This window comes from Leptodactylus fuscus, chromosome 1 (assembly GCF_031893055.1).
Source record: "Leptodactylus fuscus isolate aLepFus1 chromosome 1, aLepFus1.hap2, whole genome shotgun sequence".
In the NCBI taxonomy this organism is placed as follows: domain Eukaryota; kingdom Metazoa; phylum Chordata; class Amphibia; order Anura; family Leptodactylidae; genus Leptodactylus; species Leptodactylus fuscus.
The window spans coordinates 368,682,055-368,743,002 of NC_134265.1; the positions used below are offsets into that span (position 1 = coordinate 368,682,055).

The 60,948-nt window shown below is 44.8% G+C and overlaps 1 protein-coding gene across 1 annotated transcript; it reads left to right on the plus strand.

The window, feature by feature from the left end:
* The first annotated feature begins 37,203 nt into the window (after nucleotides 1-37,203).
* On the plus strand, nucleotides 37,204-58,998 carry SPEF1 (sperm flagellar 1). The gene is made up of 7 exons (XM_075266651.1): nucleotides 37,204-37,324; nucleotides 53,032-53,143; nucleotides 53,576-53,720; nucleotides 54,411-54,453; nucleotides 56,392-56,434; nucleotides 56,597-56,699; nucleotides 58,780-58,998. Exons 1-7 carry the CDS (start codon nucleotides 37,204-37,206, stop codon nucleotides 58,879-58,881), a joined length of 669 nt encoding a protein of 222 aa, XP_075122752.1. The 3' UTR covers nucleotides 58,882-58,998.
* The last annotated feature ends 1,950 nt before the right edge of the window (nucleotides 58,999-60,948 follow it).

Sequence of the window (60,948 nt, forward strand, 5' to 3'; positions counted from 1 at the left end):
CAGCAGGAGTGAGGAGAGAGACAGCAGGAGAGAGGAGAGAGACAGCAGGAGAGAGGAGAGAGACAGCAGGAGTGAGGAGAGAGACAGCAGGGGAGAGGAGAGAGACAGCAGGAGTGAGGAGAGAGACAGAAGGAGAGAGGGAAGAGACAGCAGGAGTGAGGAGAGAGACAGCAGGGGAGAGGAGAGAGACAGCAGGAGTGAGGAGAGAGACAGCAGGAGAGAGGAGAGAGACAGCAGGAGTGAGGAGAGAGACAGCAGGGGAGAGGAGAGAGACAGCAGGAGTGAGGAGAGAGACAGAAGGAGAGAGGGAAGAGACAGCAGGAGAGAGGAGAGAGACAGCAGGAGTGAGGAGAGAGACAGAAGGAGAGAGGAGAGAGACAGCAGGAGAGAGGAGAGAGACAGCAGGAGTGAGGAGAGAGACAGCAGGGGAGAGGAGAGAGACAGCAGGAGTGAGGAGAGAGACAGAAGGAGAGAGGGAAGAGACAGCAGGAGAGAGGAGAGAGACAGCAGGAGTGAGGAGAGAGACAGAAGGAGAGAGGGAAGAGACAGCAGGAGAGAGGAGAGAGACAGCAGGAGTGAGGAGAGAGACAGAAGGAGAGAGGGAAGAGACAGCAGGAGAGAGGAGAGAGACAGCAGGAGTGAGGAGAGAGACAGAAGGAGAGAGGGAAGAGACAGGAGGAGTGAGGAGAGAGACAGCAGGAGTGAGGAGAGAGACGGTAGGAGAGAGGGAAGAGACAGGAGGAGTGAGGAGAGAGACAGCAGGAGAGAGGAGAGAGACAGCAGGAGTGAGGAGAGAGACAGCAGGGGAGAGGAGAGAGACGGCAGGAGTGAGGAGAGAGACGGCAGGAGAGAGGAGAGAGACAGGAGGAGTGAGGAGAGAGACAGAAGGAGAGAGGGAAGAGACAGCAGGAGAGAGGAGAGAGACAGCAGGAGAGAGGAGAGAGACAGCAGGAGTGAGGAGAGAGACAGAAGGAGAGAGGGAAGAGACAGCAGGAGAGAGGAGAGAGACAGCAGGAGTGAGGAGAGAGACAGAAGGAGAGAGGGAAGAGACAGAAGGAGAGAGGGAAGAGACAGCAGGAGTGAGGAGAGAGACAGAAGGAGAGAGGGAAGAGACAGGAGGAGTGAGGAGAGAGACAGCAGGAGAGAGGAGAGAGACAGAAGGAGAGAGGGAAGAGACAGGAGGAGTGAGGAGAGAGACAGCAGGAGAGAGGAGAGAGACGGCAGGAGTGAGGAGAGAGACGGCAGGAGAGAGGGAAGAGACAGGAGGAGTGAGGAGAGAGACAGCAGGAGAGAGGAGAGAGACAGCAGGGGAGAGGAGAGAGGCGGCAGGAGAGAGGGGAGAGACGGCAGGAGTGGGGAGAGAGACAGCAGGAGTGGGGGGAGGGGAGAGAGACAGCAGGAGTGAGGGGGAGAGGAGAGAGATGGCAGGAGTGAGGAGAGAGACAGCAGGAGAGAGGGAAGAGGGGAGAGACAGCAGGAGAGAGGGAAGAGGGGAGAGACAGCAGGAGAGAGGGAAGAGGGGAGAGACAGCAGGAGTGAGGAGAGAGACAGCAGGAGTGAGGAGAGAGACGGCAGGGGAGAGGAGAGAGACGGCAGGGGAGAGGAGAGATACAGCAGGAGTGAGGAGAGAGACGGCAGGAGAGAGGAGAGAGACAGGAGGAGAGAGGTGAGAGACAGCAGGGGAGAGGAGAGACGGCAGGAGTGAGGGAGAGAGGAGACCAAGTGAGGACAGAGACAGCAGGAGAGAGGAGAGAAACAGCAGGAGTGAGTGTTGGATGTGTTTTGCATTCCCCAATATCCTTCAGACTTTGCCTTCTCTTCCTGACTGACACGCTCCCTCTTACATACGCTATATCCTTCCTGACACATTCTTCTCCCCCCTCCCTAGGGTACATATGACTGACTGACTGCTCGCCCCTCACAGAGTCTCATATGATTGGTCTTGACACATTTTCCAGTCTCTTCTTTTTTGCCTTTTCCAGGAATAAGATTGAACACAGACTGATAGGACTAAAAGCTTTATGAAGTATCACAGCTAAGGGTCCATTCACACTGAAATATCTGCAAAAAACAGCAGAGGAAAATCAGGGTTGAGTCCAGGAGGTCCCAGACAAAACCAAATAAGCAAGAAAGAAAGTCAAAATGAGCTTTAAGGGAATCAGCCATAGATAAGTCCTGAGAACAATGGGAGGCATTCTTTTTCATTGCTGAAATTCCACACCATTTTCCTCTGTGTGAATGGGCCCTTAGAGCGAACGACACGGCCTGAGGTGTACACAACTCCAGTCACATGGAGTACTAGTGTTATGGCACGGGAAAGGTGACATACACTATATTATGCTAAATCCCTCTGAGTAGCCCTCCCATGATACCACAGGCGATAATACTGCTCCTATGTATATAACTACTCCAATACCTCTCTCCAATATATAAGAATATAACTACTATAATACTACTCCTATGTACAAGAATATAACTACTATAATACTACCTCCTATGTACAAGAATATAACTACTATAATACTACTCCTATGTACAAGAATATAACTACTATAATACTACTCCTATGTACAAGAATATAACTACTATAATACTACCTCCTATGTACAAGAATATAACTACTATAATACTACTCCTATGTACAAGAATATAACTACTATAATACTACTCCTATGTACAAGAATATAACTACTATAATACTACTCCTATATATAAGAATATAACTACTATAATACTACTCCTATGTACAAGAATATAACTACTATAATACTGCTCCTATATACAAGAATATAACTACTATAATACTGCCCCTATGTACAAGACTATAACTACTATAATACTGCCTCCTATGTACAAGAATATAACTACTATAATACTACTCCTATATATAAGAATATAACTACTATAATACTACTCCTATGTGTAATAATATAACTACTATAATACTGCTCCTATGTACAAGAATATAACTACTATAATACTACTCCTATATACAAGAATATAACTACTATAATACTACTCCTATGTGTAAGAATATAACTACTATAATACTGCTCCTATGTACAAGAATATAACTACTATAATACTACTCCTATGTACAAGAATATAACTACTATAATACTACTCCTATGTACAAGAATATAACTACTATAATACTACTCCTATGTACAAGAATATAACTACTATAATACTACCTCCTATGTACAAGAATATAACTACTATAATACTGCTCCTATGTACAAGAATATAACTACTATAATACAGCTCCTATGTACAAGAATATAACTACTATAATACAGCACCTATGTACAAGAATATAACTACTATAATACTACTCCTATGTACAAGAATATAACTACTATAATACTACTCCTATGTACAAGAATATAACTACTATAATACTACTCCTATATATAAGAATATAACTACTATAATACTACTCCTATGTACAAGAATATAACTACTATAATACTGCTCCTATATACAAGAATATAACTACTATAATACTACTCCTATGTACAAGAATATAACTACTATAATACTACTCCTATGTACAAGAATATAACTACTATAATACTACTCCTATATATAAGAATATAACTACTATAATACTACTCCTATGTGTAAGAATATAACTACTATAATACTGCTCCTATGTACAAGAATATAACTACTATAATACTACTCCTATATACAAGAATATAACTACTATAATACTACTCCTATGTGTAAGAATATAACTACTATAATACTGCTCCTATGTACAAGAATATAACTACTATAATACTACTCCTATGTACAAGAATATAACTACTATAATACTACTCCTATGTACAAGAATATAACTACTATAATACTACTCCTATGTACAAGAATATAACTACTATAATACTACCTCCTATGTACAAGAATATAACTACTATAATACTGCTCCTATGTACAAGAATATAACTACTATAATACAGCTCCTATGTACAAGAATATAACTACTATAATACAGCACCTATGTACAAGAATATAACTACTATAATACTACTCCTATGTACAAAAATATAACTACTATAATACTACCTCCTATGTACAGAATATAACTACTATAATACTACCTCCTATGTACAAGAATATAACTACTATAATACTACTCCTATGTACAAGAATATAACTACTATAATACTACTCCTATGTACAAGAATATAACTACTATAATACTGCTCCTATGTACAAGAATATAACTACTATAATACTACTCCTATGTACAAGAATATAACTACTATAATACTACCTCCTATGTACAAGAATATAACTACTATAATACTACCTCCTATGTACAGAATATAACTACTATAATACTACTTCTATGTATAAGAATATAACTACTATAATACTGCTCCTATGTACAAGAATATAACTACTATAATACTACTCCTATGTACAAGAATATAACTACTATAATATTACCTCCTATGTACAAGAATATAACTACTATAATACAGCTCCTATGTACAAGAATATAACTACTATAATACAGCTCCTATGTACAAGAATATAACTACTATAATACTACTCCTATGTACAAGAATATAACTACTATAATACAGCTCCTATGTACAAGAATATAACTACTATAATACTACTCCTATATATAAGAATATAACTACTATAATACTACTCCTATGTACAAGAATATAACTACTATAATACTACCTCCTATGTACAAGAATATAACTACTATAATACTACTCCTATGTACAAGAATATAACTACTATAATACTACTCCTATGTACAAGAATATAACTACTATAATACTACCTCCTATGTACAAGAATATAACTACTATAATACTACTCCTATGTACAAGAATATAACTACTATAATACTACTCCTATGTACAAGAATATAACTACTATAATACTACTCCTATGTACAAGAATATAACTACTATAATACTGCTCCTATGTACAATAATATAACTACTATAATACTACTCCTATGTACAAGAATATAACTACTATAATACTACCTCCTATGTACAAGAATATAACTACTATAATACTACTCCTATGTACAAGAATATAACTACTATAATACTACCTCCTATGTACAAGAATATAACTACTATAATACTACCTCCTATGTACAAGAATATAACTACTATAATACTACCCACTATGTACAAGAATATAACTACTATAATACTACGCCTATGTACAAGAATATAACTACTATAATACTACTCCTATGTACAAGAATATAACTACTATAATACTACTCCTATGTACAAGAATGTAACTACTATAATACTACTCCTATGTACAAGAATATAACTACTATAATACTACTCCTATGTACAAGAATATAACTACTATAATACTGCTCCTATGTACAAGAATATAACTACTATAATACTACTCCTATGTACAAGTATATAACTACTATAATACTACTCCTATATACAAGAATATAACTACTATAGTACTGCTCCTACGTACAAGAATATAACTACTATAATACTGCTCCTATGTACAAGAATATAACTACTATAATACTGCTCCTATGTACAAGTATATAACTACTATAATACTACTCCTATATATAAGAATATAACTACTATAATACTACTCCTATGTACAAGAATATAACTACTATAATACTACTCCTATGTACAAGAATATAACTACTATAATACTACTCCTATGTACAAGAATATAACTACTATAATACTACTCCTATGTACAAGAATATAACTACTATAATACTACCTCCTATGTACAAGAATATAACTACTATAATACTACTCCTATGTACAAGAATATAACTACTATAATACTACTCCTATGTACAAGAATATAACTACTATAATACAGCTCCTATGTACAAGAATATAACTACTATAATACTACTCCTATGTACAAGAATATAACTACTATAATACTACCTCCTATGTACAAGAATATAACTACTATAATACTACTCCTATGTACAAGAATATAACTACTATAATACTACTCCTATGTACAAGAATATAACTACTATAATACAGCTCCTATGTACAAGAATATAAATACTATAATACTACTCCTATGTACAAGAATATAACTACTATAATACTGCTCCTATGTACAATAATATAACTACTATAATACTACTCCTATGTACAAGAATATAACTACTATAATACTACCTCCTATGTACAAGAATATAACTACTATAATACTACTCCTATATACAAGAATATAACTACTATAATACTACTCCTATGTACAAGAATATAACTACTATAATACTACTCCTATGTACAAGAATATAACTACTATAATATTACCTCCTATGTACAAGAATATAACTACTATAATACTGCCCCCTATGTACAAGAATATAACTACTATAATACTACTCCTATGTACAAGAATATAACTACTATAATACTACTCCTATGTACAAGAATATAACTACTATAATACTGCCCCCTATGTACAAGAATATAACTACTATAATACTACTCCTATGTACAAGAATATAACTACTATAATACTACCTCCTATGTACAAGAATATAACTACTATAATACTACTCCTATGTACAAGAATATAACTACTATAATACTACTCCTATGTACAAGAATATAACTACTATAATACAGCTCCTATGTACAAGAATATAACTACTATAATACTACTCCTATGTACAAGAATATAACTACTATAATACTGCTCCTATGTACAATAATATAACTACTATAATACTACTCCTATGTACAAGAATATAACTACTATAATACAGCTCCTATGTACAAGAATATAACTACTATAATACTACTCCTATGTACAAGAATATAACTACTATAATACTACCTCCTATGTACAAGAATATAACTACTATAATACTACTCCTATGTACAAGAATATAACTACTATAATACTACTCCTATGTACAAGAATATAACTACTATAATACAGCTCCTATGTACAAGAATATAACTACTATAATACTACTCCTATGTACAAGAATATAACTACTATAATACTGCTCCTATGTACAATAATATAACTACTATAATACTACCTCCTATGTACAAGAATATAACTACTATAATACTACCTCCTATGTACAAGAATATAACTACTATAATACTACCTCCTATGTACAAGAATATAACTACTATAATACTACCCACTATGTACAAGAATATAACTACTATAATACTACGCCTATGTACAAGAATATAACTACTATAATACTACTCCTATGTACAAGAATATAACTACTATAATACTACTCCTATGTACAAGAATATAACTACTATAATACTGCTCCTATGTACAAGAATATAACTACTATAATACTACTCCTATGTACAAGAATATAACTACTATAATACTACCTCCTATGTACAAGAATATAACTACTATAATACTACTCCTATATATAAGAATATAACTACTATAATACTACTCCTATGTGTAAGAATATAACTACTATAATACTACTCCTATGTACAAGAATATAACTACTATAATACTGCTCCTATGTACAAGAATATAACTACTATAATACTACTCCTATGTACAAGACTATAACTACTATAATACTGCCTCCTATGTACAAGAATATAACTACTATAATACTACTCCTATATATAAGAATATAACTACTATAATACTACTCCTATGTGTAAGAATATAACTACTATAATACAGCTCCTATGTACAAGAATATAACTACTATAATACTACTCCTATGTACAAGAATATAACTACTATAATACTACTCCTATGTACAAGAATATAACTACTATAATACTGCTCCTATGTACAATAATATAACTACTATAATACTGCTCCTATGTACAAGAATATAACTACTATAATACTGCTCCTATGTACAAGAATATAACTACTATAATACTACTCCTATGTATAAGAATATAACTACTATAATACTGCTCCTATGTACAATAATATAACTACTATAATACTGCTCCTATGTACAAGAATATAACTACTATAATACTGCTCCTATGTACAAGAATATAACTACTATAATACTACTCCTATGTATAAGAATATAACTACTATAATACTACCTCCTATGTACAAGAATATAACTACTATAATACTACTCCTATGTACAAGAATATAACTACTATAATACTACTCCTATGTACAAGACTATAACTACTATAATACTACCTCCTATGTACAAGAATATAACTACTATAATACTGCTCCTATGTACAAGAATATAACTACTATAATACTACTCCTATGTACAAGAATATAACTACTATAATACTACTCCTATGTACAAGAATATAACTACTATAATACTACTCCTATATACAAGAATATAACTACTATAATACTACTCCTATGTACAAGAATATAACTACTATAATACTACTCCTATGTACAAGAATATAACTACTATAATACTACTCCTATGTACAAGAATATAACTACTATAATACTACTCCTATGTACAAGAATATAACTACTATAATACTACTCCTATGTACAAGAATATAACTACTATAATACTACACCTATGTACAAGAATATATCTACTATAATACTACTCCTATGTACAAGAATATAACTACTATAATACTACTCCTATGTACAAGAATATAACTACTATAATACTACTCCTAGGTACAAGAATATAACTACTATAATACTACTCCTATGTACAAGAATATAACTACTATAATACTACCTCCTATGTACAGAATATAACTACTATAATACTACCTCCTATGTACAAGAATATAACTACTATAATACTACTCCTATGTACAAGAATATAACTACTATAATACTACTCCTATGTACAAGAATATAACTACTATAATACTACTCCTATGTACAAGAATATAACTACTATAATACTACTCCTATGTACAAGAATATAACCACTACAATACTACTCCTATGTACAAGAATATAACTACTATAATACTACTCCTATGTACAAGAATATAACTACTATAATACTACTCCTATATATAAGAATATAACTACTATAATACTACTCCTATGTACAAGAATATAACTACTATAATACTACTCCTATGTACAAGAATATAACTACTATAATACTACTCCTATGTATAAGAATATAACTACTATAATACTACCTCCTATGTACAAGAATATAACTACTATAATACTACCTCCTATGTACAAGAATATAACTACTATAATTCTACTCCTATGTACAAGAATATAATTACTGTAATACTGCCCCTATGTACAAGAATATAACTACTATAATACTGCCCCTATGTACAAGAATATAACTACTATAATACTACTCCTATGTACAAGGATATAACTACTATAATACTACTCCTATGTACAAGAATATAACTACTATAATACTACTCCTATGTACAAGAATATAACTACTATAATACTGCTCCTATGTACAAGAATATAACTACAATAATACTACTCCTATGTACAAGGATATAACTACTATAATACTACTCCTATGTACAAGAATATAACTACTATAATACTGCTCCTATGTACAAGAATATAACTACTATAATACTACTTCCTATATACACATACTATAATCAGGAGACCTGAGTTATATATAATATATACATCTATATACCAGATGTCCTGGGGTTTCGGTGACCAGTGTTCCATCCTCTTGATAATGTGATGCAGTGAAATTCAGAGGCAGAAGATCTCTGGAAAATATAAAGTAATATATCTCTATGTATATGATAGTAGATATTATTAGTTTACACCCCCTCCCCCTCCAGTATATAACGGTATAATGGATGGTTACAGGCAGGACTTGTCTACTCTGGGCCTGAGAGTCTCCAGTCTGATGGGGAGAGAAGGAATCAGTAAATGATGGAGGACAATACGGAATTACACAACTCTACAAAAATGCAGTAGCCAGAGAAATGTACAGCAGGAATTTTTCTTATTAAACCTTTCAAGATTAGTCATGTGAAAAAGTAAGTGCCCCCATGTAGAGTGTTTTGTTTATATTCACTGTATGTGTTAGGTATCTCAGTATTGGTGCACTGCCTCTGCTACTCGTATCCATCATTCCCTCAGTGAAGCACTGCTCACAGCCATCGCTATAAGGTTGCACTAGTCACTCTTTGGCGGGGTCTGCTCAGCCAGTAAGAACTTTGAGACGATTGCTGCCTCATTGGTCAATCCTGAGCTGGGGCGGGGTAATAAACCTAGCATTGAGATGTATGACCTGCCTGTGATTCCTCTGGTTTTCTGGCTCTGTGTTCTCAGAACTCGTCTATGGCTGATTTCCTGGAGACTGATTTCGGCTTTCTCTCTTAGTTGCTTATTTGGTTTTGTCTGGGACCTCCTGGACTCAACCCTGATATCCCTCTGCTGTTCTTTGGGGATATTTCCGTGGCCCTGGTTGTGTATTATTCTACATGTAATATGTTGTTAGGTCTGATTCTTAGAGTGCCTTGGAGGGACCTTATGGAGGTGTTGGATTGCGAATAGTTTGTTTTAGGTCCTGGTGAGCAGGGTCCGGGGATAGCGGTTGTTGTTTTTGAGTCAAATTCCAAGCACAAGGTGAAGTGGACCGAGTGGTTTTAGGCTGGAGGTTTAGGGCGCAGGGATCAGGGGGTATCCTCAGTCTCTAAACCTGTCTTAGTAGTTGACCCCTCTGATCATATACTCCGGGAATGCAGAAAACTCTTAAAGGTTAATACATGGAGATTTCTAGCTGTTTATGCGGCTGAAGCCGGTGGGGGAAGTTTACAATAGGGAGATGAGCGCTGTATACAAAGAGTATATAATGACTTCTAGTCTCAGGAGTGCGGAGGGAGAGATCGGCTGTCAGGACTCCGGGGTATCATTATCTGTCCTAATGTATCTCACCTCTCTGAAGCCCAGAGCTGAACTCCGCGCCACAACTGCCTCAAAGATAGCAACCAGGCATGGAATCCGAGGAGGAGGCCCCCAACTATATACAAAGCTGTGCAAAAGTTTCAGGCAGGTGTGTGTTTGTGTGTGTATTGGGGGGTCACGCCAAATACTGATGGGATTTACAGTTCTCTTTTCTTCATTCCCTTCATATTGTTATTCTATTCTTATTCTGCAGCATTTTCCCACACCTGCCTAAGACTTTTGCACAGCACTGTTTCTATATCAGGCAGGTTTCCTCAGGCTGCTATATAGTCATAGAGAGGTCATAAAGGCAGTAGAGCAATAACCATTAACCATGTCCTGTCTGCAGTGCTGAGACTTGCAGGGAATGCTACACGTGTATGGAATCTGTGTAATGTGGTCGGCAGACACCGGCGCTCGCTCCTACCTGGAGACATCCCTGCTCCCTGCTCACACCTGAGCGTTATATTACTACGAGCACATATGTCATGAAAGGAACCCAGGACACGTCTCCAACCACATAGTGGAGCAGTCCGACGTGATAACAGAATATCAATCAGTATTATGTCCCATAGTGGCCCCTGCACACAGTATTATCCCCCATAGTGGCCCCTGCACTCAGTATTATGTCCCATAGTGGCCCCTGCACACAGTATTATCCCCCATAGTGGCCCCTGCACTCAGTATTATGTCCCATAGTGGCCCCTGCACACAGTATTATCCCCCATAGTGGCCCCTGCACTCAGTATTATGTCCCATAGTGGCCCCTGCACACAGTATTATCCCCCATAGTGGCCCCTGCACTCAGTATTATGTCCCATAGTGACCCCTGCACACAGTATTATCCCCCATAGTGGCCCCTGCACACAGTATTATCCCCCATAGTGGCCCCTGCACACAGTATTATACCCCATAGTGGCCCCTGCACACAGTATTATGTCCCCATGTCCCCATAGTGACCCCTGCACACAGTATTATGTCCCATAGTGACCCCTGCACACAGTATTATGTCCCATAGTAGCCCCTGTACACAGTATTATGTCCCATAGTGACCCCTCCACACAGTATTATGTCCCATAGTGGCCCCTGCACACAGTATTATACCCCATAGTGACCCCTGCACTCAGTATTATGTCCCATAGTGGCCCCTGCACACAGTATTATCCCCCATAGTGGCCCCTGCACTCAGTATTATGTCCCATAGTGGCCCCTGCACACAGTATTATCCCCCATAGTGGCCCCTGCACACAGTATTATCCCCCATAGTGGCCCCTGCACTCAGTATTATGTCCCATAGTGACCCCTGCACACAGTATTATCCCCCATAGTGGCCCCTGCACACAGTATTATACCCCATAGTGGCCCCTGCACACAGTATTATGTCCCCATGTCCCCATAGTGACCCCTGCACACAGTATTATGTCCCATAGTGACCCCTGCACACAGTATTATGTCCCATAGTAGCCCCTGTACACAGTATTATGTCCCATAGTGACCCCTCCACACAGTATTATGTCCCATAGTGGCCCCTGCACACAGTATTATACCCCATAGTGACCCCTGCACACAGTATTATGTCCCATAGTGGCCCCTGCACACAGTATTATGTCCCATAGTGACCCCTGCACACAGTATTATCCCCCATAGTGGCCCCTGCACACAGTATTATGTCCCATAGTGACCCCTGCACACAGTATTATGTCCCATAGTGACCCCTGCACACAGTATTATGTCCCATAGTGACCCCTGCACACAGTATTATGTCCCATAGTGGCCCCTGCACACAGTATTATGCCCCATAGTGACCCCTGCACACAGTATTATGTCCCATAGTGGCCCCTGCACACAGTATTATCCCCATAGTGGCCCCTGCACACAGTATTATGTCCCATAGTGGCCCCTGCACACAGTATTATGTCCCATAGTGACCCCTGCACACAGTATTATGTCCCATAGTGGCCCCTGCACACAGTATTATGTCCCATAGTGGCCCCTGCACACAGTATTATGTCCCATAGTGGCCCCTGCACACAGTATTATGTCCCATAGTGACCCCTGCACACAGTATTATGTCCCATAGTGGCCCCTGCACACAGTATTATGTCCCATAGTGGCCCCTGCACACAGTATTATGTCCCATAGTGGTCCCTGCACACAGTATTATGTCCCATAGTGGCCCCTGCACACAGTATTATGTCCCATAGTGGCCCCTGCACACAGTATTATGTCCCATAGTGACCCCTGCACACAGTATTATCCCCCATAGTGGCCCCTGCACACAGTATTATGTCCCATAATGGCCCCTGCACACAGTATTATGTCCCATAGTGGCCCCTGCACACAGTATTATGTCCCATAGTGGCCCCTGCACACAGTATTATGTCCCATAGTGGTCCCTGCACACAGTATTATGTCCCATAGTGGCCCCTGCACACAGTATTATGTCCCATAGTGGCCCCTGCACACAGTATTATGTCCCATAGTGGCCCCTGCACACAGTATTATCCCCCATAGTGTCCCCTGCACACAGTATTATGTCCCATAGTGACCCCTGCACACAGTATTATCCCCCATAGTGGCCCCTGCACACAGTATTATGTCCCATAGTGGCCCCTGCACACAGTATTATGTCCCATAGTGGCCCCTGCACACAGTATTATCCCCCATAGTGTCCCCTGCACACAGTATTATCCCCCATAGTGGCCCCTGCACACAGTATTATGTCCCATAGTGACCCCTGCACACAGTATTATGTCCCATAGTGACCCCTGCACACAGTATTATCCCCCATAGTGGCCCCTGCACACAGTATTATGTCCCATAGTGGCCCCTGCACACAGTATTATGTCCCATAGTGACCCCTGCACACAGTATTATGTCCCATAGTGGCCCCTGCACACAGTATTATGTCCCATAGTGGCCCCTGCACACAGTATTATGTCCCATAGTGGCCCCTGCACACAGTATTATCCCCCATAGTGGCCCCTGCACAGTATTATGTCCCATAGTGGCTCCTGCACACAGTATTATCCCCCATAGTGGCCCCTGCACACAGTATTATGCCCCATAGTGGCCCCTGCACAGTATTATGTCCCATAGTGGCTCCTGCACACAGTATTATCCCCCATAGTGGCCCCTGCACACAGTATTATGTCCCATAGTGGCCCCTGCACACAGTATTATGTCCCATAGTGGCCCCTGCACACAGTATTATGTCCCATAGTGACCCCTGCACACAGTATTATGCCCCATAGTGGCCCCTGCACACAGTATTATGTCCCATAGTGGCCCCTGCACACAGTATTATGTCCCATAGTGACCCCTGCACACAGTATTATGTCTCATAGTGACCCCTGTACACAGTATTATGTCCCATAGTGGCCCCTGCACACAGTATTATGTCCCATAGTGGCCCCTGCACACAGTATTATCCCCCATAGTGACCCCTGCACACAGTATTATGTCCCATAGTGGTCCCTGCACACAGTATTATGTCCCATAGTGGCCCCTGCACACAGTATTATGTCCCATAGTGGCCCCTGCACACAGTATTATGCCCCATAGTGGCCCCTGCACACAGTATTATGTCCCATAGTGACCCCTGCACACAGTATTATGTCCCATAGTGACCCCTGCACACAGTATTATGTCCCATAGTGTCCCCTGCACACAGTATTATGTCCCATAGTGTCCCCTGCACACAGTATTATGTCCCATAGTGTCCCCTGCACACAGTATTATGTCCCATAGTGGCCCCTGCACACAGTATTATGTCCCATAGTGGCCTCTGCACACAGTATTATGTCCCATAGTGGCCCCTGCACACAGTATTATGTCCCATAGTGGCCCCTGCACACAGTATTATGTCCCATAGTGGCCCCTGCACACAGTATTATGTCCCATAGTGGCTCCTGCACACAGTATTATGTCCCATAGTGGCCCCTGCACACAGTATTATGTCCCATAGTGGCCCCTGCACACAGTATTATGTCCCATAATGGCCCCTGCACACAGTATTATGTCCCATAGTGGCCCCTGCACAGTATTATGTCCCATAGTGGCCCCTGCACACAGTATTATGTCCCATAGTGGCCCCTGCACACAGTATTATCCCCCATAGTGGCCCCTGCACACAGTATTATGTCCCATAGTGGCCCCTGCACACAGTATTATGTCCCATAGTGGCCCCTGCACACAGTATTATGTCCCATAGTGGCCCCTGCACACAGTATTATGTCCCATAGTGGTCCCTGCACACAGTATTATGTCCCATAGTGGCCCCTGCACACAGTATTATGTCCCATAGTGACCCCTGCACACAGTATTATGTCTCATAGTGACCCCTGTACACAGTATTATGTCCCATAGTGGCCCCTGCACACAGTATTATGTCCCATAGTGGCCCCTGCACACAGTATTATCCCCCATAGTGACCCCTGCACACAGTATTATGTCCCATAGTGGTCCCTGCACACAGTATTATGTCCCATAGTGGCCCCTGCACACAGTATTATGTCCCATAGTGGCCCCTGCACACAGTATTATGCCCCATAGTGGCCCCTGCACACAGTATTATGTCCCATAGTGACCCCTGCACACAGTATTATGTCCCATAGTGACCCCTGCACACAGTATTATGTCCCATAGTGTCCCCTGCACACAGTATTATGTCCCATAGTGTCCCCTGCACACAGTATTATGTCCCATAGTGTCCCCTGCACACAGTATTATGTCCCATAGTGGCCCCTGCACACAGTATTATGTCCCATAGTGGCCTCTGCACACAGTATTATGTCCCATAGTGGCCCCTGCACACAGTATTATGTCCCATAGTGGCCCCTGCACACAGTATTATGTCCCATAGTGGCCCCTGCACACAGTATTATGTCCCATAGTGGCTCCTGCACACAGTATTATGTCCCATAGTGGCCCCTGCACACAGTATTATGTCCCATAGTGGCCCCTGCACACAGTATTATGTCCCATAATGGCCCCTGCACACAGTATTATGTCCCATAGTGGCCCCTGCACACAGTATTATGTCCCATAGTGGCCCCTGCACACAGTATTATCCCCCATAGTGGCCCCTGCACACAGTATTATGTCCCATAGTGGCCCCTGCACACAGTATTATGTCCCATAGTGGCCCCTGCACACAGTATTATGTCCCATAGTGGTCCCTGCACACAGTATTATGTCCCATAGTGGCCCTTGCACACAGTATTATGTCCCATAGTGGCCCCTGCACACAGTATTATGTCCCATAGTGACCCCTGCACACAGTATTATGCCCCATAGTGGCCCCTGCACACAGTATTATGTCCCATAGTGGCCCCTGCACACAGTATTATCCCCCATAGTGGCCCCTGCACACAGTATTATGTCCCATAGTGGCTCCTGCACACAGTATTATGCCCCATAGTGGCCCCTGCACACAGTATTATGTCCCATAGTGGCCCCTGCACACAGTATTATCCCCCATAGTGGCCCCTGCACACAGTATTATGTCCCATAGTGACCCCTGCACACAGTATTATGTCCCATAGTGGCTCCTGCACACAGTATTATGCCCCATAGTGGCCCCTGCACACAGTATTATGTCCCATAGTGTCCCCTGCACACAGTATTATGTCCCATAGTGGCCCCTGCACACAGTATTATGTCCCATAGTGGCTCCTGCACACAGTATTATGCCCCATAGTGGCCCCTGCACACAGTATTATGTCCCATAGTGGCCCCTGCACACAGTATTATGCCCCATAGTGGCCCCTGCACACAGTATTATGTCCCATAGTGGCCCCTGCACACAGTATTATCCCCCATAGTGGCCCCTGCACACAGTATTATGTCCCATAGTGGCCCCTGCACACAGTATTATGTCCATAGTGGCCCCTGCACACAGTATTATGTCCCATAGTGACCCCTGCACACAGTATTATGTCCCATAGTGGCCCCTGCACACAGTATTATGTCCCATAGTGACCCCTGCACACAGTATTATGTCCCATAGTGACCCCTGCACACAGTATTATGTCCCATAGTGTCCCCTGCACACAGTATTATGTCCCATAGTGGCCCCTGCACACAGTATTATGCCCATAGTGGCCCCTGCACACAGTATTATCCCCATAGTGTCCCCTGCACAGAGTATTATCTCCCATAGTGGCCCCTGCACACAGTATTATGTCCATAGTGGCCCCTGCACACAGTATTATGTCCCATAGTGGCCCCTGCACACAGTATTATCCCTCATAGTGGCCCCTGCACAGTATTATGTCCCATAGTGGCTCCTGCACACAGTATTATGCCCCATAGTGGCCCCTGCACAGTATTATGTCCCATAGTGGCTCCTGCACACAGTATTATCCCCATAGTGCCCCTGCACACAGTATTATGTCCCATAGTGGCCCCTGCACAGTATTATGTCCATAGTGGTCCTGCACACAGTATTATGTCCCATAGTGGCCCTGCACACAGTATTATGTCCCATAGTGGCCCCTGCACACAGTATTATGTCCCATAGTGACCCCTGCACACAGTATTATGTCCCATAGTGCCCCTGCACACAGTATTATGTCCCATAGTGGCCCCTGCACACAGTATTATCCCCCATAGTGACCCCTGCACACAGTATTATGTCCCATAGTTGTCCCTGCACACAGTATTATGTCCCATAGTGGCCCCTGCACACAGTATTATGTCCCATAGTGGCCCCTGCACACAGTATTATGCCCCATAGTGGCCCCTGCACACAGTATTATGTCCCATAGTGGCCCCTGCACACAGTATTATGTCCCATAGTGACCCCTGCACACAGTATTATGTCCCATAGTGACCCCTGCACACAGTATTATGTCCCATAGTGGCCCCTGCACACAGTATTATCCCCATAGTGACCCCTGCACACAGTATTATGTCCCATAGTGGTCCCTGCACACAGTATTATGTCCCATAGTGGCCCCTGCACACAGTATTATGTCCCATAGTGGCCCCTGCACACAGTATTATCCCCCATAGTGACCCCTGCACACAGTATTATGTCCCATAGTGGTCCCTGCATACAGTATTATGTCCCATAGTGGCCCCTAGTATTATGTCCCATAGTGGCCCCTGCACACAGTATTATGCCCCATAGTGGCCCCTGCACACAGTATTATCCCCCATAGTGGCCCCTGCACACAGTATTATGTCCCATAGTGTCCCCTGCACACAGTATTATGTCCCATAGTGGCCCCTGCACACAGTATTATGTCCCATAGTGGCCCCTGCACACAGTATTATGTCCCATAATGGCCCCTGCACACAGTATTATGTCCCATAGTGGCCCCTGCACAGTATTATGTCCCATAGTGGCCCCTGCACACAGTATTATGTCCCATAGTGGCCCCTGCACACAGTATTATCCCCCATAGTGGCCCCTGCACACAGTATTATGTCCCATAGTGGCCCCTGCACACAGTATTATGTCCCATAGTGGCCCCTGCACACAGTATTATGTCCCATAGTGGTCCCTGCACACAGTATTATGTCCCATAGTGGCCCCTGCACACAGTATTATGTCCCATAGTGGCCCCTGCACACAGTATTATGTCCCATAGTGACCCCTGCACACAGTATTATGCCCCATAGTGGCCCCTGCACACAGTATTATGTCCCATAGTGGCCCCTGCACACAGTATTATCCCCCATAGTGGCCCCTGCACACAGTATTATGTCCCATAGTGGCTCCTGCACACAGTATTATGCCCCATAGTGGCCCCTGCACACAGTATTATGTCCCATAGTGGCCCCTGCACACAGTATTATGTCCCATAGTGACCCCTGCACACAGTATTATGCCCCATAGTGGCCCCTGCACACAGTATTATGTCCCATAGTGGCCCCTGCACACAGTATTATCTCCCATAGTGGCCCCTGCACACAGTATTATGTCCCATAGTGGCCCCTGCACACAGTATTATGTCCCATAGTGGCCCCTGCACACAGTATTATGTCCCATAGTGACCCCTGCACACAGTATTATGTCCCATAGTGGCCCCTGCACACAGTATTATGTCCCATAGTGACCCCTGCACACAGTATTATGTCCCATAGTGACCCCTGCACACAGTATTATGTCCCATAGTGTCCCCTGCACACAGTATTATGTCCCATAGTGGCCCCTGCACACAGTATTATGTCCCATAGTGGCCCCTGCACACAGTATTATCCCTCATAGTGGCCCCTGCACAGTATTATGTCCCATAGTGGCTCCTGCACACAGTATTATGCCCCATAGTGGCCCCTGCACAGTATTATGTCCCATAGTGGCTCCTGCACACAGTATTATCCCCCATAGTGGCCCCTGCACACAGTATTATGTCCCATAGTGGCCCCTGCACACAGTATTATGTCCCATAGTGGTCCCTGCACACAGTATTATGTCCCATAGTGGCCCCTGCACACAGTATTATGTCCCATAGTGGCCCCTGCACACAGTATTATGTCCCATAGTGGCCCCTGCACACAGTATTATGTCCCATAGTGACCCCTGCACACAGTATTATGCCCCATAGTGGCCCCTGCACACAGTATTATGTCCCATAGTGGCCCCTGCACACAGTATTATGTCCCATAGTGACCCCTGCACACAGTATTATGTCCCATAGTGGCCCCTGCACACAGTATTATGTCCCATAGTGGCCCCTGCACACAGTATTATCCCCCATAGTGACCCCTGCACACAGTATTATGTCCCATAGTTGTCCCTGCACACAGTATTATGTCCCATAGTGGCCCCTGCACACAGTATTATGTCCCATAGTGGCCCCTGCACACAGTATTATGCCCCATAGTGGCCCCTGCACACAGTATTATCCCCCATAGTGGCCCCTGCACACAGTATTATGTCCCATAGTGACCCCTGCACACAGTATTATGTCCCATAGTGTCCCCTGCACACAGTATTATGTCCCATAGTGTCCCCTGCACACAGTATTATGTCCCATAGTGGTCCCTGCACACAGTATTATGTCCCATAGTGTCCCCTGCACACAGTATTATGTCCCATAGTGGCCCCTGCACACAGTATTATGTCCCATAGTGACCCCTGCACACAGTATTATGTCCCATAGTGGCCCCTGCACACAGTATTATGTCCCATAGTGTCCCAGCACACAGTATTATGTCTCATAGTGACCCCTGTACACAGTATTATGTCCCATAGTGGCCCCTGCACACAGTATTATGTCCCATAGTGACCCCTGCACACAGTATTATGCCCCATAGTGGCCCCTGCACACAGTATTATCCCCCATAGTGGCCCCTGCACACAGTATTATGTCCCATAGTGTCCCCTGCACACAGTATTATGTCCCATAGTGGCCCCTGCACACAGTATTATGTCCCATAGTGGCCCCTGCACACAGTATTATGCCCCATAGTGGCCCCTGCACACAGTATTATCTCCCATAGTGGCCCCTGCACACAATATTATGTCCCATAGTGGCCCCTGCACACAGTATTATCCCCCCTAGTGGCCCCTGCACACAGTATTATGTCCCATAGTGGCCCCTGCACACAGTATTATGTCCCATAGTGGCCCCTGCACACAGTATTATGTCCCATAGTGGCCCCTGCACACAGTATTATGTCCCATAGTGGCCCCTGCACACAGTATTATGCCCCATAGTGGCCCCTGCACACAGTATTATCTCCCATAGTGGCCCCTGCACACAATATTATGTCCCATAGTGGCCCCTGCACACAGTATTATGTCCCATAGTGACCCCTGCACACAGTATTATGTCCCATAGTGGCCCCTGCACACAGTAATATCCCCCATAGTGGCCCCTGCACACAGTATTATGTCCCATAGTGTCCCCTGCACACAGTATTATGTCCCATAGTGGCCCCTGCACACAGTATTATACCCCATAGTGGCCCCTGCACACAGTATTATGCCCCATAGTGACCCCTGCACACAGTATTATGTCCCATAGTGGCCCCTGCACACAGTATTATGTCCCATAGTGGCCCCTGCACACAGTATTATGTCCCATAGTGGCCCCTGCACACAGTATTATCTCCCATAGTGGCCCCTGCACACAATATTATGTCCCATAGTGGCCCCTGCACACAATATTATGTCCCATAGTGGCCCCTGCACACAGTATTATGTCCCATACTGGCCCCTGCACACAGTATTATGTCCCATAGTTTCCCCTGCACACAGTATTATGCCCCATAGTGGCCCCTGCACACAGTATTATGTCCCATAGTGACCCCTGCACACAGTATTATGTCCCATAGTGGCCCCTGCACACAGTATTATGTCCCATAGTGGCCCCTGCACACAGTATTATGTCCCATAGTGGCCCCTGCACACAGTATTATGTCCCATAGTGGCCCCTGTACACAGTATTATGTCCCATAGTGGCCTCAGTACACAGTATTATGTCCCATAGTGGCCCTGCACACAGTATTGTGCTCCATAGTGGCCCCTGCACACAGTATTATGTCCCATAGTATCCCCTGCACACAGTATTATGTCCCATAGTGACCCCTGCACACAGTATTATGTCCCATAGTGTCCCCTGAACACAGTATTATGTCCCATAGTGTCCCCTGATACTCTTTTCAGACCTCAGAGTATAATAATTGGAGACCCAGGAGGGATACAAACATAAAAAATGTTGTTACTTACCTCTCCCTGGCTCCTCTGCACTTCTCGGTGGTGCCGGCCATCTTCAATGACGTCAGGGATGTCATACAAGTAGGCTTGAAGCCTGCCTGGAGCCAGGAGAAGTAAGTAACATGGTTTTTTTTTATGTTCCCTTACCTCTCCTGGGCCTCTGATTATTGTATTGTATTTTATCTGAAAAGACCCCTGAGTATAATAATATTGTTTGTGGGGCCCGCGGTGTCAGTTACCGATTCCGGCCCCTGCCAGGATCAGTAAGTAAATAGGGCCCGTTACCGGCTGAAGTAACTCCAGAAAAGCAGGACTACAGGTTATTGAGAGGTTCTACAGATATTGGGTCATGGGGGGGGGGCACTTTAATTTTTACACATGGGAAGCTGCTGTGTCTTGATGTTCATCTGAGGTTGGACTTACCGAATTATTGGACCTTCTAAGGACCAGATGTTATTAGTGACTGCTCTTACAGAACACGCTTAGACTCCCTTGGGGGATCCGTTAGGACTTGGCTGACAGCAGGACTATAGATGACTGAGGAGTCACCAGAGAAGCTCCTGGACCCCAGAACAATATCTGAAATGGGGCCCCTACCTTGTGGCCCTCAGCATAGTGATGTATATGATGTGTCAGAGGGTCTTTGTACCCCCTCCCAAGGCTTCAGGGCCCAGTTACTGCTTCCTCTGCACCTCTGGAGCCTCAAGTCCTCTCCAGTATAGGATCCACATAATGGCCTTGTAAGAAGGGTCAGCCAAGGTTTAGCTTCTGAAGTAGAAGGTCAACATTACATCCTGAAGCTGTCGCTGGTGTCAGGAGCACGTCACATACCAAGCACACGGGGAAGTTGTCAGATGATTCACTGAGGAGACACCTGAGGAATTCTAGTACAGAAACCTGAAGGTCCCCGAGAAACCCAGAACCTCACAGACCAATCACTGCTTCATCTCACATAGTTATAGGTTACCTACTGACAGTGTAGTCTCTGTATACATTACATTACTTATCCTGTATTATACTCCAGAGCTGCGCTCGCTATTCTGCTGGTGCAGTCACTGTGTACATACATTACATTACTTATCCTGTATTATACTCCAGAGCTGCGCTCACTATTCTGCTGGTGCAGTCACTGTGTACATACATTACATTACTTATCCTGTATTATACTCCAGAGCTGCGCTCGCTATTCTGCTGGTGCAGTCACTGTGTACATACATTACATTACTTATCCTGTATTATACTCCAGAGCTGCGCTCACTATTCTGCTGGTACAGTCACTGTGTACATACATTACATTACTTATCCTGTATTATACTCCAGAGCTGCGCTCACTATTCTGCTAGTGCAGTCACTGTGTACATACATTAGATTACTTATCCTGTATTATACCCCAGAGCTGCGCTCACTATTCTGCTGGTACAGTCACTGTGTACATACATTACATTACTTATCCTGTATTATACTCCAGAGCTGCGCTCACTATTCTGCTGGTGCAGTCACTGTGTACATACATTACATTACTTATCCTGTATTATACTCCAGAGCTGCGCTCACTATTCTGCTGGTACAGTCACTGTGTACATACATTACATTACTTATCCTGTATTATACTCCAGAGCTGCGCTCACTATTCTGCTAGTGCAGTCACTGTGTACATACATTACATTACTTATCCTGTATTATACTCCAGAGCAGCGCTCACTATTCTGCTGGTACAGTCACTGTGTACATACATTACATTACTTATCCTGTATTATACTCCAGAGCTGCGCTCACTATTCTGCTGGTGCAGTCACTGTGTACATACATTACATTACTTATCCTGTATTATACTCCAGAGCAGCGCTCACTATTCTGCTCGTGTAGTCACTGTGTACATACATTACATTACTTATCCTGTATTATACTCCAGAGCTGCGCTCACTATTCTGCTCGTGTAGTCACTGTGTACATACATTACATTACTTATCCTGTATTATACTCCAGAGCTGCGCTCACTATTCTGCTGGTACAGTCACTGTGTACATACATTACATTACTTATCCTGTATTATACTCCAGAGCAGCGCTCACTATTCTGCTCGTGTAGTCACTGTGTACATACATTACATTACTTATCCTGTATTATACTCCAGAGCTGCGCTCACTATTCTGCTCGTGTAGTCACTGTGTACATACATTACATTACTTATCCTGTATTATACTCCAGAGCTGCGCTCACTATTCTGCTGGTACAGTCACTGTGTACATACATTACATTACTTATCCTGTATTATACCCCAGAGCTGCGCTCACTATTCTGCTGGTGCAGTCACTGTGTACATACATTACATTACTTATCCTGTATTATACTCCAGAGCTGCACTCACTATTCTGCTGGTACAGTCACTATGTACATACATTACATTACTTATCCTGTATTATACTCCAGAGCTGCGCTCACTATTCTGCTGGTACAGTCACTGTGTACATACATTACATTACTTATCCTGTATTTATACTCCAGAGCTGTGCTCACTATTCTGCTGGTGCAGTCACTGTGTACATACATTACATCATTATCCTGTATTATACTCCAGAGCTGCGCTCACTATTCTGCTGGTGCAGTCGCTGTGTACATACATTACATTACTTATCCTGTATTATACTCCAGAGCTGCGCTCACTATTCTGCTGGTGCAGTCACTGTGTACATACATTACATTACTTATCCTGTATTATACCCCAGAGCAGCGCTCACTATTCTGCTGGTACAGTCACTGTGTACATACATTACATTACTTATCCTGTATTATACTCCAGAGCTGCGCTCACTATTCTGCTGGTACAGTCACTGTGTACATACATTACATTACTTATCCTGTATTATACTCCAGAGCTGCACTCACTATTCTGCTGGTACAGTCACTGTGTACATACATTACTTATCCTGTATTATACTCCAGAGCAGCGCTCACTATTCTGCTGGTGCAGTCACTGTGTACATACATTACATTACTTATCCTGTATTATACTCCAGAGCTGCGCTCACTATTCTGCTGGTGCAGTCACTGTGTACATACATTACATTATTTATCCTGTATTATACTCCAGAGCTGCGCTCACTATTCTGCCGGTACAGTCGCTGTGTACATACATTACATTACTTATCCTGTATTATACTCCAGAGCTGCGCTCACTATTCTGCTGGTGCAGTCACTGTGTACATACATTACATTACTTATCCTGTATTATACTCCAGAGCTGCACTCACTATTCTGCTGGTACAGTCACTGTGTACATACATTACATTACTTATCCTGTATTATACTCCAGAGCTGCGCTCACTATTCTGCTCGTGTAGTCACTGTGTACATACATTACATTACTTATCCTGTATTATACTCCAGAGCTGCGCTCACTATTCTGCTGGTACAGTCACTGTGTACATACATTACATTACTTATCCTGTATTATACCCCAGAGCTGCGCTCACTATTCTGCTGGTGCAGTCACTGTGTACATACATTACATTACTTATCCTGTATTATACTCCAGAGCTGCACTCACTATTCTGCTGGTACAGTCACTATGTACATACATTACATTACTTATCCTGTATTATACTCCAGAGCTGCGCTCACTATTCTGCTGGTACAGTCACTGTGTACATACATTACATTACTTATCCTGTATTTATACTCCAGAGCTGTGCTCACTATTCTGCTGGTGCAGTCACTGTGTACATACATTACATCATTATCCTGTATTATACTCCAGAGCTGCGCTCACTATTCTGCTGGTGCAGTCGCTGTGTACATACATTACATTACTTATCCTGTATTATACTCCAGAGCTGCGCTCACTATTCTGCTGGTGCAGTCACTGTGTACATACATTACATTACTTATCCTGTATTATACCCCAGAGCAGCGCTCACTATTCTGCTGGTACAGTCACTGTGTACATACATTACATTACTTATCCTGTATTATACTCCAGAGCTGCGCTCACTATTCTGCTGGTACAGTCACTGTGTACATACATTACATTACTTATCCTGTATTATACTCCAGAGCTGCACTCACTATTCTGCTGGTACAGTCACTGTGTACATACATTACTTATCCTGTATTATACTCCAGAGCAGCGCTCACTATTCTGCTGGTGCAGTCACTGTGTACATACATTACATTACTTATCCTGTATTATACTCCAGAGCTGCGCTCACTATTCTGCTGGTGCAGTCACTGTGTACATACATTACATTATTTATCCTGTATTATACTCCAGAGCTGCGCTCACTATTCTGCCGGTACAGTCGCTGTGTACATACATTACATTACTTATCCTGTATTATACTCCAGAGCTGCGCTCACTATTCTGCTGGTGCAGTCACTGTGTACATACATTACATTACTTATCCTGTATTATACTCCAGAGCTGCGCTCACTATTCTGCCGGTACAGTCACTGTGTACATACATTACATTACTTATCCTGTATTATACTCCAGAGCTGCGCTCACTATTCTGCTGGTGCAGTCACTGTGTACATACATTACATTACTTATCCTGTATTATACTCCAGAGCTGCGCTCACTATGACATATATATGATCTGGTCTTGCAGAACTCACGTTGCTTTCCTGAGATGCAGTACATGGTCTGTCCCATTGATCTGTACAGGATACTGGAGCTGGTTCTGGTACAGACTCTAGAATAATAATATAGAGAGCAGATATAAGGACTAGATATATATATATATATTCTGTTCCCCCGAAAGTAAGACATAGCATAACTTTAGGTCCAAAATTGAATATAAGACTGTACAATAAACACAGATATCAGTGCACAGAGCTTCTGTCTATAGATTATCACACGAGCGACATGTATGAGAGGTGGAATAATACCCCGAATATCAGCCTGTCATTATCCTGTACCCCAAGTATCAGCCTGTCATTATCCTGTACCCCAAGTATCAGCCTGTCATTACCCTGTACCCCGAGTATCAGCCTGTCATTATCCTGTACCCCAAGTATCAGCCTGTCATTATCCTGTACCCCGCATTCACCTTGTTGTCCATCTTGTAGACTCTGGATGTCTTCTCAGTGATTCCTTCTGTTGTTCTCTGGTTCCTCGGGCCTGGCATGGCTGACACAAGACGGGCACATTAAGTACAATTTTTGCTGGACATACCACACCTGGACATGCCACGTCTGGACATACTACACCTGAATATACCACACCTGGACATACTGGACATATCACGCCTGAACATACCATGCCTGGACATACTGGACATATCACGCCTGAACATACCATGCCTGGACATACTGGACATATCACGCCTGGACATACTGGACATATCACGCCTGGACATACTGGACATATCACGCCTGGACACACCATGCCAGCTTTCAGACTACTTTTTGGCCTTCAGATTCGCCAGAATATAATAATGTAAGAAATACTAAGTTCACTGACTTTCATTGTCAGGGTTTGCAGCTTGTAAGGGGTGTTGTATGACCCCATTGCAGTCTCCCTGGAACATTTCTGCTTTGTATTAGTCCTATCTGTTCCTGCACGATGTGGATATCTTTTAGGACATACACATTACAGTATATGTTCAGTACACAACCCCTATAGCTGACCATATCCAGCCTTTGGTGCGATATCACCCATGAGAGGTGGATAATAGGTAAGTCTCCAGGACCCGTCATGCGGAGTCAGGTCACCTTGTCATTTCATGGGCATTATGTGATGTAATAATAGTTATATGCGCTTATATGAGACAACAAACACGTCACAGGCACATATATGTAGAAGTCCCTTACCATGTGTCCGGGGAAAGAACTGCTGCATAAATATGAAGATCAGGGTCTGCAGGAGATTCTTCATCCTATATGGAGACCCTATTAAATACTGGAGCAGGCTGCGGGATCCAGGAGGGGGCACTGGCAAGAGAGTGGTGGAGCAGGAGGAGAGGGTGGAGGGTCAAGTAATGGGAAGAGAAGACTGCAGGGTATGTGGGAGAAGAGTGCAGTGTCCTGAGACAGGATGAAGAGGGTGCAGTGCCCTGGCAAGAGGAAAGGAAGGCAAAGACTGCTGGATTTGAGGGTGCAGTGTCTTCAGAAGGGAAAAGGACCCTAAAGTGTCTTGGGAATGGCAGAGCAGAGTGCAGTCTTCTGGAGGAAGGTGCAGTGTCCTGAAGATAGGTAAGAAGTGTGCAGTGTCCTAGAGAACATGGATGGGAGAGGTGAGCAGACGGGAGAGCTGAGACCTAGAGAGGGGATAATGCGATGTTCTGGAGATCAGTGAATGGAGTGCAGTGTCCTGGAGATGAGTGTTCTGGAGAGGGCAGTATGCAGTGTCCTGGGAATGGGCAAGGAGGGTGTAGTGACCATGGAAGAATGCAGTGTTCTGCAGAGAAATAAGTGCAATGTCCTAAAGATGAGAGCAGGGTGCAGTGTCCTGGAGAGAGAGCATTTGCCTGAAACATGGGAGAATGCAGTGTCCTCTAGATGCAGAGTACAATTTCTGGAGAGCAGGGTGCAGAATCATGGAGAGAGAGGAATACAGTGTCCTAGTGATGGGAGAAAGGTGTAGAGTCCTGGAGATGTCAATAACCTATAGAGTGCAGTATCCTAAAGATGGGTGCAAAATGCAGTGATCTAGAGATGGGAGAATGCAGTGTCATAGATACAGGAACAGTTTCCTTGAGATGGATGCAGAGTGCAGTGTCCTGGAGATGGGTGAAGGATGCAGTGTCCTGGAGATGGGTGAAGAGTCCTGGAGATGGGTGCAGAGTGCAGTGATCTAGAGATGGGAGAGTGCAGTGTTCTGGAGATGGTTGCAAAGTGCAGTGTCCTGGAGATGGGTGAAGTGTTCTGGAGATGGATGCAGAGTACAGTGATCTAGAGATGGGAGAGTGCAGTGTTCTGGAGATGGTTGCAAAGTGCAGTGTCCTGGAGACGGGTGCAGAGTGCAGTGTCCTGGAGACGGGTGCAGAGTGCAGTGTTCTGGAGATGGGTGAAGGATGCAGTGTCCTGGAGATGGGTGAAGAGTCCTGGAGATGGGTGCAGTGTCCTGGAGATGGGTGAAGGGTGCAGTGTCCTGCAGATGGGTGAAGTGTCCTGGAGATGGGTGCAGAGTGCAGTGATCTAGAGATGGGAGAGTGCAGTGTTCTGGAGATGGTTGCAAAGTGCAGTGTCCTGGAGATGGGTGAAGTGTTCTGGAGATGGATGCAGAGTGCAGTGATCTAGAGATGGGAGAGTGCAGTGTTCTGGAGATGGTTGCAAAGTGCAGTGTCCTGGAGACGGGTGCAGAGTGCAGTGTCCTGGAGACGGGTGCAGAGTGCAGTGTTCTGGAGACGGGCGCAGAGTGCAGTGTTCTGGAGAGGGATTCAGAGTGCAGTGTTCTGGAGAGGGATTCAGAGTGCAGTGTCCTGGAGACAGGTGCAGAGTGCAGTGTCCTGGAGACAGGTGCAGAGTGCAGTGATCTAGAGATGGGAGAGTGCAGTGATCTAGAGATGGGAGAGTGCAGTGTCCTGGAGATGGGCGCAGAATAGGGTTTCCTGGAGACGGGTGCAGAGTGCAGTGTCCTGGAGATGGGCGCAGAGTGCAGTGTTCTGAGGATTGGTGCAAAGTGCAGTGTTCTGGAGACAGGCGCAGAGTGTAGTGTCCTGGAGACAGGCGCAGAGTGCAGTGTCCTGGAGACGGGCGCAGAGTGTAGTGTCCTGGAGACAGGCACAGAGTGCAGTGTCCTGGAGACGGGCGCAGAGTGCAGTGATCTAGAGATGGGAGAGTGCAGTATCCTGGAGACAGGCACAGAGTGTAGTGTCCTGGAGACGGGCGCAGAGTGCAGTGATCTAGAGATGGGAGAGTGCAGTATCCTGGAGATGGGCGCAGAGTAGGGTTTCCTGGAGATGGATGCAGAGTGCAGTGTCCTGGAGACGGGTGTAGACTGCAGTGTTCTGAGGACGGGTGCAAAGTGCAGTGTTCTGGAGATGGATGCTGAGTGCAGAGTCCTGGAGACAGGCGCAAAGTGCAGTGTTCTGGAGATGGATGCAGAGTGTGGTGTCCTGGATAGAGGGTACGTTAGAGAAGTTCACAGCTGGAGAGATGTGGAGACAGGTCCAGACAAGCCATTACTAGAGTACCTTGCAGGGGGAGCTGTGTTCCTGGAGGGCAGTGAGGTGACTCTGAGTTCGAGTTCTGCTTCTAATGTGTTTGATCCTCTCACAGCGCTAAACACAACTTCACAGGACTCTCGGCACTGCTGGTCCTATACATGTCCCATACATGCACCCCGGATACAGCCGCTGACCCCATATATAAGGGCTCCACATCATAGTTACAATACATAATGATCCAGATGGTGGTGCCGCGGTCACACACCTCCACATAGGGGATTATACGGCTGCTGAGGACTGGGTGACCCTATTATCCTATCATCATTCATAGGGGGGAGAGATGGGAGCCCCTCATACACACCCCATGGTCAGCCAGTCCCAGTATCAGTGGGGTCAGCTGGTGCACATCTACTGTACTTCTAGAACATGACTTGGTGTCTCATAAGACCAGAAGTGAGTTCAGTTCCTGTACGTGCCCCGTTATAAGATCTGACCTACATGGGGTGAGTGGGTATCACATTCCCGGCTCCTTCATGGCCCCCGCTTGCCCCGGACAGGTGGGATTCGTTCAGGGCTCGGGGCTGTAACTTTACCATTTGACACGTCCTATAAAAATGTTTCTTTTAGTGGATTCTGAGGAAACCGTGAATGTGAAGCGTTAAGAAGCGATTCATTCCAAAAATGTAGGAGACTCTTATCCCCGGGGCTGAGCTCTGAGCTCCAGGGTTCTGTGAAAACGCTAAAACCTGATCCCCCTCCCACCAGCACTGAGAGCATCTCCAGGTACAGGTTAATAGATGGTTGTATCTTCATCAGGATCAAAAAATCTTCAAAAAACTGCTCATGTATCAGTCAAATGAGTAAATACTTTCTGTAGACACAGTGAGGTGCAAATATAGAATTGACTATACACATATACTGTCCACATACGACCAGTGATGATGTCCTACACAAGATCTGATGACGATGTCCTACACAAGATCTGATGACGATGTCCTACACACGATCTGATGATGATGTCCTACACACGATCTGATGATGACGTCCTACACAAGATCTGATTATGTCCTACACAAAATCTGATGATGATGTCCTACACAAGATCTGATGATGATGTCCTACACACGATCTGATGATGATGTCCTACACACGATCTGATGATGACGTCCTACACAAGATCTGATTATGTCCTACACAAAATCTGATGATGATGTCCTACACAAGATCTGATGATGATGTCCTACACACGATCTGATGATGATGTCCTACACACGATCTGATGATGACGTCCTACACACGATCTGATGATGATGTCCTACACACGATCTGATGATGACGTCCTACACAAGATCTGATGATGATGTCCTACACAAGATCTGATGATGATGTCCTACACACGATCTGATGATGATGTCCTACACACGATCTGATGATGACGTCCTACACAAGATCTGATTATGTCCTACACAAAATCTGATGATGATGTCCTACACAAGATCTGATGATGATGTCCTACACAAGATCTGATGATGATGTCCTACACAACACCTGATGATGACGTCCTACACAAGATCTGATGATGACGTCCTACACACGATCTGATAATGATGTCCTACACACAATCTAATGATGATGTCCTACACAAGATCTGATGATGACGTCCTACACAAGATCTAATGATGATATCCTACACACGATCTGATGATGACGTCCTACACACGATCCGATGATGACGTCCTACACACGATCCGATGATGTCCTACACACGATCCGATGATGACGTCCTACACACGATCCGATGATGTCCTACACAAGATCCGATGATGACATCCTACACAAGATCTGATGATGATATCCTACACACGATCTGATGATGACGTCCTACACACGATCCGATGATGACGTCCTACACACGATCCGATGATGTCCTACACACGATCCGATGATGACGTCCTACACACGATCCGATGATGTCCTACACAAGATCCGATGATGACATCCTACACACGATCTGATGATGACGTCCTACACACGATCTGATGATGACGTCCTACACACGATCTGATGATGATGTCTTAGACAAGATCTGATGATGATGTCCTACACACGATCTGATGATGACGCCCTACACACGATCTGATGATGATGTCCTACACACGATCTGATGATGACGCCCTACACACGATCTGATGATGACGTCCTACACAAGATCTGATTATGTCCTACACAAAATCTGATGATGATGTCCTACACAAGATCTGATGATGATGTCCTACACAAGATCTGATGATGATGTCCTACACAACACCTGATGATGACGTCCTACACAAGATCTGATGATGACGTCCTACACACGATCTGATAATGATGTCCTACACACGATCTAATGATGATGTCCTACACAAGATCTGATGATGATGTCCTACACAAGATCTAATGATGATGTCCTACACAAGATCTGATGATGATTTCCTACACACGATCTGATGATGACGCCCTACACACGATCTGATGATGACGTCCTGCACACGATCTGATGATGATGTCCTACACAAGATCTGATGACGATGTCCTATACATGACCTGATGATGACGTTCTACACACGAACTGATGATGACGTCCTACACACGATCCGATAATGTCCTACACACGATCCGATGATGTCCTACACAAGATCCGATGATGACATCCTACACACGATCTGATGATGACGTCCTACACACGATCTGATGATGACGCCCTACACACGATCTGATGATGACGTCCTACACAAGATCTGATGATGACGTCCTACACAAGATCTGATGATGACGTCCTACACACGATCTGATGATGATGTCCTACACACGATCTGATGATGATGTCCTACACACGATCTGATGATGATGTCCTACACAAGATCTGATGATGATGTCCTATACATGACCTGATGATGACGTCCTACACAAGATCTGATGATGATGTCCTACACACGATCTGATGATGATGTCCTATACATGACCTGATGATGACGTCCTACACAAGATCTGATGATGATGTCCTACACAAGATCTGATGATGATGTCCTATACATGACCTGATGATGACGTCCTACACACGATCTGATGATGACGTCCTACACACGATCTGATGATGACGTCCTACACAAGATCTGATGATGATGTCCTACACAAGATCTGATGATGACGTCCTACACACGATCTGATGATGATGTCCTACACAAGATCTGATGATGACGTCCTACACACGATCTGATGATGGTGTCCTACACAAGATCTGATGATGACGTCCTACACACGATCTGATGATGACGTCCTACTCAACATCTGATGATGATGTCCTACACACGATCTAATGATGATGTCCTACACAAGATGTAATGATAATGTCTTACACAAGACCTAATGATGATTTCCTACATATGACCAAGGGGCACAGGGTGAGTTACACCTATGGTCCATACTTTATACTTCTTTAAGAATTTCCAGCGATTTCTATGAGTAAGAGCTGGAGTTACCAGTTTACGTGTTAGCGGAGAGGGATTCTGCTGCTGTGGCCGCACATTGGTCATGTTTTCATGCTGTGCACATCTATGGATCTTAATGGTGAATAAATAACTGGCTTCTTGATGTTCTATACTCCACGCCGGATACATTTTTCTCCATTACTACTCAGTGTCCAGGGCTTTTCTGACATTAACCAGTTCATTTATTTTTCCACCGTTTCCTGTATTTCTATGATGGACCTCCGGGGAGTCATGGCCAGGGAACCTGCTCACATGTGATAACAGAGGTCTGGTTGTTGTGATAAACTTCTGACCTTTCCATATAGATCTGTACTGGGGGTCCATATTACCTTTCAGTATTACACATCGAATATTTTATTGTGGAGTCTAAGTTGATCGAACTGGTCGCTTGCTTGGAGACACTTCCCATCTTTGGCGTCCTCTGATGGTTGTGCACCATACTCTACTCTTCATGACAAGACCCATATTTAGCTTTACATAGTCACTGTCCATATTGTATAGGGCTTATCTATAAATGGATATGGTTTGGTATAACATTGAACAATCGATTATGGAACACGTGGAGGAGTCTTCACAACAGCCTTGTCTACCTTACCCTATCTACTGTTTCTTACCAAATCATCACATCTTATTTTCCTGTCTCCACCGTCACTACCTAGAAGTCCAGGTACCATCTTAGGCTTGTACGTAATCCTATACACCCTGAAAGCGTTAGGGCTGCCCGTCTGCCCTCTTAATGCTTCTTCCTTTATGATTTTCAGGGCTCATCCCGTTGCCCCCATCCTCTAGGTGACTTTAGACATTAACTATAATGAAAGGTAGATGACCTTGTCATGGTGACACCGGCCAAGGGATGACTTGACAAGTTCATGGGCAGAGGAGTGTCCTGGAATAGTTGGTGTCCATGATGGGAATGGAGACCATCACCAGAAGTGGGTGCTTGATGTTTGGGCACAGAGAGAGGAGTTGTTGGCGTGTTGTCTTACGAAATCACAGAAACAGGAGGATGGCAGGAGTCATCGGAAAGACTGGTGAGAAGGTGGTGGCCACCTCCTGGTCCTGGAGCACCTTACTCAGGACCAATGAACCTTGAGGACCACTTACATTGTTTCCTGTTACTTCTAAGGATGATCATCTTAGGGCTGGAGCCAACTAAACCACCAGGTAGGAAGACCTCCGAAGAGTAGTCTGGCCATTGGCACATATAGGACTTGTGAGAATTTGGTATAATAATCCCTCAAACAGGGTAAAAATACTGGACTGAAGAGGTCCTTGGCTGGTAAATTGTTGGAATTATCGTACCTGGGGAGCTTCAGTCCCCATCATTGCTGTGAGACTCTGTGTTGGTAAAGGGTGGCCCTTCCATGACCAATGGAGCCATTTAGTGGCAATAGACATGTGTCTATTAGGCACAGACAGACTCTGGTGGGTCCTTCTATGATGGCCAAAGCCTTGGCCTTAGAGCCTCGACAGGAGTTCAGCACAAGAAGAAATCTTGAAGAAATAAATTCTGCTACAAGAGCATCATATGCAGCGACCTAAGAGGTGGTAGATCATGAGGGGACCCCACTTTGATTTGTTATGGGTCCCCCTGATCTCTGGAGGCTCATGTGAGGCCCTGTCCGCTCTGTATCCTGTACACAGTCAGTACTGGGGGAGCTATAACCTACTACAAGACACATGTCTGTCTATCAGGAGCTTGTAGACCTGGATACCCGGTGAGAGGGAACGTCCGCATGATTTATGGGACAGGTATCTAAATACTGTGTCATACCTGCCCTTAAGTCCTGAGAGCAGTGTCCATAGGGTCTCCTCTAGTCTATATATCCTGGTCCGGCCTTGTACTGTGCTGTCTACACCTGCTGAGCTGGGGCCCTCTAGTGGGGGCAGTGCTGTAGATATTATAGCCAAACACATTGCCAGCTGGTAACTGCAGCATTTACGGATCTAATCTAGGGGTATATACATTGTTATGTGGCACCTGTGACTGGTACAATAATATAGGGGTATATACATTGTTATTATAGGGGTATATACAGTCTTATTACAGGGGTATACAGTGGTATATACATTCTTATTACAGTTGTATACAGTATGTATATACATTCTTATTACATATACTGCTATAGTAAACAATATATATATATTTGTTTGTACATTTTAGCAATGCCTGTCCACAAGATGTTGAATCTCTGCAGGTGCAATGCTCCAGACCTGGCTATGAGAATGAGGCCCTCACCTGTAGCCTCCCTGCACACTTAGTAGACTACATATAAGCTCAGAAGTGAGGCCTTCATAGATCTGACTCTGGACTTTGATTTGAACAAGGTCATTATTTCCTTATTTTCTTTTTCTCCTTATTAGATCACCTCTGCATGTGTGAGCTCTGAGTCCAGAGCATTGGCACTAAACCTCACTGTTTGGTTTGTGTATATAGTAAGCCCCCTAGGCATGCCACTAACCTTCTCCTTCGGTCTGTACACACAATATAACCACAATATACTCCCAATATCTCTACACACAGCTCATGACTCCTAGCCACCATACAGAGGAGAAACATCCTCTGCCAGTCATGGTCACCAGCTTATATATGGTCTTATTTATTCTATTCATTTCTATGTAGCCATTATTTTTATGTTCACTTTAATTCTTTGTATCATGATTTTTAATTTCATGACATTATGGAGTTTTTATTATATGAATACAGCTGTGTTTATAATATATATATATATATATATATATATATATATATATATATATATATATATGACTGTATGTTACTGAATGTGGTATTTTATATTCTTCCACTAGATCTGATGAAGGGGTGGGCTTTGTAGCCCAAAGGCCTGGAAACGCGTTATCTACTCTCAGATTTGTCCTTCAATAAACCGTTGCTGTAATTCAAGTATCGGTTTCAATCCTTCCACCCACAAGGGACTGTGCGCCCACCCGGGTGTTTTTAGTGAATCTAGTTCCCTTTCTGTTGGTCACTTACAGTTCGTCCCCAGGGAGCAGCTGCTGTTCCAGGTGAAGGTGAACCCCATAGACGACCTCAGAGCCGGAACAATATCTATATTTCTATCAAAACACCATAAAGGTGCCATCAAGAGTTCTGGTTCTATAGAGGAGAACAAGCAGCCGTTACTCTCCAACTACTAGGGCTTTATTCCACTACAAAGGAAGCGCGAGTACCCTCTCTTTTATCCTCCCAGTTTCCATTCCTATTACAGGGATATACAGTGGTATATACATTGTTATGGGGCACCTGTGACTGGTCACTATTGTAGGGGTATATACATTGTTAATATAAGGGTATATACATTCTTATTACAGGGGTATATAGATTGTTATGGGGCACATGTAGATGGCGGCGGGTGCACTGTATACATCTAGTGACTGGCCCTGTGTCTGTATCTTCTGTAGTGTAATACCTATCACTCTAATACTCTTTACGCTGGGTTCACACCTGCGTTCTTCTTTCCGTTCTATGGTTTCCATCTTCTGCATGCCAGAAGTCGGAAAGCTCAGACCGGGTCCGGCCGTGCGCGGCGGTGAGCGTTTTATGCTCTCTGCCGCAAAACCGGATTTTTTTATCTGGACACAGAGTACTGCATGTCTGACTCTGTGTCCGGATTATAAAACCTGGTTTTGTGGCGGAGAGCATAAAACGCTCACCGCCGCGCACAGCCGGACATCTCTCTCACCCATTCAAATGAATAAGAAAGAGTCCTGCAGGTTTCCGTCTCCTGCTCTGTTTTAGGCAGGAAACGGAAACCTCAAGTACGGAGACCGGGCGCAGATGTGAACGAGCCCTTATTTATACCGGGCAGACAGACAAGCAGACACAGCAGACTCCCCCCTCCCCCCCCCTCCGCACACAGTACAGCAGCCGCTATATCAGGCCCCTCCCCATCTGTCAGCCACTGATGGGGACAATAAAGCTTGATGAATACACCAAGCCTCCTGATTGCTGTGGCAGCGGTTGCCATGTCTCCCTGTACACAGTGTGATGGCGGCGGCGGCGGTGCTGGAGTTTGATGAGCAGAGGCTGCAGGAGCTGTACTGCTGGGTGGACGCCATCCCCCTCTCCAGGCCCAAGAGGAACCTGTGCCGGGACTTCAGTGATGGAGGTGGGGGCGGCTGTGGTGGCCCTCAGGACATGGCGGATGGCTGTGGTTATTCTGCGGCACATCGGACTGTCTGGTCACTTTCTATTCCACTGTATTTGGGTGAAAGGCCCCCCCCCCAGTGATCCAGGCTGCCCCCCCCCCAGGTGATCCCGGCTGCCCCCCCCCCCGGTGATCCAGGCTGCCCCCCCCCCCCCGGTGATCCAGGCTGCCCCCCCCCAGTGATCCAGGCTGCCCCCCCCCCCCGGTGATCCAGGCTGCCCCCCCCCCGGTGATCCAGGCTGCCCCCCCCCCCCCGGTGATCCAGGCTGCCCCCCCCCAGTGATCCAGGCTGCCCCCCCCCCGGTGATCCAGGCTGCCCCCCCCCCCCGGTGATCCAGGCTGCCCCCCCCCCCCAGTGATCCAGGCTGCCCCCCCCCCCGGTGATCCAGGCTGCCCCCCCCCCAGTGATCCAGGCTGCCCCCCCCCCAGGTGATCCCGGCTGCCCCCCCCCCAGTGATCCAAGCTGCCCCCCCCCGGTGATCCAGGCTGCCCCCCCCCGGTGATCCAGGCTGCCCCCCCCCCCAGTGATCCAGGCTGCCCCCCCCAGGTGATCCCGGCTGCCCCCCCCCCAGTGATCCAGGCTGCCCCCCCCCCGGTGATCCAGGCTGCCCCCCCCCAGTGATCCAGGCTGCCCCCCCCCAGGTGATCCCGGCTGCCCCCCCCCCAGTGATCCAGGCTGCCCCCCCCCCCCGGTGATCCAGGCTGCCCCCCCCCCCAGTGATCCAGGCTGCCCCCCCCCCCCCCGGTGATCCAGGCTGCCCCCCCCCCCCCCGATGATCCAGGCTGCCCCCCCCCCAGTGATCCCGGCTGCCAACCCCCCCCCCCCCCCAGTGATCCAGGCTGCCCCCCCCAGTGATCCCGGCTGCCCCCCCCCCAGGTGATCCCGGCTGCCCCCCCCCAGGTGATCCCGGCTGCCCCCCCCCCCCAGGTGATCCCAGCTGCCCCCCCCTCCAGTGATCCAGGCTGCCCCCCCCCCCCCAGTGATCCAGGCTGCCCCCCCCCCCCCCCGGTGATCCCGGCTGCCCCCCCCCCCAGGTGATCCCAGCTGCCCCCCCCACCCCCAGGTGATCCCGGCTGCTCCATGTCACTCTGTGGGTCACACATCGGCCTTCACCGCCCCACAACAACAAATATGGGAAATCTTCTGAGATGGTTTATTATTTCCATGTTTTTAGCTTCTTACTTGTTACTTCTCACTTCTAGTGACTGTATTGGATCAGCAGGGGCCGGGGCCTGGGGGGGCCCTACAGTCCGGCACAGTAATATGCGGGGTCCTCAGGTTGTACATGGACACAATGGCGGAGCAGGCAGAGGTCTGAGCACTGAGCCCAGTGGGACCAGTATGACTTATATATGGCCATGTAGTGTGTATAGAGTATAAGAGGGGGGGGGGGGCTAACCTGTAGGGGGCACTAATTGGGCATCATACTGTATAGTGAGTATTAGGGGGCATTATACTGTATAGTGAGTATTAGGGGACATTATACTGTATAGTGAGTATTAGGGGACATTATACTGTATAGTGAGTATTAGGGGACATTATACTGTATAGTGAGTATTAGGGGGCATTATACTGTATAGTGAGTATTAGGGGACATTATACTGTATAGTGAGTATTAGGGGGCATTATACTGTATAGTGAGTATTAGGGGACATTATACTATAGAGTGAGTATTAGGGGACATTATACTGTATGGTGAGTATTAGGGGACATTATACTGTATACTGAGTATTAGGGGGCATTATACTGTATAGTGAGTATTAGGGGACATTATACTGTATGGTGAGTATTAGGGGACATTATACTATAGAGTGAGTATTAGGGGACATTATACTGTATGGTGAGTATTAGGGGACATTATACTGTATAGTGAGTATTAGGGGACATTATACTATAGAGTGAGTATTAGGGGACATTATACTGTATAGTGAGTATTAGGGGACATTATACTATAGAGTGAGTATTAGGGGACATTATACTGTATGGTGAGTATTAGGGGACATTATACTGTATGGTGAGTATTAGGGGACATTATACTGTATAGTGAGTATTAGGGGACATTATACTGTATAGTGAGTATTAGGGGGCATTATACTGTATAGTGAGTATTAGGGGACATTATACTGTATAGTGAGTATTAGGGGACATTATACTATATAGTGAGTATTAGGGGACATTATACTGTATGGTGAGTATTAGGGGACATTAAACTGTATAGTGAGTATTAGGGGACATTATACTGTATAGTGAGTATTAGGGGACATTATACTGTATACTGAGTATTAGGGGACATTATACTGTATAGTGAGTATTAGGGGACATTATACTGTATAGTGAGTATTAGGGGACATTATACTGTATAGTGAGTATTAGGGGGCATTATACTGTATAGTGAGTATTAGGGGACATTATACTGTATAGTGAGTATTAGGGGGCATTATACTGTATAGTGAGTATTAGGGGACATTATACTGTATAGTGAGTATTAGGGGACATTATACTATATAGTGAGTATTAGGGGACATTATAATGTATGGTGAGTATTAGGGGACATTAAACTGTATAGTGAGTATTAGGGGACATTATACTGTATAGTGAGTATTAGGGGACATTATACTGTATAGTGAGTATTAGGGGACATTATACTGTATAGTGAGTATTAGGGGACATTATACTGTATAGTGAGTATTAGGGGACATTATACTGTATAGTGAGTATTAGGGGGCATTATACTGTATAGTGAGTATTAGGGGACATTATACTGTATAGTGAGTATTAGGGGGCATTATACTGTATAGTGAGTATTAGGGGACATTATACTGTATAGTGAGTATTAGGGGACATTATACTGTATAGTGAGTATTAGGGGACGTTATACTGTATAGTGAGTATTAGGGGGCGTTATACTGTATAGTGAGTATTAGGGGGCATTATACTGTATAGTGAGTATTAGGGGGCATTATACTGTATAGTGAGTATTAGGGGACATTATACTGTATAGTGAGTATTAGGGGACATTATACTGTATAGTGAGTATTAGGGGGCATTATACTGTATAGTGAGTATTAGGGGACATTATACTGTATAGTGAGTATTAGGGGGCATTATACTGTATAGTGAGTATTAGGGGACATTATACTGTATAGTGAGTATTAGGGGACATTATACTGTATAGTGAGTATTAGGGGACATTATACTGTATAGTGAGTATTAGGGGACATTATATTATATAGTGAGTATTAGGGGACATTATACTGTATAGTGAGTATTAGGGGGCATTATACTGTATAGTGAGTATTAGGGGACATTATACTGTATAGTGAGTATTAGGAAACATTATACTGTAAAGTGAGTATTAGGGGGAATTATACTGTATAGTGAGTATTAGGGGACATTATACTGTAAAGTGAGTATTAGGGGACATTATACTGTATAGTGAGTATTAGGGGACATTATACTGTATAGTGAGTATTAGGGGACATTATACTGTATAGTGAGTATTAGGGGGCATTATACTGTATAGTGAGTATTAGGGGACATTATACTGTATAGTGAGTATTAGGGGGCATTATACTGTATAGTGAGTATTAGGAGACATTATACTGTATAATGAGTATTAGGGGGCATTGTACTATATAGTAAGTTTTAGGGGACATTATACTGTATAGTGAGTATTAGGGGACATTATACTGTGTAGTGAGTATTAGGGGACATTATACTGTATAGTGAGTATTAGGGGACATTATACTGTATAGTGAGTATTAGGGGGCATTATACTGTATACTGAGTATTAGGGGGCATTATACTGTATAGTGAGTATCAGGGGACATTATACTGTATAGTGAGTATTAGGGGACATTATACTGTATACTGAGTATCAGGGGGCATTATACTGTATAGTGAGTATTAGGGGACATTATACTGTATAGTGAGTATTAGGGGGCATTATACTGTATAGTGAGTATTAGGGGACATTATACTGTATAGTGAGTATTAGGGGACATTATACTGTATAGTGAGTATTAGGGGACATTATACTGTATAGTGAGTATTAGGGGGCATTATACTGTATAGTGAGTATTAGGGGACATTATACTGTATAGTGAGTATTAGGAAACATTATACTGTAAAGTGAGTATTAGGGGGAATTATACTGTATAGTGAGTATTAGGGGACATTATACTGTAAAGTGAGTATTAGGGGACATTATACTGTATAGTGAGTATTAGGGGACATTATACTGTATAGTGAGTATTAGGGGACATTATACTGTATAGTGAGTATTAGGGGACATTATACTGTATAGTGAGTATTAGGGGACATTATACTGTATAGTGAGTATTAGGGGACATTATACTGTATAGTGAGTATTAGGGGGCATTATACTGTATAGTGAGTATTAGGGGACATTATACTGTATAGTGAGTATTAGGAAACATTATACTGTAAAGTGAGTATTAGGGGGAATTATACTGTATAGTGAGTATTAGGGGACATTATACTGTAAAGTGAGTATTAGGGGACATTATACTGTATAGTGAGTATTAGGGGACATTATACTGTATAGTGAGTATTAGGGGACATTATACTGTATAGTGAGTATTAGGGGGCATTATACTGTATACTGAGTATTATGGGGCATTATACTGTATAGTGAGTATTAGGGGGCATTATACTGTATACTGAGTATTAGGGGGCATTATACTGTATAGTGAGTATCAGGGGACATTATACTGTATAGTGAGTATTAGGGGACATTATACTGTATACTGAGTATCAGGGGGCATTATACTGTATAGTGAGTATTAGGGGACATTATACTGTATAATGAGTATTAGGGGGCATTGTACTATATAGTGAGTATTAGGGGACATTATACTGTATAGTGAGTATTAGGGGGCATTATACTGTATACTGAGTATTAGGGGGCATTATACTGTATAGTGAGTATTAGGGGGCATTATACTGTATACTGAGTATTAGGGGGCATTATACTGTATAGTGAGTATCAGGGGACATTATACTGTATAGTGAGTATTAGGGGACATTATACTGTATACTGAGTATCAGGGGGCATTATACTGTATAGTGAGTATTAGGGGACATTATACTGTATAGTGAGTATTAGGGGACATTATACTGTATAGTGAGTATTAGGGGGCATTATACTGTATAGTGAGTATTAGGGGATATTATACTGTATACTGAGTATTAGGGGATATTATACTGTATGGTGAGTATTAGGGGACATTATACTGTATGGTGAGTATTAGGGGACATTATACTGTATAGTGAGTATTAGGGGACATTATACTGTATAGTGAGTATTAGGGGACATTATACTGTATAGTGAGTATTAGGGGACATTATACTGTATAGTGAGCATTAGAGGACATTATACTGTATAGTGAGTATTAGGGGACATTATACTGCATAGTGAGTATTAGGGGGCATTATACTGTATAGTGAGTATTAGGGGACATTATACTGTATAGTGAGTATTAGGGGGCATTATACTGTATAGTGAGTATTAGGGGGCATTATACTGTATAGTGAGTATTAGGGGACATTATACTGTATAGTGAGTATTAGGGGACATTATACTGTATAGTGAGTATTAGGGGACATTATACTGTATACTGAGTATTAGGGGACATTATACTGTATAGTGAGTAATAGGGGACATTATACTGTATAGTGAGTATTAGGGGACATTATACTGTATAGTGAGTATTAGGGGACATTATACTGTATAGTGAGTATTAGGGGGCATTATACTGTATAGTGAGTATTAGGGGACATTATACTGTATAGTGAGTATTACGGGACATTATACTGTATAGTGAGTATTAGGGGACATTATACTGTATAGTGAGTATTAGGGGACATTATACTGTATAGTGAGAATTAGGGGGCATTATACTGTATACTGAGTATTAGGGGGCATTATACTGTATACTGAGTATTAGGGGGCATTATACTGTATAGTGAGTATTAGAGGACATTATACTGTATAGTGAGTATTAGGGGGCATTATACTGTATGGTGAGTATTAGGGGACATTATACTGTATGGTGAGTATTAGGGGACATTATACTGTATGGTGAGTATTAGGGGACATTATACTGTATGGTGAGTATTAGGGGACATTATACTGTATAGTGAGTATTAGGGGGCATTATACTGTATAATGAGTATTAGGGGGCATTATACTGTATAGTGAGTATTAGGGGGCATTATACTGTATAGTGAGTATTAGGGGACATTATACTATATAGTGAGTATTAGGGGACATTATACTGTATAGTGAGTATTAGGGGACATTATACTGTATAGTGAGTATTAGGGGGCATTATACTGTATAGTGAGTATTAGGGGGCATTATACTGTATAGTGAGTATTAGGGGACATTATACTGTATAGTGAGTATTAGGGGACATTATACTGTATAGTGAGTATTAGGGGGCATTATACTGTATAGTGAGTATTAGGGGGCATTATACTGTATAGTGAGTATTAGGGGAAATTATACTGTATAGTGAGTATTAGGGGACATTATACTGTATAGTGAGTATTAGGGGACATTATACTGTATACTGAGTATTAGGGGACATTATACTGTATAGTGAGTATTAGGGGGCATTATACTGTATAGTGAGTATTAGGGGGCATTATACTGTATAGTGAGTATTAGGGGACATTATACTGTATAGTGAGTATTAGGGGACATTATACTGTATAGTGAGTATTAGGGGACATTATACTGTATAGTGAGTATTAGGGGACATTATACTGTATAGTGAGTATTAGGGGACATTATACTGTATAGTGAGTATTAGGGGGCATTATACTGTATAATGAGTATTAGGGGACATTATACTGTATACTGAGTATTAGGGGACATTATACTGTATACTGAGTATTAGGGGGCATTATACTGTATACTGAGTATTAGGGGACATTATACTGTATAGTGAGTATTAGGGGACATTATACTGTATAGTGAGTATTAGGGGACATTATACTGTATAGTGAGTATTAGGGGACATTGTACTGTATAGTGAGTATTAGGGGGCATTATACTGTATAGTGAGTATTAGGGGGCATTATACTGTATAGTGAGTATTAGGGGACATTATACTGTATAGTGAGTATTAGGGGACATTATACTGTATAGTGAGTATTAGGGGGCATTATACTGTATAGTGAGTATTAGGGGACATTATACTGTATAGTGAGTATTAGGGTACATTATACTGTAAAGTGAGTATTAGGGGACATTATACTGTATAGTGAGTATTAGGAAACATTATACTGTATAGTGAGTATTAGGAAACATTATACTGTAAAGTGAGTATTAGGGGGAATTATACTGTATAGTGAGTATTAGGGGACATTATACTGTAAAGTGAGTATTAGGGGACATTATACTGTATAGTGAGTATTAGGGGACATTATACTGTATAGTGAGTATTAGGGGACATTATACTGTATAGTGAGTATTAGGGGGCATTATACTGTATAGTGAGTATTAGGGGACATTATACTGTATAGTGAGTATTAGGAAACATTATACTGTAAAGTGAGTATTAGGGGACATTATACTGTATAGTGAGTATTAGGGGGCATTATACTGTAGAGTGAGTATTAGGGGACATTATACTGTAGAGTGAGTATTAGGGGACATTATACTGTATAGTGAGTATCAGGGGACATTATACTGTATAGTGAGTATTAGGGGGCATTATACTGTATAGTGAGTATTAGGGGACATTATACTGTATAGTGAGTATTAGGGGACATTATACTGTATAGTGAGTATTAGGGGACATTATACTGTATAGTGAGTATTAGGGGACATTATACTGTATAGTGAGTATTAGGGGGCATTATACTGTATAGTGAGTATTAGGGGACATTATACTGTATAGTGAGTATTAGGGGACTGTCACGGAGCAAAGGTATACGTCTTCCTCCGGATGGTCTTTTGAATCAACACGGACGCAAGAGGTCGGGAGACAACAGCAATTTATTGTAATCCACAAAGTTAGTAGCCGGCAGCGGTCACATCAACCGTAATAACAATAAGTCCACAGAAGTCACAATCCAATGATAACTTTGGTTCCTTGGTCCTGTAACTATATCCTGGCTCTCTGCAGAGCTGTGCACAGGCCGGCTAACACATACTAACTCCAGCTACAACTATATACTAAGACTGTTACTTCCTCTATCTGTGGGTGGGGAGGGCTGAGTCACAGATCCTTCCCCCCTCACCTATACCAAGGAGAGCAGACTCCCTGTCTCCTGTGGACAATGCACCGTCCAACATCTTCTTGGAGACACTGATCAGATTATCTCCACCCATTGTCCTCACTGGTCCTCACTAGTTAGAGGTATTTGCATACAATGTGCTAACACACTAGACCCGAATCAGCCAACTACACACTGATGTTTACAACAGGTTAGAGAATACATTCCACATGAAATATATATTACACATTGCCTATAGTATAGACTCTAACCATCCCGTGACAACCCCTCCCCCTCTCAAAACATGTGCATGACACAATTGGCCTACACAGGTAAATTGGGGAATGCACATCAGTCTCTATAGCTCATATTTCCTCCTGCCGGGATAACCCATCTGTGTTCTGGTGTTGGTTCCCTCGGCGGTACTGAATGGTAAAGTTGTAGGGTTGAAGGGCTGGCATCTGTCAGAAAATCCGGTGGATCCATGTTGGCTTCTCCCTGAGCTTGGCTTCGGGTCACTGCTCCCACAAAGTGGCACTGTAGATTTCCAACATCGTTGCCTAACAGAACATCGGCCGGCAGCCCGCTCATCACACCAATTGTGCATCGTTTTGGTCCATAACCATAGTCGAGTTCCACGGTAGCTTTAGGAATACGTCTTTGAGTACCCCCTGCCAACTTGATAGAAATGCCAGGACCCTCCTCTAGGGCCTCGGGTCGCACAACTCGGGGGTCCGCTACCGTTAGGAAAGCTCCCGAGTCCCGGAATCCAACAACTGTTCGGCCATCCAGTAGGACCTCCTGCAAGTGCTTCCTCTGAAGGTTTGCGGGATGTGTGGCGGAAGGCTGAATCCCATAGACCCCTGGAGGTGGAACAGATGTGTCATTCATGGAGTCATCTGGAAATGGGGCCAAACTTTCTGTCCTAGGAGTGGTTCCCAGGTAGTGAATAGGCCGGGATGCCACGGTGGCCCGTGCCCCCATGTTAACAGGGCAACTAGCTTGCAAATGTCCAGGCCGCCCGCACCCAAAACATCTGCGCTCTAGCATTCTTCCAGTAGGTCGTTGTCTAGGGACAGGGTTGTTCATAGCTGGAGGCCGATGGGCTGGGACAGGGGTAGAGGGGGAATTGTAATCCTGAGGCCGGGCACGAAAGGTGGTTGGCTGGCTGAAGGGTGTCTGGCGGACTGTGGTAGTTTTCCGCTCCTCTGCAAACAACCTCTTCCACTGCGGCTTGATGGTCAGGCCCTCATCTGCAAGAGAAGCAGCTTGCTCAACTGTGGCTGGGTTCCGTTCCAGCACCCACTCACGGATCTCAGCGGGGCACTGGGAAAAGAACTGTTCCTTAAGTATGACTTGGAGGATCTTATCGACTGTGACAGCCTCCTCTCCTTCTAGCCAGCGCTTGCATGCTTGCTTCAACTTGTGGGCGAACATGTGGAAGGAGCTTCCCCCATTGTAAGACAAAGAGCGGAACTGAACTCGGTAGGTCTCTGGAGTGACTGCATAATACTTCTGCACCGCTCTTTTAATGGCCTCATAGTCCCGCTGATCACTAGGGTCCATGGCTCTGAGAGCTTCCGCAGCCCCATCTCGTAGGTGCCCCACCAGATACCGGACCCAATCCTTCTCTGGGACTTCCATCAGGCGGCACTGGTGTTCGAAGTCCTGAAAATATCCATCAACATCCCCAGCCGCTTCCTCAAAGGTCTTGAAGTGTTTATGGGAGACATATGGTGGTTCTCTCACTGTTGGGCTGGGGGTCGACGTTTGATTATAATTCCTCATAGTTATCTCAGCCATTCGCATTTCATGCGCCATTCTTTCCTTTTCATGCGCCATTCTCTGTTCCTCCTTCTCCGTTTCCTGAGCCCTCTGTAACGCTCTACTCCTTTGCTCTGCAGTTGCTTCTAGCCCCAGCACTGCCAATTCCTCCTCATACAAAACAACCCATCTGCTCTTTTGGGTCTGTACCTGCCACTCCTGTATCTCTCCAGTCTCCTGGGGGCAGCCCTCCTCATGGTCGCTTTGCAGGGTCATCTCCTCCAGTGCCTCGATCAGTTGATCTTTCGTTCTTCCCTGGTAACTCAGGTTTAGTTCCCGGGCCCTTACTTGTAGACTTGCCATAGTCCAGTTCCTGTATTCTGAGGTTGTGGCTCCATTAATCGCTGAGCTGCTGTAGTCCATCTCGCTGTCCGCTGTTGATCCCACCGCTGCCAACCAGTTGTCACGGAGCAAAGGTATACGTCTTCCTCCGGATGGTCTTTTGAATCAACACGGACGCAAGAGGTCGGGAGACAACAGCAATTTATTGTAATCCACAAAGTTAGTAGCCGGCAGCGGTCACATCAACCGTAATAACAATAAGTCCACAGAAGTCACAATCCAATGATAACTTTGGTTCCTTGGTCCTGTAACTATATCCTGGCTCTCTGCAGAGCTGTGCACAGGCCGGCTAACACATACTAACTCCAGCTACAACTATATACTAAGACTGTTACTTCCTCTATCTGTGGGTGGGGAGGGCTGAGTCACAGATCCTTCCCCCCTCACCTATACCAAGGAGAGCAGACTCCCTGTCTCCTGTGGACAATGCACCGTCCAACATCTTCTTGGAGACACTGATCAGATTATCTCCACCCATTGTCCTCACTGGTCCTCACTAGTTAGAGGTATTTGCATACAATGTGCTAACACACTAGACCCGAATCAGCCAACTACACACTGATGTTTACAACAGGTTAGAGAATACATTCCACATGAAATATATATTACACATTGCCTATAGTATAGACTCTAACCATCCCGTGACAGGGACATTATACTGTATAGTGAGTATTAGGGGACATTATACTGTAAAGTGAGTATTAGGGGGCATTATACTGTAAAGTGAGTATTAGGGGGCATTATACTGTAAAGTGAGTATTAGGGGGCATTATACTGTATTGTGTGTATTAGGGGGCATTATACTGCATAGTGAGTATTAGGGGGCATTATACTGTAGAGTGAGTATTAGGGGACATTATACTGTAGAGTGAGTATTAGGGGACATTATACTGTATAGTGAGTATCAGGGGACATTATACTGTATAGTGAGTATTAGGGGGCATTATACTGTATAGTGAGTATTAGGGGACATTATACTGTGTAGTGAGTATTAGGGGGCATTATACTGTATAGTAAGTATTAGGGGACATTATACTGTATAGTGAGTATTAGGGGACATTATACTGTATAGTGAGTATTAGGGGACATTATACTGTATATTGAGTATTAGGGGGCATTATACTGTAGAGTGAGTATTAGGGGACATTATACTGTAGAGTGAGTATTAGGGGACATTATACTGTATAGTGAGTATCAGGGGACATTATACTGTATGGTGAGTATTAGGGGCATTATACTGTATAGTGAGTATTAGGGGACATTATACTGTATGGTGAGTATTAGGGGACATTATACTGTATGGTGAGTATTAGGGGGCATTATACTGTATGGTGAGTATTAGGGGGCATTATACTGTATAGTGAGTATTAGGGGACATTATACTGTATAGTGAGTATTAGGGGACATTATACTGTATAGTGAGTATTAGGGGACATTATACTGTATAGTGAGTATTAGGGGACATTATACTGTATAGTGAGTATTAGGGGGCATTATACTGTGTAGTGAGTATTAGGGGGCATTATACTGTATAGTGAGTATTAGGGGGCATTATACTGTATAGTGAGTATTAGGGGACATTATACTGTATAGTGAGTATTAGGGGGCATTATACTGTATAGTGAGTATTAGGGGACATTATACTGTATAGTGAGTATTAGGGGACATTATACTGTATAGTGAGTATTAGGGGGCATTATACTGTATAGTGAGTATTAGGGGGCATTATACTGTGTAGTGAGTATTAGGGGGCATTATACTGTATAGTGAGTATTAGGGGACATTATACTGTATAGTGAGTATTAGGGGGCATTATACTGTATAGTGAGTATTAGGGGACATTATACTGTATAGTGAGTATTAGGGGACATTGTACTGTTTAGTGAGTATTAGGGGGCATTATACTGTATAGTGAGTATTAGGGGACATTATACTGTATAGTGAGTATTAGGGGACATTATACTGTATAGTGAGTATTAGGGGGCATTATACTGTATAGTGAGTATTAGGGGACATTATACTGTATAGTGAGTATTAGGGTACATTATACTGTAAAGTGAGTATTAGGGGACATTATACTGTATAGTGAGTATTAGGGGACATTATACTGTATAGTGAGTATTAGGAAACATTATACTGTAAAGTGAGTATTAGGGGACATTATACTGTATAGTGAGTATTAGGGGGCATTATACTGTATAGTGAGTATTAGGGGACATTATACTGTAGAGTGAGTATTAGGGGACATTATACTGTATAGTGAGTATCAGGGGACATTATACTGTATAGTGAGTATTAGGGGGCATTATACTGTATAGTGAGTATTAGGGGACATTATACTGTATAGTGAGTATTAGGGGGCATTATACTGTATAGTAAGTATTAGGGGACATTATACTGTATAGTGAGTATTAGGGGACATTATACTGTATAGTGAGTATTAGGGGACATTATACTGTATAGTGAGTATTAGGAAACATTATACTGTAAAGTGAGTATTAGGGGACATTATACTGTATAGTGAGTATTAGGGGGCATTATACTGTAGAGTGAGTATTAGGGGACATTATACTGTAGAGTGAGTATTAGGGGACATTATACTGTATAGTGAGTATCAGGGGACATTATACTGTATAGTGAGTATTAGGGGGCATTATACTGTATAGTGAGTATTAGGGGACATTATACTGTATAGTGAGTATTAGGGGGCATTATACTGTATAGTAAGTATTAGGGGACATTATACTGTATAGTGAGTATTAGGGGACATTATACTGTATAGTGAGTATTAGGGGACATTATACTGTATAGTGTGTATTAGGGGGCATTATACTGCATAGTGAGTATTAGGGGACATTGTACTGCATAGTGAGTATTAGGGGACATTATACTGCATAGTGAGTATTAGGGGACATTATACTGCATAGTGAGTATTAGGGAACATTATACTGTAAAGTGAGTATTAGGGGGCATTTTACTGTTTAGTGAGTATTAGGGGACATTATAGTGTAAAGTGAGTATTAGGGGGCATTATACTGTATAGTGAGTATTAGGGGACATTATACCGTAAAGTGAGTATTAGGGGACATTATACTGTAAAGTGAGTATTAGGGGACATTATACTGTAAAGTGAGTATTAGGGGGCATTATACTGTAAAGTGAGTATTAGGGGACATTATACTGTATAGTGAGTATTAGGGGACATTATACTGTATAGTGAGTATTAGGGGACATGATACTGTATTGTGAGTATTAGGGGACATTATACTGTATAGTGAGTATTAGGGGGCATTATACTGTATTGTGAGTATTAGGGGACATTATACTGTATAGTGCGTATTAGGGGGCATTATACTGTATAGTGAGTATTAGGGGACATTATACTGTAAAGTGAGTATTAGGGGACATTATACTGTAAAGTGAGTATTAGGGGGCATTATACTGTATAGTGAGTATTAGGGGACATTATACTGTAAAGTGAGTATTAGGGGACATTATACTGTAAAGTGAGTATTAGGGGACATTATACTGTATAGTGAGTATTAGGGGACATTATACTGTATAGTGAGTATTAGGGGACATTATACTGTATTGTGAGTATTAGGGGACATTATACTGTATAGTGCGTATTAGGGGGCATTATACTGTATAGTGAGTATTAGGGGACATTATACTGTATAGTGAGTATTAGGGGACATTATACTGTATAGTGCGTATTAGGGGGCATTATACTGTATAGTGAGTATTAGGGGACATTATACTGTATAGTGAGTATTAGGGGACATTATACTGTATAGTGCGTATTAGGGGGCATTATACTGTATAGTGAGTATTAGGGGACATTATACTGTATAGTGAGTATTAGGGGACATTATACTATATAGTGAGTATTAGGGGGCATTATACTGTATAGTGAGTATTAGGGGGCATTATACTGTAGAGTGAGTATTAGGGGACATTATACTGTATAGTGAGTATTAGGGGGCATTATACTGTATAGTGAGTATTAGGGGACATTATACTGTATAGTGAGTATTAGGGGACATTATACTGTATAGTGAGTATTAGGGGACATTATACTGTATAGTGAGTATTAGGGGCATTATACTGTATAGTGAGTATTAGGGGACATTATACTGTATAGTGAGTATTAGGGGACATTATACTGTATAGTGAGTATTAGGGGGCATTATACTGTATAGTGAGTATTAGGGGACATTATACTGTATAGTGAGTATTAGGGGACATTATACTGTATAGTGAGTATTAGGGGACATTATACTGTATAGTGAGTATTAGGGGGCATTATCCTTACATTGTACATTTACTACTATGGGGTCACTGCACAGACTAGAGCGGGTCCTTTCTCCTCATATTAGTCGTCAGGCCGGATTATTAGCTGATTTATCAGGAGACGTCTCATCTATGTCTGCAGAACAATCTGGGTGAGAAGTGTGACTGCTGGGCCCAGAGCGCCCTCTACAGGAGAGATGGCCGCACTGCAGGACACAGAGCAATCTCATCTACAATATATGTACAATACTTTTATTAACTCCATGGTGCTTTGTCTGTTAGAGTGGTGTAGTGGTCGATGACGGCAGCGGTAGGTCCCGGCAGTCGGTATATGGCAGCAGTGGTAGGTCCCGGCAGTCGGTATATGGTGGCAGCGGTAGGTCCCGGCGGTCGGTATATGGCAGCAGCGGTAGGTCCTAGGAGTCGGTATATGGCGGCAGCGGTAGGTCCCAGGAGTCGGTATATGGTGGCAGCGGTAGGTCCCGGCGGTCGGTATATGGCAGCAGTGGTAGGTCCTAGCAGTCGGTATATGGCGGCAGCGGTAGGTCCCGGCGGTCGGTATATGGCAGCAGCGGTAGGTCCCAGGAGTCGGTATATGGCAGTAGTGGTAGGTCCCGGCGGTCGGTATATGGCAGTAGTGGTAGGTCCCGGCGGTCGGTATATGGCAGTAGTGGTAGGTCCCGGCGGTCGGTATATGGCAGTAGTGGTAGGTCCCGGCGGTCGGTATATGGCAGCAGCGGTAGGTCCCGTGAGTCGGTATATGGCGGCCAGTTGGAGGGTAGAAGGTGAGTAGATACGAACAGCGTGCACTTCAAAGGAGGAGAGGGAGCGATAGGCGGCATGCTAGGATATAGCACTATCTAGTGGTCATGGATGGGATGTTGTGCCCTGTCCTGGCCCTCAGCGCCCCCTGTCTGTGTGATGTGTAATAACAGTCTCATCCTCTCTGTCATCGCAGTGTTAACCGCAGAACTGGTCAAACATTATTTCCCCAAACTCGTGGAGATGCACAACTATGTCCCGGCCAACTCCAGCCAGCAGAAGCTCAGTAACTGGACCATCCTGAACCGGTGAGACCCCCACCCCAGTGGCCATGCATTACCCTGCCCCCACCCCATGTCTCCAGCTGTACACGAGGCGCAGTTGTGGTGCAGCAGAGCTGTGCTGCGTGTCCTGCAGATTTTGGGCCCCTTCCTCTGTGTCATTTCTGTATATGTGCTGAGTGGGCGGGCTCTTGGTGTGATGTCAGAGCTGTGCTGTGTGCTCTGACCAATCAGCTGCTCCTCTCCCTGCTCACAGCATACATATAGGATCACAGGGTAAGTCAGAGAACCCTCAGACCCCCTCTCCTGGCAGGAGTCAGCAATGTCTGTCCTGGTCCTGCTCACATAGCTGAGGGCTTGTTACACTGTATCTGTGGGAGCTGGGTCTGCTGTAACAAAACTTCAGCTGTGTGCACAGTTTCTTGTGGGTCTGGATCACTTAGTCTCTGTATTTCCTAGGAAAGTTCTGAGTAAGATGAACTTCTCTGTCCCGGACGATGTGATCCGCAGGATTGTCCAGTGCACCCCGGGGGTGGTGGAGCTCGTCCTGAGTACACTGCGACAGAAGATCGAGGAGCGGCAGCGGCAGACCCAGAGCGAGCAGGTGAGGGATACAGGGTGTGTGATATAGAGAGATTAGAGTGTCAGCTTCTGGGGTCAGGGATGATGGGAGTGATACATGGTGTGTGATATAGAGATTAGAGTGTCAGTTCCTGGGGTCAGGGATGATGGGAGTGATACATTGTGTGTGTGATATAGAGATTAGAGTGTCAGCTCCTGGGGTCAGGGATGATGGGAGTGATACATTGTGTGTGATATAGAGATTAGAGTGTCAGCTCCTGGGGTCAGGGATGATGGGAGTGATACATTGTGTGTGATATAGAGATTAGAGTGTCAGCTCCTGGGGTCAGGGATGATGGGAGTGATACATTGTGTGTGTGATATAGAGATTAGAGTGTCAGCTCCTGGAGTCAGGGATGATGGGAGTGATACATTGTGTGTGATATAGAGATTAGAGTGTCAGCTCCTGGGGTCAGGGATGATGGGAGTGATACATTGTGTGTGTGATATAGAGATTAGAGTGTCAGCTCCTGGGGTCAGGGATGATGGGAGTGATACATTGTGTGTGATATAGAGATTAGAGTGTCAGCTCCTGGGGTCAGGGATGATGGGAGTGATACATTGTGTGTGTGATATAGAGATTAGAGTGTCAGCTCCTGGGGTCAGGGTAGCTGATGGCAGTGATTACATGTACAGAGGGGTTATACATTATGTGACTTTCATTTCCCTACAGGTGATGAGTCCGCTCTCAGAGTCCAATAGTCATTCAGACCCAGGTAATGGCTGACACTGATGTCACTGGTGAGGAGCGGGGGGCAGTGATGTCACTGGTGAGGAGCGGGGGCAGTGATGTCACTGGTGAGGAGCGGGGGGCAGTGATGTCACTGGTGAGGAGCGGGGGCAGTGATGTCACTGGTGAGGAGCGGGGGCAGTGATGTCACTGGTGAGGAGCGGGGGCAGTGATGTCACTGGTGAGGAGCGGGGGCAGTGATGTCACTGGTGAGGAGCGGGGGGCAGTGATGTCACTGGTGAGGAGCGGGGGCAGTGATGTCACTGGTGAGGAGCGGGGGCAGTGATGTCACTGGTGAGGAGCGGGGGCAGTGATGTCACTGGTGAGGAGCGGGGGGCAGTGATGTCACTGGTGAGGAGCGGGGGCAGTGATGTCACTGGTGAGGAGCAGGGGGCAGTGATGTCACTGGTGAGGAGCGGGGGGAAGTGATGTCACTGGTGAGGAGCGGGGGGCAGTGATGTCACTGGTGAGGAGCGGGGGGCAGTGATGTCACTGGTGAGGAGCGGGGGCAGTGATGTCACTGGTGAGGAGCGGGGGGCAGTGATGTCACTGGTGAGGAGCAGGGGGGCAGTGATGTCACTGGTGAGGAGCGGGGGGCAGTGATGTCACTGGTGAGGAGCGGGGGGCAGTGATGTCACTGGTGAGGAGCAGGGGGGCAGTGATGTCACTGGTGAGGAGCAGGGGGGCAGTGATGTCACTGGTGAGGAGCGGGGGGCAGTGATGTCACTGGTGAGGAGCGGGGGGCAGTGATGTCACTGGTGAGGAGCAGGGGGGCAGTGATGTCACTGGTGAGGAGCGGGGGGCAGTGATGTCACTGGTGAGGAGCAGGGGGGCAGTGATGTCACTGGTGAGGAGCAGGGGGGCAGTGATGTCACTGGTGAGGAACAGGGGGCAGTGATGTCACTGGTGAGGAGCGGGGGGGCAGTGATGTCACTGGTGAGGAGCGGGGGGGCAGTGATGTCACTGGTGAGGAGTGGGGGGCAGTGATGTCACTGGTGAGGGGCAGGGGGGCAGTGATGTTGGAGCAGGGGGGCAGTGATGTCACTGGTGAGGAGCAGGGGGGCAGTGATGTCACTGGTGAGGAGCAGGGGGGCAGTGATGTCACTGGTGAGGAGTGGGGGGCAGTGATGTCACTGGTGAGGGGCAGGGGGGCAGTGATGTCGGAGCAGGGGGGCAGTGATGTCACTGGTGAGGAGCAGGGGGGCAGTGATGTCACTGGTGAGGAGCAGGGGGGCAGTGATGTCACTGGTGAGGAGCGGGGGGCAGTGATGTCACTGGTGAGGAGCAGGGGGGCAGTGATGTCACTGGTGAGGAGCGGGAGGCAGTGATGTCACTGGTGAGGAGCAGGGGGGCAGTGATGTCACTGGTGAGGGGCGAGGAGCAGTGATGTCACTGGTGAGGAGCGGGAGGCAGTGATGTCACTGGTGAGGAGCAGGGGGGTAGTGATGTCACTGGTGAGGAGCGGGGGGGCAGTGATGTCACTGGTGAGGAGCGGGGGGCAGTGATGTTACTGGTGAGGAGCAGGGGGGTAGTGATGTCACTGGTGAGGAGTGGGGGGGCAGTGATGTCACTGGTGAGGAGCGGGGGCAGTGATGTCACTGGTGAGGAGCGGGGGGCAGTGATGTCACTGGTGAGGAGCGGGGGGGGCAGTGATGTCACTGGTGAGGAGTGGGGGGAGCAATAGGCGGCATGCTAGGATATAGCACCACCTAGTGGTCATGGATGGGATGTTTGTGCCCTGTCCTGGTCCTCAGGGGAGCAGTGATGTCTCTGGATTAATATTCTCTACACAACCTAAATTGAGATTTCACCATTTCCTCTCGGGATAATCCTGTAACCGCGCGGTAATTGTCACTGATGTCCTGTAGGATATGTCCAGCAGAGGGCGCCCTCTGACCTGTCTCCTAATTCCCTTATATCCCAGGTTATTCCACAAGGGAGAAGAGTAACGGCACAGAGCAGGGGAGGTGAGTGATGGCGCAGGAGGCGGGGCCTATAGATGTAATAAACGTATCTTATATAGTGACCAGGAGGTCGTCTCCATTATCCTCCCCCTAATATTATCATGTTATTACATTCCTGTATTATTATTATTATTATTATGACGTTGCGTTTCTTCCTCCCGGTAGAGCTCCGCAGGGTTACGTCGCGGCCGCTCACCCAGACCCCAGTCTCCGTATCCAGCTGGCAGAGAAGGAGCGGGCGCTGATGGCCTCCCAGGAAACCATTCAGGTGAGGCGGACCCCCATTATATATGACATGTGGCTCCTGTTACTCTGCAGGTCACCTGGATGCCCTTTAACCCTCTGTTGCTCTTGTTGTCAGCCTATGGGTGACCTGCACAGTAACGTCCTGCCATGACTGTAATAACCTGCAGCACACGCCCCCTGCCTAAGGTGACATGTACATGACCGTGTGCGTGCTGCTGTGCCGCGACTGAACATCCGTGTCCGGCCCACGCTTACACGGCCACATCACTGAGGTCATGGAGGAATAGGCCCCGGCCTGAGGGTTGGTCCTGGCTCACAACCCCGTACACAGGACATAGAGAGGAATCGGTCCGGGTTCTGGCCATGAATAAGAGCTGGCGCACACACAGAGGGCGCCTGACAACACGCAGCTATTATGTAGACCAGTGACTGGTTGTCAGACACAGAATCCTTTCCATATCATATCATGGCCATATTAACCATCTGCACCCTATGGCAGCCGCTCTGGATCCAGGAGGAGGGTCCCTCATGTGGGGGCGCTATCCTAGGCGAGGGCTCCTGATTGTATCTCTGTGACCTCAAGATGTAGAACTGAATACAATGGTGGAGCACAAAGCCATCAGGCGTCATATAATGCTGCATATAGAGGAGGGTATGATGGGTACAGGGACCCCATACATGGTATAGTGAGTCTGGGGTAACTGAGGGCTTTATAATGTATGGGGGCCACTGAGGCAGCATACACTGGTCATAAGGGGGCATTATTCTATGTGGGTCACTTAGGGGGTATTATTCTATGTGGGTCACTTAGGGGGTATTATTCTATGTGGGGTCACTTAGGGGGCATTATTCTATGTGGGTCACTTAGGGGGCATTATTCTATGTGGGTCACTTAGGGGGTATTATTCTATGTGGGTCACTTAGGGGGTATTATTCTATGTGGGGTCACTTAGGGGGCATTATTCTATGTGGGGTCACTTAGGGGGCATTATTCTATGTGGGGTCACTTAGGGGGCACTATTCTATGTGGGTCACTTAGGGGGTATTATTCTATGTGGGGTCACTTAGGGGGCATTATTCTATGTGGGGTCACTTAGGGGGCATTATTCTATAAGGGTTCACTTAGGGGGCATTATTCTATGTGAGGTCACTTAGGGGGCATTATTCTATAAGGGTTCACTTAGGGGGCATTATTCTATGTGGGGAGACTTAGGGGGCATTATTCTATGTGGGGTCACTTAGGGGGCATTATTCTATGTGGGTCACTTAGGGGGCATTATTCTATGTGGGGAGACTTAGGGGGCATTATTCTATGTGGGGAGACTTAGGGGGCATTATTCTATGTGGGGTCACTTAGGGGGCATTATTCTATGTGAGGTCACTTAGGGGGCATTATTCTATGTGAGGTCACTTAGGGGGCATTATTCTATGTGAGGTCACTTAGGGGCCATTATTCTATGTGAGGTCACTTAGGGGCCATTATTCTATGTGGGGTCACTTAGGGGGCATTATCTATGTGGGGTCACTTAGGGGGCATTATTCTATGTGAGGTCACTTAGGGGGCATTATTCTATGTGAGGTCACTTAGGGGGCATTATTCTATGTGAGGTCACTTAGGGGGCATTATTCTATGTGAGGTCACTTAGGGGGCATTATTCTATGTGAGGTCACTTAGGGGGCATTATTCTATGTGAGGTCACTTAGGGGGCATTATCTATGTGAGGTCACTTAGGGGGCATTATTCTATGTGAGGTCACTTAGGGGGCATTATTCTATGTGGGGTCACTTAGGGGGCATTATTCTATGTGAGGTCACTTAGGGGGCATTATTCTATGTGAGGTCACTTAGGGGGCATTATTCTATGTGAGGTCACTTAGGGGGCATTATTCTATGTGGGGTCACTTAGGGGGCATTATTCTATGTGAGGTCACTTAGGGGGCATTATTCTATGTGAGGTCACTATGGGGCCTTATGTATATACAGTCACCACTAGGGGGAGCCAGCTATGTATAAGCAGCAGTTCCTCCACACCTGTTGTCACCCCCCTGACCCCCATGTAATAAGTATGGCCGCCGTCTCCTCACATATGGCCCATATTTCAGATCTTACAGGCCAAGCTGCGGAGGATGGAGCAGCTGCTGCACCTGAAGAACGTGCGGATAGATGACCTGAGTCGCCGCCTGCAGGAGGCCGAGAGGAAATGACCGGAGGGCCTTGCGCTGCCGCTCCCCTGCCCTGTACAGGACCCTATAGGAGTATATATATATATATCTATACTGTCTTTAGGAAGGTTTTATATTGCGCTTTGCTTACTGTATGTTTATAAGTCACTGCAATAAAATATTTATTCACGAGGTTTTATACACTCATGTCCGCCCCGTGGGTCACCTCAGTCCTGGCTATTGTGTAATACATGAGGCGGCTGCTGTATATCCCCTGTGCTTTACACTACAGCTCTGCTCCTTACCTGCGAAGCTACCATTAGTTATCTCAGCCTGGCTGTAGAAGCCAAGGGGCCTGCGGTGTTATAGGGCCCGGGCTCTGCTGTCCGCCGTTTAGTGGCCGATATTCACCTACCCATCCCCACTCCTGTCCAGGCCTCCAGGGGGCGCTGTACATTATATCCTAGTATATAGTTTGTGGGTACCAATAAAAAGGACAATGTATGTAGGCCTATAAAGGGGGCAGTAAAGGGGCAATATACACTCACCGGCCACTTTATTAGGTACACCTGTCCAACTGCTCGTTAACACTTAATTTCTAATCAGCCAATCACATGGCGGCAACTCAGTGCATTTAGGTATGTAGACATGGTCAAGACAATCTCCTGCAGTTCAAACCGAGCATCAGTATGGGGGGGAAGAAAGGTGATTTGAGTGCCTTTGAACGTGGCATGGTTGTTGGTGCCAGAAGGGCTGGTCTGAGTATTTCAGAAACTGCTGATCTACTGGGATTTTCACGCACAACCATCTCTAGGGTTTACAGAGAATGGTCCGAAAAAGAAAAAACATCCAGTGAGCGGCAGTTCTGTGGGCGGAAATGCGTTGTTGATGCCAGAGGTCAGAGGAGAATGGCCAGACTGGTTCGAGCTGATAGAAAGGCAACAGTGACTCAAATAGCCACCCGTTACAACCAAGGTAGCCAGAAGAGCATCTCTGAACGCCGCACAGTACGTCCAACTTTGAGGCTACAGATGGGCTACAGCAGCAGAAGACCACACCGGGGGCCACTCCTTTCAGCTAAGAACAGGAAACTGAGGCTACAATTTGCACAAGCTCATCGAAATTGGACAATTGAAGATTGGAAAAACGTTGCCTGGTCTGATGAGTCTGGATTTCTGCTGCGACATTCGGATGGTAGGGTCAGAATTTGGCGTCAACAACATGAAAGCATGGATCCATCCTGCCTTGTATCAACGGTTCAGGCTGGTGGTGGTGGTGTCATGGTGTGGGGAATATTTTCTTGGCACTCTTTGGGCCCCTTGGTACCAATTGAGCATCGTTGTAATGCCAAAGCCTACCTGAGTATTGTTGCTGACCATGTCCATCCCTTTATGACCACAATGTACCCAACATCTGATGGCTACTTTCAGCAGGATAATGCAATGCCATGTCATAAAGCTGGAATCATCTCAGACTGGTTTCTTGAACATGACAATGAGTTCACTGTACTCCAATGGCCTCCACAGTCACCAGATCTCAATCCAATAGAGGAGCATCTTTGGGATGTGGTGGAACGGGAGATTCGCATCATGGATGTGCAGCCGACAAATCTGCGACTGCAACTGTGTGATGCCATCATGTCAATATGGAGCAAAATCTCTGAGGAATGCTTCCAGCACCTTGTTGTATCTATGCCACGAAGAATTGAGGCAGTTCTGAAGGCAAAAGGGGGTCCAACCCGTTACTAGCATGGTGTACCTAATAAAGTGGCTGGTGAGTGTATATCCGTGGAGTGCAGGGACGGAAGGGTAGGTGAGTAATGATAAGAAATTTTAGATTGACTTTGGGGGGGGGGAGGCAGTCAAAATTTTGCTTTGGGCTCTGGAAAGTTACACTTCTGTTTCCTGCAGGCCACTCTGTTCCTTCTAGACTCCTCTTCCAGAATCCTGTCCCTCCGGACCTCTCTATTACCTGCAGACTCCTGTGTCCTCCTTCACACCCCTCTGTCTCTTCTAGACCCCTCTGTTCCTTTATAGACCCCTCTGTCCTTCTGCAGACTTCTCTGTCCCCTCCCGATCTCTGTGTCCAGCTCTAGGCCCTCCAGGCCCC

Coding starts and splice junctions, on each gene's coding strand:
- SPEF1 (XM_075266651.1), top strand. CDS start 37,204: ATGGCGGCGGCGGCGGTGCTGGAGTTTGATGAGCAGAGGCTGCAGGAG. Junction 37,325..53,031: donor CCGGGACTTCAGTGATGGAG/GTGGGGGCGGCT, acceptor CTGTCATCGCAG/TGTTAACCGCAGAACTGGTC. Junction 53,144..53,575: donor AACTGGACCATCCTGAACCG/GTGAGACCCCCA, acceptor TGTATTTCCTAG/GAAAGTTCTGAGTAAGATGA.